We start from the raw sequence: 60,948 nt of genomic DNA on the forward strand, positions 1-60,948 counted from the left end.
TGCAGACTCCTTCGGGAATTTGAGGCTTGGAACATTTGTTTTCATAATTTGGTTCATCGGGAAAAACAACTGGAACGATAAAAATATTATTAAGAATATGTAACATATTAAGGATTGGTTATTATTTAAGGAATACTAAGGAAAGTAAAACACAGTTATGAAATCCAAGTAACATAGTTGACTGAGAAAAATCTTTGCTATCCTATAACTTGATACTCCATGCAGATAAAATAAATATTCCCAGTCAAACACGTACATACTTCAATGAATACAAAACCTGGCCTATACTCCTAAAATAAAAAAAATACAACAAATATTCACTGGTTAAATTTTTCAAATTTATGTCAGTAATAAAAAACTATTAATTTTGTTTTTTTTTGTTTTAAATTTCGCGCAAAGCTACACGAGGGGTATCTGCGTTAGGCAAACCGAATTTAGCAGTGTAAAACTACAGGGAAGGCAGCTAATCATCACCACCCACAGCCAACTCTTAAGCTACTCTTTTACCAAGAAATAATGGGATTGACAGTTACATTATAATGTCCCCACGGCTGAAAGGGCGAGCATGCTTGGTGTGACGGGAATTCGAACCCGTGACCCTTAGATGACGAGTCGAACGCCTTAACCCACCTGGCCATGCCGGGCTCAAAAGTATTAATAGGTCCTCATATCTAATTAGTTTAAATATTCATCTGATGATCATAACCATTTGATTTAATACATAACGGTCATAACAGCTGAGACTTTGTGAGTACTGCAGAATCAAGTCAAATATCAAGTCAAATGTTAAAAGAAGTCAAAAAATAGTATTTATTGCTATTTTTAATTATATATTTTTGTTTGAGATTTTATTTATTTTCCATAGCAGCCTAAACTACACACAATGTAGCACCAAGCAAGAGATAGCATTGAAACACCTCTTATTATAGTACTTAGATCTTTCACAGCAACTTATGCAATTGAAACCCATTTTATCACACAATCACAACGAATTTCGGAACAACGTCTTCAACAGTTTTAGGTGGAAATAAATCTTAACCTCCCTTTTAAAGACTAATTTCTATTAATTAAAAATGTAAGTAATTAAAACTCAATGAATTATCATAACATTAAAAGAGGAAAATACTTGTGTATCACAAAATAGGTAAAACAATACAAACAATGTGTGTCTAATATGTTTAGTTTATTATTTAAAAAACCCTTTGTTAAGTGAAATAATCTAAAAAATCGACAACTTTCTAATGATATGTAAATCAACAAAATTTGTGTCTTTCTGAATTAAGACTAACGCAGGGCTGTGAAGACACTAATGAGATAACTAATAATTTATTCCTCTTTGATTGACGATAATATTTGAAAATGTATCGATCGAAAACACGCAACAAATATAAGTTCCATACCAAAGCTATACTTCTTACATTAGACAATATACAGATTGTCCAAAATGTCTGGAACCATTTTCTTAATTTTACATTCGTTCCTGATTATGGCGCTTTTAAAGTATGAGATGGTTGACTTAATCCTGCTGGTCCTAGAGGATGGTTGCTACTGACCTTAACGCACTCCATCTAGAGAGGAGAAACGTCACTCACAGAGATGTTTGGTGGTTGCTAACTACATTTAAAGCGGTGAGAATAACAAAGGAACGCCAAAGAATACCACGTATATGTGAGCGTTGCTGTTTTGGTCAAGATGCATGCCAGTCTTTGGAAACCTTTCTATAGGATATCAATGGAACTTGGCGTTGCAAATTCGACGATCCACGACAACTTGGTTAATGCGAAATGGCAAGTATATAAAATGCACCTCTTGCAAAAATCAGTGAGGATGACCCAGATCACTGAGTGCAGATGTATGAATGGTTCTTTATGAGATGAAAAAGAACTCTCCAAAGCTGCTCTTTCCAGTGAAAAGGTAAGTTTTTATAGGAATGAGAAATCAACGAGCAGAACATGCGCTAGTAGTAGGTCATCAGACAGTACCCACTGGTTTACTAAAGAGAAAATAACGAGATGTATCCAAAGTTTTGGTTTAATGTGGATTATGGAATTGTCGTATGGTTGGATCATTTTTATTTGATACATCAGTGAAGAACGCACGATACCTGTGCATGTTGTAGGAACAGATTATTCCACAGATGAAAAACTGGGGTGATGGTCTGTGTGACTGATTCTGCAACATAATTCCAAGATTGGTTGAATGACACCTTCCAAGAATACTGAATTGGCAGGCGTAGTCCCAAATAATGGACCCTAAGATCTTCAGAATTAGCTCCCATTAATTTTTTTCTCGGGAATGGTCAAGGCATATGTGTCAAAAGAGAAGATCAGGGACACCAAACATTTGAAAAACAAAAAAAATTGCGATGAGTGTCCAACTTTTAACAATGACACGATTATGCTTTAAAGATAATTAAAATACCGAGTCCAAACCTGTTTCGAATTACAAGGGCAGCGTATGGAACACATTCTGTAAAATTGATTAAAGTGCCTATGTTTCCAGACCTTCTGGACACCCTGTACTTAAACAAAAATTGTTTGCTTACATTCTCGACGCCGTCTGCTGATACTAATCGAGTTGATCGTAGAAAACAAAAGTGGTATCCACAGCGACAAGAATGTTTTTTCCCACAACATGGTGATGATGTATATCTGAAAATAGCTAATTAAAACATTCTATAGACAACTGACATAAAAAATGATGAATGTAGTGCTTAAGCTTATTTTCATATTCCTAAACTCGAATCCTAAACATGCGTGAAGGGTTAAAATACTTCTAAAATAACTTGCAAAACATATGATGTATGTAGTGCTTAAGCCTATTTGTGGTTATGAGGCAAAGTCAATATTAATAGCAGTTGTAAGTATTAAACAATTTTTGTGATGTGTATGGAAAACAGTACTCAATTTAAATATATGTACATATATATATATATATCCGAGAATCGATAGACTCAACACTGAAGAATTTTGTAACAAGGGATCAGTGGATCTAATGCCATAGAATTCACTGGCCGAAAGCCAAAATTTCTACCCGATCTAAAATGGAAATTCCAACATCATTAAACGTCCAATGGGTTTTATGAGACTGTATTCCAACTGTTGTTGCTACAAGTTTTATAAATGAATGCTACTAGAGTAACTGGCTTACCTTTCGCTCTACTCCGTTCGAAGCCGAGATGTTACTTAGAATGAATGAAAACGTATATAGTGAACAAAATAAGTGAATACAAAAGATAGTGCGAAACTGTCCCTGTGTAATAACTATATTCTAGAATAGTGTACGCTTCTTTCCCCTCGAACCAATTAGTTTGAACGCGAAGTCATAGTCTCGTACACACGAAGCATACCTAAAGAAACACCTAATACAATTTCACCCAAACCGGTTCAACCGGTATATCTTCTTGATTGCGCCCGAAGGGAAACCCCAAACGAATCACCTACCTTGTTTCGTTTCCTTTTTAATTGAAGTGCTAATTATTCTTAATGTGTTTAGCATCAGAATATGTACGCAACTGAAATGTCGTTTACTAATGGAATCTTGTCATCTCCTACATTACGAATTAAACCTATTCTCAATAAGCACCAACACTTCAATACCTCATATTTCAAAATACCATGCTCACGCATTCCGTACTTTCTAACTTACCACACTTATAAATGTATTATTTAATATTACGTATGAACAAAGCAAATCCTATACAACCTTTGTTGTCAATCTATGGGACCCAACATGATTATCAGTTAACATACCCAGACAATGAATTCAAGGATTCGTGGTTTGTATTCTGTTGCCGCAAGAAGGTGCTCTGAACTTTGTGAGTGTCGCTAGATCAAAAGAATGAATTCAAGTCCTATTTTTTGATCAGGTAATAGTAGCCCTAACTAAGCTAATAGTGGGTACTAATGTATCTGCTGACATTGGGTTATAGTTAGTCAGTTGACAGTGAGTGCTAGTTGGTACGCTGACAGTGGGTACTGATTTAATCAGTTGAAAGTGAGTGCTAATTTCTCATATGAGAGTGGGTGCTAGTTAATCAGCTGACTGTGAGTACGAGTTTGTATGTTGATAAGGGGTGCTAGTTGGGCAGCTTAAAATTAGGGCTGGCTATCTATACGCAGATAACCTATGTGAAGGTTTGCGCAAAAATTCTAAATCAACTAACAATTCCAACCACCCTCACACCCACACCTCTAAACCTTGAGGATATTCGAAACCAGCATATTTTTCGTCGCGGATTTTAAACAACTCTTTTTCATATTAGTCACACATTTATCTATTTTAGAGAAACTATCGCTTTACATTAACATTATGTTGTAGAAACCTATGGCACTGGTGATCTATCTGTGTGTACACACTAACCGTTTGTTGTAAACTGTGATCTATTTTGTTTTCCAAAGTGAGAGCAGCTACCTCTCTGGAGGCTGACAAAAGGAATCCGAAAACAAAGATGCTAAATTAATTTTAAATTTAAATAAACAATAAGCCAATAAGAATTATGTTAAATTAATTAAAAATGATACTGTATGACGAAAGATTTTTTTTTTTTTACTACGGTACTATATTTTAATCACCATGCTAAAGTTATAGGTTTGGGAGGCCTCAAACTCTTTTATTCACATTAAGGGATTTTTTTTGTTTGTCTTTTAATTTCGCGCAAAGCTACATAAGGGCTATTTGCGCTAACAGTCCCTAATTTAGCAGTGTAAGACTAGAGGGCTGCTCTTTTACCAGCGAATAGTGGGATTGACTTCACATTACAACGCCCCACGGCTGAAAGAACGAGCATGTTTAGTGTGATGGGGATTCGAACCTGCAACCCTCGGATTACGAATCGAGTGTCTTAACCACCTGGTCATGCCGGGCCCACATCAAGGGAGCCTCTGACTAAAGTGTTGGGAACGAATGCTTTACAACAGTCTGAGCACAAGCTTTGGATATATAGACTAGGAAACATTGAAGTGTAAGAGTTAGTTTAAAATAGATTAAAAATGACCAAACTAGGTAAATATACATCAAAGTATAGATTATTAAACAAATAATGACACTTCTCATACTCACAGTTTGAGACTGGTCGATAGGAAACTAATTAATTATTAAATACATTTTTAACTCTTAACGAGATTTTAGACTACATATACCAACAAAACTGTTTTCAAGAATGTTTAGATTCTACATTTGGAGCTCTATAGGGTGAAAACTGAAAATCGAGAAAAAATATTAGTTTATCAAAGATTGTTTTGTTTCAAAAAACAAACTAAAACGAAACAGACAATACAAAATTCAAATATAAAAATCATTACGTACTGAGATCTTACTGTCTGTATGGCACGTGCTTTTTGAAACTGTTCTTCTGTTTTTAATATGCGTGAGGTCATATTTAAAATCCACCATGGTTTGTGACGAAGATCATTTCCAGAAATCAACAATTATAAAAACGTCAACAATACTACGGATTTTCCCAGCCGTCGGCAACACTGATGAAACTGGAAATAGATAATAGAAAGTTTTCAAGTGTGACTTGAACTAACCCTAATCCAACCCCTATCGAGGTCTCGCAACAGTGAACAGATTGTGAAATACCGACAGTATTTTGCGTAGGTGTTACCTATTTAACTGAAACTTTAACAATTAACTCCCAGAGAAATTTGTTAACAACAAAACCATTTTGTTACAAGATGAGACTTTATAACTGTTCGAAAAGCTTCCTTTTTTTGTAGGTACTTTTTTAGGCTTTGACATGCTATAATAGTGCATATTTATAGTATATTTGTAATAAACCTCACTAATATTGGAACAAACGCCAGAAAGGTGAGACTAAATAACTTGTCACCAAATATATATCGATCTGATTTTCCAGGATTTGTGTGGTAAAATTACATCAGAGTTGATTGTTTAAATGCTATTGTCTCAATCTAAAATTACACAATAGGATATTGCTCTCCGCCACGAGAATCAAACCCTAGTCGTAATGAACAATAGAAAACCTAGAAAACAAACGTGTATGTATTCTATATATTAAAATCAACAGATATGAAGTCATTCCAGTGATTTGCATTTCACAATGAAAACGAACAACTGTTCTTATTAATATTGCTTCTTCCGAAGTTAAACTAACAACAACCGGTTTCGTGACACAAATTTCACTCTTCAGGTATATATAGAGATAAAATAAATTTGAAGGTTTTTAGAGCAAAAAGTAGAAATACGTCATTAATCTATTCAGTCAGACAAGTAGAATTTGACTGTTATTCTTACAATGCATCCACGGTCCTCAAATGAGGAATATGATTTATTTTCTTACTATAACGTCGCTGCAGTAGGGACAATTATCCAACACAATTTTATTAGCTAATATATCATTAACTTAAAAATAACAAGTTCATAACAAGCATGTCTTCCCTGTTTAAAAAAACCTTTGTGAAACTGTATCAAAATTTTCTATTGAAAGTTATGTAAACATGACAAAGAAGGATAAAAAACACGTTTTGTAGCTGAAATGTCTTTAATTCATTTTATTCACAACAAGGAAAAGACAAATATTGCCTTTGATATATCAGGGATATATATACCTCACCACAGCAGCCGATACGACACAAAAGTTTCACCAAGGGTTTGTTACAAAGTTGAAAGTATTGTTTGTAATTTATTATCTATGTTACTAACATTGTCTTATTTAAGTACTTCATACTTTACGGTAATATTTTTCATATTTTCAGGTTTGATAAACTAAGTGGCAGCTGACAAAACAACTAAAATAAAATGTTAAATTTGTCTACATGTTATTTTACTATAACTTTCTTGTATTACTTTGCAGTTAGTGTCTTCGATAAAATAAATGAAGACAGCATGTACTACTTAATATTGAATCGTTAATTTTTAGTAAAAATACTTTATCAAAAATTCTGTTTTTTCTGTGTCAAAGACTTACAATGTTTAATAAATGTCGTGAAGATACATAAATCGTATCGTATCGGATGAGGTATCAATACAGTCGTATCATGACTTCACGATACGGTATTCTTATCGTATCGCTGTATCGCCAAGGCTTTAAACGATACTCCAGCAATATCCGATACTTGTAACCTTTCTGGATAAAGAAACTAAAATATTTCGGACACATTCTAAGTGTGTGCACGGTCTGTGATGTTGAAATCTTGTTTTGGAAATGAAGCTGGTTTAAACAAATGAATATTTTTCTCAGATGATGGTTTTATTAGTAGGTGTTTATAAAAATATGAGACGCTGTTTGAAACAAATTCACAATAGGATTTTTTTAAATATGTAAAATACGGTAACATATATATATATATATATTACACGTACGACAGTTTTCTGTTAATTAACAGTTATTTACTGAGTTTAGTACGTTATGGAGACGATCATTAATAAGTTTCTCCTTCTCTTGCTATACTTTCTTCAATCGACAGACCAATGTCTGGCTTTCGTTTAAAGGTACTCCTGAATTATCCTTGGGTTCTTCCTAGTTCCTCAATTATCCTTTTTACCTGTCGGTTTTTCCTGGTTCCTGAATTATACTTCTTATCCTTTGATTCTTCCTAATTATACATCTTATCTTTGGTTCTTCTTAATTCCTGAATTATCCGTCTCATCATTGGGTTCTTCCTTGTTCCAGAATTGTTCTTCCTAACATTGGCTTCTTTCTAATTCCTGAATTATACATCTTATCCTTTGGTTCTTCTTAATTCCTGAATTATCCGTCTTATCATTGGGTTCTTCCTTGTTCCAGAATTGTTCTTCCTAACATTGGCTTCTTTCTAATTCCTGAATTATACATCTTATCCTTTGGTTCTTCTTAATTCCTGAATTATCCGTCTTATCATTGGGTTCTTCCTTGTTCCAGAATTGTTCTTCCTAACATTGGCTTCTTTCTAATTCCTGAATTATACATCTTATCCTTTGGTTCTTCTTAATTCCTGAATTATCCGTCTTATCATTGGGTTCTTCCTTGTTCCAGAATTGTTCTTCCTAACATTGGCTTCTTTCTAATTCCTGAATTATACATCTTATCCTTTGGTTCTTCTTAATTCCTGAATTATACTTCTTATCCTTTGGTTCTTCATAATTCCTGATTTGACCGTCTTATTATTGGGTTCTTTCTAGTTCCAAAATTATCCTTCTTAGCATTGGCTTCGTCCTAGTTCTTTAAATATTATTAAGTTTTTTCTAGTTTAACAACAATTTCCTAATAACGTGTTGAGTTTACACATGAAAATAACAGATAATAGCGGAAAATATAAAGTCTTCTATAATTCATAACGCAATTTTTAAGTCTGAATAATATTTTCCTGGTTGCATATTCGTAATTCTTGTGTTGAAAAGAAATTCTCAGAATAAAAAGCGAAGGTCATAAAAATAAAAAAACATAAAAGGTTTTCTAAAAAAAAGGCCAAGAGGTTAACAAACCGCAGTCTCTAATGCGAAGATTCATTTTTTAACCACACGAGATATTAGTTACCAACACGGACTAATCTATTAAAAACAAGGAAATTACCAACCTGGGGAAACATAAGTGGTCCTCTGTGGCTGATATTTTAACTTTGATTTTTTTGTATTCATATAGAAACTTAACAAAAACGAAAACTTCCCCCTTATCTGCTCAAAATGTATCAGAAATTCCAACAAAACTATTCAATGATTGTCCGCTTCTACTGCCGATAATTTTAATCTGATGGATTAAGAGGAAAGCAACTAGTTATCGGTTCCCATCACCAACTCGTGTACCACTGAAAATGAATAGCAGAATTTGATAGTTACTCTCATAACACACATAAAACCACGAAATATAAAGCGCAATTTTGTAACAAAGAAACGCACATCATGGACATTCACACGTTCGACATACTAACCACTAGGTCACCCTCACCGCTATCTGCTTAGATAATGTTATCTAAAAGTAATGGTTATTTAGGAAGAAATTTATGTTTCAAGATACGGTGCTTTTCAGTGGCAACGCTATAAAGTAGCATTTACCCTCGTTAAAACCGTTTACTGTGCCGTTTAAAACCAACTGAACTCACACGAATCAATACCGGAAACATCTTTACCGTCACAAAAAAGAATAAAACCAAGAATAAAACGACCTTAGAACTCCATACTAGTGATCTCATTATGTATTTCTGATACAAAGAAAGGCCAAAACAGTATCTGTACCTGTTTTGGACGCTGTAGTAATCACAATGTTATGACTGAGATAAAACAACGCCCCCCACCACCCAACTTACGTTAATAGTAGAGTCTAAAAATTGTTTGTAAACAGCTTCTACCCAGTTCACATAGGGGGATAACGACTCTGTTTTGAGGAAATGTATGTTAACATTACAGATTAATTTAGAAACCTCTTATAAAGAATTTTTACTGAAAACGAAAATACAGATAAAATGTGTTTTTTCGTGTGTGTGTGTGTGTGCATATATATATATATACCTGCTTTGGTGTAAATTCCTAAATGTTCTTAGTTATATATTCACGTGTTTTTATCTGTATGGTGAACTTTTGAGATGCTTTATATTTCCCATGTTTGAAGATTGTTTTTCGAATAATTTATTGCTAATATCAAACGTCTAATCGCTGTAATAAAACGACCTCTTTGTGAAATCTAAGTTACTTACTGTTATATAGAACACGCGATTAAATCAGTGAAACTACTGGGGACATATTCTTTGTATTGAATATTTGAAGTTAACAGGTGATATACCAAAACAACATTAAAAAACCTCTCATTAACTCGAGTATCTTACCGTTTTTTGGTTTAACTTTTAGCACGTTACACTGTATTCAGTTAATCCTTATTCATGCGTGTTCGAGCGCATGTGTTCAGAGGAGTTTTGGTTTATTTTTAACAGGATACAGACCACATAATAGGGTCGATGTTGTTAGTATTTCTACTTAGCCATCCTTTCCTGCGTCAGGTAATGCCGGTGTTGTCTGTTCGACGGAAGTGGAAAAAATCTGTACCAGAAAGTAATTAAACCATTAATGTGATTAAAAAAAAAACAGGTAAACATGTAGGTATTAGAGCTGTACTTTCCCTCATCCCCATGAAGTTTTGAGCTATCGTTAACGGTAATGTTTGTCTGTAGCATCTCATAAGGTTTTATGTAAGTAATAGTAAACTATCATACATGTACATATGGTTGACACGTAAACTGTTATTAGGTTCTTTCTGCTTGTGTCTTGAGCATGTCCGATACACACTTGTAAAGACGATAAAATAAAACTTCTTGGGTAATTCATGCATAAGATAACCATCTTCGGAGTTCGTCTCTTGTAGTGCTGTTTCGATCAGTCTTGGTCTCTGAATAAACCTGCAGCTTTGTTGATTGATTGTGTGTTTATCTAGAGGTCAATATTGTCACGATATCCTAAACGTCGAGTCTTGTCTTAGACTGCAGTCGGTAGGGTCGTGTTTTACTGAATTATCATCCATGTCGATACGTTTATTTTTCCAAATTTAGTTTTATTTTGCAAATTTATTTCTAGCATTTCACTTCAGTTCTCAGTCTTTTCAGTTAATTATTCATTATAATGTGTTTTAATTATTTTTACGTGTGGACAATCTTCTTATGATTTCTGTTAGAAATCTGAAAACCTGTCTTCAAGCCCCCTGTCGTAGCGTAGCAGTAAGTCTGCGGAGTTTCAACGCTAGAACTCGAGTTTTGATACCCGTGGTGGGCAGAGCATAGATAGCCCACTGTGTAGCTTTGTGATTAACTTTAAGCAATCAAAGCCCTTAAAGAAAGTTGTTATCCCCACAGTGGGAGAACGGAAAATTTTACGACACGAGGACAAGACGGAAAAATACTGTTGTAATTTCACTGATCTAAATAAGTGTACTTGTATGTCATAAAAGTGATAACAACTTACATCTATATAGATCAGCTACTTTTGTGCAAATGATAACAACTTACATCTGAAAACCTATATAGCTCTATATAGAACCTATATACATCTGATCTATATAGATCAGCTACTTCTTGTGCAAATGATAACAACTTATATCTATATAGATCAGCTACTTCTTGTGCAAAACGGTTCTTATATCATAGGTTAGAAAGCAAAAATATTATTCACAAAAACACACACACACACACCTATTCTTTCTACCATCATAAAAAACGATCCATGATGGCTACGCTCGCTGTGTTTCAAACACAGCTACTCAGTTAATAAAGGTAAATATGCCTGTTTGTCTTCCTATTTTCATCCTTTTCGTCTCCTCTCTTTCATTCATACACAAACTTGATCGCATGCGCCATGTGACATAATTCCTGGTTCGTGTTCTGTGTTTTAAATTGGTTATTTTTGTCGTTTTCTTTTTTACACTTCAGTGAAAGAATTTCATGAATTTCTTTTTAAAAGGTGGTTTGATTGTCTGTTTTTAGCGTCTTATCTCATAAGACGTACCGACGAGCCACTCAAAGGTGTGTTAATTGTCCTTTATAATACACTGACGCTAATTTACACAAACAGTTAATGACGTATTCTACAATAAATATTTTATTGGATATACAACTGGAGACTACAAACTGGTTGCAAGTGTATTTTCAATATTTTTGAAAAATATTACAATACTTTTTTAAGTTTTGGTGAATTATCTTTTTAGTCCCCACTCCGTTATATCATCGGTAATTATGTGGGTTTTCATCGTTAAAACCCAGGGTTCAATGGACAGAATACAGAGAAGCCATTGTATAGCTCTGAAATAAAAGATAGTAAATGTTAAACCGTTAATTTTTTATTTTTGTGTATGTAAATGTTTTATTCACGACAGGTTTAATAGAATATCACAAAGTTCTACATCTACCAGTATAAAACACTCGCACTCCCCAGCTACATTCAAGTCCCTTCCACTCCTGACTCCTCTGCAAGTATTCTCTCCATTATCCTTATATCATTAATTACTTCTATAATTTGGTGTAGGGGTGTATGACTTTTTAAATAAAAATGGCGACTTCTGGATTATTCCAATGGGAGAACAGAAACGAAATCCAATACATGATTTGAGGTTATTTAACATTTATAAACTTACTGTTATGCAGTATTTTTCTTTTTTTTTGCAAAGAATCGGTACCATTTTTTTTTCTCTCTTTAGATTATCACTGTTATCAGGTTTAGCACCTGAAGCCTGGGAAGCCTTAAGCAACCATTCAGTGTACTAACTCTGCATCTCATTTGATATTGAAACTAAGCAAAACAGGATAGAGAAGTACACTACGGAGTGAAACAAATGGCAGAATTTATGCTTAAACTAAACATAAACATACAAGCTTATAGGCACTCTTTAATGGGGCGTCCATATTGTTGTGGAGATTGATAGTTAAATAGTTTGTTAATTTCGTTTCCAATATTAACAACGCAAATAACTTGTTATAAAAGAAAAACAAAAAACTTCGATCTAAAGGGTGTGTGCCTTAGGTTATGAGTGTTTTGTACGTTTTAAGGCGCATAATATGTCTGATCATTAAAGTAAACTGAACGCTACAAAATAGGTAGGAAAACTAATGTCATTGTCATATTAGCCTTCAACTTCAAACGACTTAGTGTTGGCTGTACTAACTGACAACATTTTGACACGTAAAGATGAGGTTTGCTATTGAAACTACAAGTTAGAAAACTGATCAAGCAAAAATAATCATCTTTTGAAAAACTAGACGTTTGTAAACTGATTCACCAACCGGTGAAAACAGACACCAAACACTCAAAACAGGTTTGGTTATTTGTTTGTTGAATTGTGTGCGAAATTATCAGCGGATTGGACTATCTGTGCTAATCGTCCCTAATTTTGAATTGATAAACTAGAGGTAAGGAGACTGGTCAATTCAGCGAAGTGTTAATTTTGTACTAAATGTCAGTGTTGCACTATACATATTTATGGTCCGATGAGGGGGCCAGAACATGTGTCAAACGAAGACAATTCCTGGCTTTTACGTACCTACACAACTAACATTTTACAGTGCCGAATAGAATAGTGTGAATTAAAAAAAAAAAACCTTGTCGAGAAAGGGGAAGATATCATTACTGTATCTGACCACCACTTACCAGGTCACCAATCCGAACACCTATAATGATCTTTGGCCTGACTGATAAATAGTCAACGTCATTCTCTGCTAATTAATGGACTTTGGGCGTCACTCTTATAACACACCAACCCCTCGATTCTTAGCCTTCACTGGCTTGCTACTAAGGATCGAGAATTTTAGAATAAGTTTGGAGTTTTTTTCAGCGTTCCGACTTGATGTCTTAAGGCTCATACTGCCATGTCTTTATACTAATCACTAGTGAAAGAACCCAGTTTTGCTCGGGTTATTAGGTTGATTTATTCTAGATGTCTATGTCCGTATGTGTATATTCTAAACTCATTTTAACATAAAAGTATAATTTAAATGCTTTTCTTGCTCTTTTACGGGATGTAACCGTTTATAAGGGTAACCTTTCCTCAGGCTTGTTCTCCAATTTTATATTTAAATAATAAAAACAAATAACAAGAGAAAACCTTTTCCATCAACGGAGCTCCTAAATTAGAATACATCTTTTTATTTTAATTTTGTAATTTATACAACTCATTTATACTTTTAGTACATAGCCTTTCCACAACAAACTAGGTTATATTTTAATTGCTAAGCAACAATATTTAAAAGCCATTGTTGGAATGGATTGTACCAAAACACACTGGCATTTCTATATATTAGAAAGTGTTATAGAAAGAAACAATTCTTTTCTATGTATTTTTTTTCTGGCTTACTTCATTAAAAACCTGTGTTTGCGCACATGGATAAGATAAGTAATAATACCCACGTGCACACCCTCCGGGTTTACCTAGTAATGATGCAAAACTTCTGGTTTCTAGTTTTTTTGCTCTTGGAGCTATGACAGTTATATATTTTTCCTTTTTTTTTTTGTCGCTAGTGAACAGAACACAACACTCAAGTACACAACCTCCAAAACTTTACCTTTGAAATTTTAACAATTCTTTAAGAAAACGTTGATAGTTTATTGTTTATGATGAACATGACAGATTTAGATTTTTCGCAGATTATTTGATACGCAAGGTTTATTTGCACGTAGCAGTTTCTAATTAGGAAAAGATAATACTAAAAGGAAGACAAGTAATCAAGATCATCAATCGCTAACTCTTGGGCTGCTGGTGTCGTGATTCAACAGTGGGATTTGACTGGCACTCTTATAGCTCATCCACGGTTCCAAAATATGTAATATGTTCTGATATCAACGAGCAGCAAGCAATGAATACTCTTATTCACTGTCTGAGCGTGATAACCACTTAGCTACACCTTGCCTAACTTTCTAGAATTTAAAGGTGATGACGTAGCTCAAATAGTAAGCTTATAAATAAAAAGCTTAATGTGACACTTCTCTTGATAAATTTGAAAAATGCGCATCAAATCACACAAAAGGAGATGAACTGATTAATTGGTTTCTGTTTTTGTTTTGCAATTCCGTGTTTCACGGTGAATGTTAGACCAAGCATCCAAAATCATACTATAATGGAACTCCTGCTTATATGATACTGGAAAACTTTTAATTGAACGATGTGAAATCCTCAACTTCGGGAGATTTGTATCCTGTGTGTGTATAAATTTTCGAAAGGGGTCACGATTTTCCCGTTTTGCCTCCGTTTTCCGTCACAGAGAACTTTATTTTTCTCCATTTTCAGGATGTAGATATGACGTCCTAAATTGTCACACGAGAATCTAATGCAATGACGCCACGGATAATCAGCTAGTGACATTAACATCTGAATGACAAACAGACAAAATAGAAAGAGCATACCCTCGCACCTTATTGGCTCGTCTCTAATTTCATCCGGTCCGGCATAGCCAGGTGATTAAGGCGCTCGACTTGCAATTTGAGGGGAGCTAGTTTGAATCCCAAATCCGCTCATAATGCTCGCCCTTTCAGCCGTGGAGGTGTTATAATATGGCAATCAATCCCACTACTCGTTGATAAAAGGGTAACCCAAAAGTTGACAGTGGGTGTTAATGACTAACTGCTTTTCCTTTAGTCTTATGCTGCTAAATTAGGGGCGGCTAGCGCAGATAACCCTCATGTAGCTTTGCGATAAATTTAAAAAACAAACAAACAAATAAAATAAATTCATCTAATTGTTTCTTGTTTCTCTTTGTGCGCACAAGTATTGTGTTGGTAATATTTGTTCTGATTAAGGAGTCAGCTTACAGGATCTTATACGAGTATAAAAGTGTTAATAGTTTTCAAATGGGACTCAAAACTCAAGTGACAAAGTTTTGCAACTAGTACATTGAGCTTTATTTCCCTTTCATTTTATTATGCTAATTAGGCTGTAATGTATGTCAAACTTGTTTTTAATGCAAGTTAGCTATTGGATCCTCAACTAAAACTCAGCATGTGGTTTATACAATGTTCAAAGATGCTTAATACCCAAAACTGATTTTTTTCTCAATCCTGAGAATTGCAAAGAACTACAAAAACATACACGTGATTTCACATATTGCTTGCTGCGAATTGTTAGAACAGAAGAAAAACATTTGAGCTTTAAAATAAATAGGACACAAAGATTTGTAGAACTTTCTCGTGAAAAACATAAAAATGAATTAATAATTGTAGTACGCTGTTAATTGTCAATTTGTTTTTTTAATTTCGCGCAAAGCTACACTAGGGATATTTGCGCTGGTGGTTCCTAATTTAGCAGTGTAAGACTAGAGAAAAGGCAGGTGGTCATCACCACCCACCGCTAACTCTTGAGCTACTCATTTTTACCAACGAATAGTGGATTGACCGTCACATTGTAATACCCCCATGGCTGAAGGGGCTGAAATTAGTAACACCAGAAGATAAAAGGTGTCAAACGGGGCTGTGAGAAGTGTACTGGACTGGCGAGTACAGGGTGTGCCACCCTGCAAGTTAAACTAAAACAAATTTACAATATACAAAAGAAAGTTGTAGTTAAAATGAAAAAGTAAACACAAAACAATCTCAATTATACTAAAACCTTTGTCTTAAAAAAATTATGTTGCAGAAAACGTCCACGAAATCTGTTAAACAAAGGATAACCTGGCTTCTAATACAAAACACAATAATACGTTAATCCAAATTTGTACAGAAAACGCTACTCTGTACATGACCTTTTCCGCCTCTTGCTCGAGTACTGGACCAATCCTGGGCCATTTTCCGAATCGTCAACAGAAATATGTTCTTGTTAAATACAAAGTTGCACAATAAACTGTCTGTGCTCTACCTACTGCAGGTGTTTAAACTCGATTTTTAAGTATAAGTATATAAAATTACATTTGAGCCACTGGGAGATTGACAGAAAAGGCAGCTCCCCATTTCAAGACGTTGTGGCTTATTTGTGTTTTACAAAAAAACATCGATTAACTGCCAATTAGCGAAAGAGGTCGCCAACATAACTAGAAAGAGGCAGAATTAAGAAGTATTTACATGAAAGTCTTCCTGTGTTAAAACTGAACTAAAAAAAATGTAGAAGTTCCGAAAATTTTAAGTATTAGCTGAGGGAGTACAAAACACATGATACCATCACGCTACAAGATTTTTAAAATACAGATTCACCTGGGGAAATAAATAGGTAAAACCGGATAAACGAAAGTGATGCGAACTGTTAAACATTTATTTCAGAATTTCACACAAAGCTACACAAATGTTATCCGCTCATACTAGTTTCTAATTATAATCTGATATACTAGAAGGAAAGCAGGAAGACAACAACTCTTACAGTCGTAATTTTAGACTGCTGCTGTTTTATCAAACAACAGAATTTGACTGTTACTCTTATACCGAAGTTGTAGCGCACTTAAGGCTCACTTGAAGTGTAGAGTGCATTTTTGCACCAGTTGATCCGAGCCATGAATCTTTGAATTCAGTCTTGACACCAGAATGCCATAAAGTTAAGTTAAGCCTTATAATCCCAGCTCGACTTTCCATCTCTAAAATCCAAAGAATATTTGCAGTTAAGTTTTAGCTAAACAAAGTCATTGTTACGGTGATTTGGGTCAACATTTTAATAGCACTCATATTTTTACCTAAACACCTACCGTTACTTCAACTTAAAATACAAATGTAAGCCTTATCTCTATAACTACACCAGCTTGAGTAAACATATTTTCTAAGAACCAATGCAAAGAAAAGAAACATGACAAACAGTTTCTACTAGGAGTAACGCTATGTCCAATAATGACGTACCCGCTATTTGCAATTGTTTTCTAATTATTTTCGGGTTCTGCCTCTATAATTATTTCCAACTGTTGAAACCACTGAAATCACGATTACTAAATCATCTGTTTCGAATCTGACTTAGTCAATAACTGATTATTTAATTGCAGAAAACTAATTTATTGTGTCTAAATTCTTTTACCCAGGAGCCATCTGCTAGTGGCACTTAAGCTGTAATTTCTCTTAGAAAGAACGCTCAATTAAACAACTACACACACGTACTGACTGGCACTGTTTTACAAACGTAGGCATTTAGGTACTCCTCTAAACTCGTTTGACTTCTACCATGAAAATAAAAATGTAAATATGGAACGTACTCAAGCGCTCTTTTTTATGTGTTACACTTCTAATCTGTTTGGATTTCGAGTGCTTAAATTTAAATTTATTCAATACAAATGTTGAGATTCGAAACACACTGCAAGTTGATAATGTATATTGCCTTTTTTTATTCAAATGTTCAGAATATGACGTCATCAAAAATAGCCTGCTTTTAAGATAGTTATGGGTTTTTCTCGTGGGAACATGTAGGAACCATGGAAAGGAATGACGACAAGTGTTTACAAGTATAAAACGGTTATTCACAAAGAATTATATTTTATCATATAATCATCAAGCCTTCTTTGAGCTTGTAGTACTCACACAGTGACTGAATAACTGAAGATATGACAGCGTTCTCTTTCCCACTTAAAATTACTAGTCGAAGCCTAACTGTCCTTAATTTAGCATTGTAACACTTGAGGAAGGCAGCTATACATCGCCACACATCGCCAGTTATATTTACCAACGAATAGTAAGGCTACACTTGAACAGTGAGGTTGACTGTCAGTTTATAACACCTCCATGGCTGCTGGTATTTGAACCTCAGATTGCCACTCGAACTCCTTAAACACCAGGCCAAGCTAAGCCTAAGAAATCATACAAAAAGTGGGAAGTGATTGTAGGGCAAATTGCAAGAGAGTTTTCATTAGTTTCCACGTATCAGCTTATTGTAAATTACTCTAAGTTTTTTTTTTTAATTGTCTAACATCATTAAAATCATTTTCGATGCAAGTTGTCCCTGTGCTGCATAAAATGATCCGTACTGTGAAGTTAGTACGTACAATTCAAACTAGGTTTGTGGATTAGCTATTTCTTACTTTTTCTTTACGTGAAGTCGAAGTCTTGCGGGCTGTGTCGAATATTTCATAATTGTATATACTATAAACACTTTTATAAAAACATCTCGAAAGAATGGTGATTCAAATGTAATTATTAGGACTTATAAGTAGAAAAAATTGATTCTGATACTCGCGGTTGGCAAAGCATTTTTGTAACTTTGGGTTTAACAACAATGAAACAAATCTATATTTCCTCCTTCCTGTGAGATCCTGCTATTGTAACACTTGCATTACTCATTCGAAATATCTTACTAACTTATTTATTTTATTTTTACAGGTAAACGTTTTGTCATTCTAAAGACAAGAATCGAAGTTTGGTAACCACGGATCTCGAAAACCGATTTTTAGCGTCGTAAATTTAGGCCTTACCGCTAAGAGCACTTTGTGCTTTTCTTGCAAGTTTGCCATTCTTGTTTATTACAAAACTAAGTGTAAAAAACACGTGTTCATTACTTAAATATCACATAGTTTCAGTTTTGCTGTCAAGACATAGAAACTCTAACAACGTTTCATAGATGGAACTACTTTACACTATCAACAGTTTTCAAAATTCTATTTTTCGTAGTTTTCCTTTAAAAAATATTTTTTAATCAGAATTTCTTGACATACAATTAATAAAACCATTGGTAAATATTCTCCTTATAATGGTAATGTGAGGACGAACGTTTCGATATGTTTTTGATATATATCGATGGTAAAGTGTAAAATTTGAACTTTAACGCCTTAATGCTCCACCATTAGTCGCGGTTAGTGATTCTGTTTTTATTCTGCTCGTTATTGTTAATAATAGTTACATGTTTGTAGAGGAGCGCTCCTCTACGTAAAATATTTTCTCAACCCAAACGAGCCGTTTTTACATATATATTTCTCTACAAGTGGGTTTTCTGGACATCACTGAGTTTCATGTTTGGTTTATTGCCACTCCGTTCAGTGTCACTCTACCCTACAAATCATTTATCTCGTTCTGATAATACGTTTATAAAAACCGACATTTACACTCCATACATAAATAAAACACTTTTTGTTCATTTTAACCAACGTTTCGGCTTTGCGGCTTCCTCAGAGTTAAAACCCGCAACTGTTTAATCGGACAACAAAAGGTCATTTATCTGTATATCCATGGCAATAAATACAACTAGTAATTTTGTAACTAGAAATGGAAAGAGACTATGATATCTAAAATGATCGGATTATTTACACAGACTGCAACGAACTGACTGTCACAGGGTATTACATTACTGGTTTTGTTTCATTAACTTAATTTGATCTAAAACAATTCTATTAGTTAAAGTAAATTTTCAAATTTCGTCATGACCGATCGAAAAGGACACTACATTATCGCTTAGCAAGAATACTGGTGAAGGCACAGTAGTTTAGCGAAGTAAAAATCTGTTTATATTATAGAAAAACTGTCTACAACACTCATACGATGATGCCTCGTAAAAGAAAAATCCAGGAAAAGACTTTTAGAACAGTTCAGGAAAATTACTAAGACGATGAAATCTTCAGAGGATCAAGAAACACGTTTGAGAGTCACTGCCGTAGGCTGTTTATGTTATACTCAACTAATACAGAGAAGCGAAGAGAAAGAACTACGTGACGCTGAAGTAAACCCATCCAGTCAGCAGTGGAAGTTTAAAAAAAAACTTTAGTAAGTACAGACAGCATAGACTGTCGAAACTTTAGTCCTGCATGCTGCTATAGGAACAATAGATACAAATATATTTAAATTAGCGATCTGAAAAGTTACAAAGAATAGTATTAGCTGAGAAATTAAGCAGTACGTGGTTAAAATGTTCTTTTATCTCCGAAGCATCCATAGGTACAAATATCTTTACTTTCTTCTAAGTAGCTGGAAAAACATTCTCTCAACAAACTAATAATATCTTAGTTTTACGTCAGTAAAAAGAGCCCAGCAATACAAAGCATAGATATACTCATAAAACATGACATAAACATCCGCAATTAAAAATCTATGACAAATGACAGTAAAACAGATAGTTTGTCTGTCAGGAGAGTCTGAGAAGCTGTTGGATAGAGTAATAAAACTAGCACTGAGTCTAAGAACACCACGTGACATTTGTTTCATGATGTACCTAGGATCTACTTATCAACTTCTTACGACCCTGGAAAGGCTCAGAACACATTAAGTACGCATAAAAACACGATTATTTTAACTGTTTTGTTTTCATTTAAAATACTCTCACTTGATGATTACTTTAACTTTGTCGTTAGAAAATATGTAACAGCATGAAATAAAAAAAAAACATTTTTCTTAAATGTGATTTTATTTACAATGGTTTTACATTTTGAGTGCTGGCTTTGGTTTCTTAATAAATCTAATGAAGAACAAAGGTAATATAATTTTAAAAAAATGATTAAGAGAATGTGTGTATTTTCTTTTAACAGAACCACATTAGAGTATCTGCTGCGTCCATCGAAGAGAAACGAACCGCTGATTTTAGCGTTATAAATTCGTAGACTTATCGCTGTGCAACAGGGGTACATATTAACTGAAAGATACATTTTAATAAATTAAGTAATAATAAGAAATAATCATTAATAAACCATGAAAAGGTGATAGTAATGTTATTTATAATGGAATCCTCCGTTGGAACTAGAATAAGTTGTCGGACTTCCAATAATAAAATCCATATAACCCAGCATAACATTGCTCTAAACCGAACAAGCAATATTTTTAACGGAAAAGACCGTTGAACCACTGACAGACGATCTTTGAATAGATGTTCTGACGCTTTTAAAGTTTGGTTTGGTAAGGTTTAAATTTTGCGCAAAGCTACTCGAAGGCTATCTGCGCTAGCCGTCCCGAAATTTGCAGTGTAACGCTAGAGGGAAAGCAGCTAGTCATCACCACCCACCGCCAACTCTTGGACTACTCTTTTACCAGCGAACAGTGAAATTAACCGTAACATGATAACGTCCCCACTGCTAAAAGAGCGAGCATGTTTGATGTGACGGGGATTCGGACCCGCTTTTAAAGTATGTTAATGACGCTTCTTTCATTTTCTAAGTTCTGCTTCCTTTTATCAGACGTGTTTGAGCAGTTTGTTTGTTTGGAGTTTAAGCCTAAAGTTACTCATTGGACTATCTGTACTCTACCCACCTGTGGTATGGATTGGTTTGCTTTGAATTTCGCGCAAAGCTACACGAGAGCTATCTGCGCTAGCCGTCCCTAATTTAGCAGCGTAAGACTAGAAGAAAGGCAGCTAGTCATCACCACCATCGCCAACTCTTGGGCTACTCTTTTACCAACGAAAAGTAAGATTGACCATAACATTATAACGCTACCACTGCCTTTCGAAAGGGCAAGCATGTTTGGTGTGTCGGGGATTTGAACACGTGGCCTTCGTATTACAAGTCGAGTGCCCTAACCACCTGGCCATGCCGGGCCTCAGGGGTATGAAAACCCGGTTTCCAGTGATGTAAGCAATATTTGAAATGGGATGACAGGAAGTTGTGGTCTGTTGGCTAGGATGTTCGATCCACACTTGCTGATATTGAGCTCGAATCATGTCACTAGATATGGTCATCCTTTCATGGGGGTTATATTGTGATGATCAATCCCACTTTCCGCAGACATACCGCTGAGACTCTGGGGTGTCATGTGTATTTTTAAAGTACATCTAGTTGAGCCTATCGGTTAACGAGTAACTTTGTTTTAAGACATTCATTTACTTTCACATTGTTATGTTAGACCAAAAATAACAACCAAGCAAAAAATGATCTCATTTTAAACGAAATACAGCCAGGTATTCTTATATTATTAACATTTTACTTATGTTTAGAATATTCGTACAAAACTAAACGAGGGCTTACGGCCATCTTAATTTTAAGCTGGTAGACTAGATGCAGGTAGTAAGTTTAGTTTCATCGCACAGCTAGACCAGAGATCACCTGCTCTGTAATCTCTAAGAAGAATTCAGTTTTCGTATCTCTAAATAAACGGGTATTTTGGGCAAAGATACGTAACTCGAGGTTTACTGTTATAAGCATTATGAGGCCAGATTCTCCACAGCAGATGTCTATAATTTGTTGGCGATAAATTCAAACCACAAACGGACAGCACGTAATCCATTTGTTTTCTAATACTATATTTAAAATAAGTATTATTTAAAAATCTAAACAATTTTCGTTTATTGGGAGAAGTCCATCCAGGCTAGTTCAGTTTCTTTATAACCTAATTCACAACACGAATTATTTTTCCCTACCCTATTTCTTACTGTATACCTGCGATAAGTTTACTTGCATTACCGCAATTGTATCCAGAATTTAAAATAATTGTCTCCTTTACGTCAAAATCCACACAAGAAGACTCAGTTACTTCAGAAAACCCTTTGACAAGACAAATTATTATCCTTTATCTTCTTGTCAAACTCACCTTAGATTTTGCCCGTTACAGCTAAACTAATAATTACGAAGCCTAACTTCACTTTTTCTGGCTCTTCTCGTAATTATTTATAACACGCGACAGAAAATTTTAGAAAAATTTAATTAGCCTTCAAGTAGCAACAATATTCAATATAACGAGAAAAGCTTAGAAGCTTGACGACAGATGGCAATAAAAGCACTACGAAAGCCTAAACAATTAAACTAAGTAAACAACGCACAACTCGTGTCGAGATATTTACTGAAAATTGTTGCAAACGTCGCTTTTAAAATAATCAACTTTTAACACCCGTATTACAAAACTAAACAATTATTAAATACTAGATTATTGAATAAAATAAATAATAACTATTACATTAAACAGTCAGGTATATCCAACAGTTGTTACCACAAAAATCCACTAACACAAATAAAAACTTGTGTTTGTGTTTTCTTAGAGCACAACCACGTCGGGCTATCTGCCGAGCCCAACGAGGGTAATCGAACCGCTGATTTTAGCGTTGTAAATCCGGAGACATACCGCTGTACTAACGGGTGGCCCGCAACTAATAGCAGAATCAGCAATTATCAAACATTCGTGTTTATCGTTACTTATACCTTTGACTCTTTAAAAGTAACTATGTAAATACAACAACCAATCTTCCCCACGTGCATGACTAAAACAATATAATTCGAAACAATATAACTACAATAAAGGTTGTAATTCGACGAAAGTAACGAAATACGTAAATAGTGGGGGTCTTACACTAATGGTTCGACATCAGTCCACGAAACATTTCAAAACCAATGTAAGGAATGAGTAACTTCTAATAGAAAGATCGGCGACTGATGTAATTTAGGGACGGTCCATCGAGAACAGATTGTTATTTTATTTTTAACACTAGGTAAAATAGTTTTTACCGGGTCCAATTTCATGCTATCAACATGCAGTGGTAAACTGGTAATGAAATTATTCCGAAAAAGATGTGCGAATAAGATTCATTTCCTGTAATTTTTGTGACCATATACATCTATATATTACTAACACACGTAAAATATAGTAAACATTTGAAAAACATAATATGTTAATAAGCTTCAGTTTATATGTTTTTGTGACCGTATCGATTTATAGATTACTAACACATACACTGATGGCCAAAATCTTAAGGCCAAGGAACATAAAGAAAAAATATGCATTTTGCGTTGTTAGACTCAACCACTTATTTGAGTAGAGCTTCGAAAGATGAAAATAAGAAAAAAGAAAGTAAAAATAAAAAACTTTTAGCATTTAATAGGGAAAATGTGAATATTATGAAATTAGTCTAAATACTAGCTGGTCAAAAGTTTAAGATCATACCAAAAACAAGTCTTTAACAGGGTAGGAAATGCTCAACAAGAGGTCTCAGTTGTGAGTTGCACGGCCGTCATTGCGAATAACTTCAAACATTCGCTTTGGCATGGTCGATATAAGTGTCTGCAGAAGGCTGGCTGGAATGTTACTCCAAGTGGTGAGATGGCTTCAAGAATATTATGCACTATTTGGAATTGACGTCCATTTCTATAGACTTCCCTTGTCATCCACCCCAAACATTTTCAGTGAGGTTCTGTTTGGGCGAACACGCTAGATGATCGAAAAAACTCACGTTATTCGCCATGAAAAAGTCCATTGTCCTGCAGGCATTGTAGATTGCAGCGCTGTCCCGCTGAAAGATCCAGTTATTTCCACACAAGCGAGGGCCTTCAGTCAATAAGGATGCTCTCTCCAACATGCCAATGTAGCCAGCCGCTGTTTGACGCCCCTGTATAACCTGAAATTCTATTGTTCCATGGAAGGAGAAAGCACCCCAGATCATGATGGAACCTTGGGCCGACCACTTGAAATTATCCCTCAGGTTCTTTTAAGAAATTTGCAACAGCAGTTTTACTACGTCCAATCTCACCAGCGATGAAACGTTGAGAGAGACCTTGCTTTTGCATCTCGACAATTCTGCCATGTTCAAATTCTGTCAACTTTTTAGCCTTTAACATGTTTTTACCCAACGTAGCACAGGATATGTTAATGGGAGATGTCGACAACGCTAATGAGAAGCACACATATGACTAAATTTCGTTACGTGTTTACCGATAAACGCTTCGTTTCAGTATGGTCTTAAACTTTTGACCAGCTAGTATTTAGGCTAAATTCATAGCGTTCACATTTTCCCTATTAAATGCTAACATTTTTTTTTATTTTCCCTTTTCTTATTGTCATCTTTCGAAGCTCTACTCAAATAAATAGTTGACTCTAACAACTCAAAATGCATATTTTTTCTTTATGTTAATTGGCCTTAAGATTTTGGCCAGCTGTGTATAAAATAGAGTAAATATTAGATAGTAAATGAAGTATTTTATTTAATTTGTGAACTGTGTGAACAGTATTATTATATGTTATATAATATTAAACACATTAAACACAGCATCCAACTCAGTGTTTACAAGAATTCGTTTCCCCTCCCTTCCCCGGCACGGCCAGGTGGTTAAGGCGCTCGACTCATAGTCTGAGGATCGCGGGTTCGAATCCCCGTCGCACCAAACATACTCGCCCTTTCAGGCATGGAAGCATTATAATATTACGGTCAATCCCACTATTCGTTGGTAAAAGAGTGGCCCAAGAATTATCGGAGGTTGGTGATGACTAGTTCCTTCCCTCTCGTCTTACACTGCTAAATTAGGGACATATAACACAGATAGATCTCGTGTAGCTTTGCGCGAAATTAAAAAAAACAAACAAACTCTCCCTTCCATTTTCATTGAAGGGTCAGTATGAAAACAATTTTTCCAGACCTTTCTTAATCACCAGTCTGGTGTCGTTAGATTAAACTCTCTAATAGTTCAACAAAACCTTTATTAAGTCGATTAACAAAATGAGCTTTTGAAAATTAAAAGTATTTATTTGTACCTAATATATGTTTTGAACAATGAACATCATATTTATAACCCGAATTAATAAAAAACATTTTATTTTTATTAAAAATAATCTATTTGACATTTTTGGCTTTGTGATAGATTAAAGAAGATATACATTATAATGTCAGGTTAGTTTTTAATTCAAAGTAAAATTATATATGTACATAATCATGCTTTACGACTGTTCCTAGAATGAAGATATTTATGTTCTACGTAGAATTGTATAGTACACACATATGTATACATATTTATAAACTTCAAGAAAAACGCTTGTCACTCTATTCAAAGTTTTATGTTGTTTGTTTCTTTATTAATTTCACGCAAAGCTACACGAGGGCTATCTGCGCTAGCCGTTTCTAATTTAGCAGTGTAAGACTAGAGGGAAGGCAGCTAGTCATCACCATCCATCGCCAACTCTTGGGCTACTCTTTTGCCAACGAAGAGTGGGATTGACCGTGCTATTATAACGCCCCCACGTCTGAAAGGGCAAGCATGTTTCGTGTAACGGGGATCCGAGCCCGCGACCCTCAAATTACGAGTCGAACGTCTTAACCCATCCGGCTATGCCGGGCCTGTTTCATGTTGTTGTCGTCCTTTAGTGATACAGTGGTACGTCTGCAGACTGACACTGTTAGAAACAGGATTTAGATACCTGTGTTGGGCAGAGCACTGATAGTCCATTATATAACTCTGGACTTGATTCCAAATAATCAATCATGTTGTTGTAACCTATGTTTTTATTGTTAATTTTTATTGTTATTTAGCTAATGGGAAATTTTAAATAACTTAATTGATGTGGCCTTTTTTACAAAGTTTAAAGACTTTGAGACATAAGCTAAAAATTGCGAATTATAGTAGATTGTATTAGCGAGTCTGTTAGATTTATCTGGTTTGTCGTTTAACGACCGATCAGTGTATGTTTGATTAATCAATTTGTCTACTGCTGCCAGGCATTTGTTAAATTGTTCGTTCAGGACTGTGAATATTAACTTTGTGTTTTGAAAGACAAATTAATAATTATGGAAATGGAATTTCTGTTGAGCATTTTGTTCGTAAAGTTAGACCTATCGGTGAACTTGAAGTTGAAGAAATAAAAAACACAAGTTGTTGTCATGAAGTAGACTTCTTGTTTTTATCATTTTTTACTGAATAATACAAATCACGTTTACTTTTAACTACAGAGCTGCCCCCCAGTGGCACCGCTAGAAACCAGGTTTCGATACCTTTGGTGGGCAGAGTTCAGATAGCCCATTGTGTCTTTGTGCTTATTCTCTAAACAAAACAACAATCTATAAAGTTACACAGTTGGTTATCAGTGAGTGATTTCTTTGCGTTATAAGGTCTCAGAATTGACGTTGTACCACCAGGGGGCAATCCAAAATAATCCGCCAGAAAATAAAAACTATTACAGCTACATGTAATGTCGGTCTTGTAAATGTTAGAAATAGCAAAATTCGATCGTTTTGATTTATCAGGGAAAAAAATATTTTTGTCTTTATTTTCTTTATCACTTTCCTATGCTATTCTCGGAAAAACCTTCAATTTTTCAAGGAAATTTCTACCTTACTTCGGTTAACACGAAATGCGTTTTAGATTCGATTCAGTTTTGTAGTTTTTTTTTTTGACAATTCAACGTTTCTGTGGCAACAATATAGGAGCAGTTTCAAAGGAAATTATTAAACCTAGGTTTCTTTAAACAGAAAATAAAACGATATTTTATATTGTGGATACTATCGTTTCACATTCTGTGGGAAAACAACACAATTTATTCAACAGTTTTAACATAGTTCCGTGAATTAAACACACAGTATTTCTGGGTATGATATGGATTACCAAAATAAATATGTTTTTGTATCTAAACAACTTCTTTTAGGAACTAGATTCAATTGTGGATTTTTTTATTTAAATTATTTTGTGTTGTTATCAACTTTATTACATGTTTGTCTTTCACTAAAAATCTAAATTACTTTAGTTTTGTTTGTAGTTATGCTCTAAGCTACACTATGAGCTATCTGTGCTCTTCTTACCATAGGTATCGAAACTCAGTTTCTTGCGTTTAAGTCTACCGACATACAATATGCTAGTAGGAGGACTGGGAGATATTTCTTTCAGTATTTAATAGTATTTTATTTTCCGGTAGCAAGTAACATATTCTCAGTTGTTCAACGGACTAATTAGTAAATTAACTGCAAAGTTTTCTTTTCTACACTAAAATTTGTGACGTAGATGCCTAATATAATATTTGATTGGCTACTCTTTTTGCTGTATACTAGCTTCATCGAATTTACGACTTACCAGTATTGTTTGCAGTTCTATATGAATAAGTTTGTTTTATCATAAACCTCTTTATTAATTCATTACAAGTTACGGATTTACAGTAAGTTGGATTTGTTTTTAGAAGAGGTATAGTGTACCGGTCAGTGGTGCGATCATTGTCAAGTACATAAATTTACTAAAAAAGAAACTTACTGTGTAATGCTTCTTGCCTATAATGTCTCCTCATTGTAGTTTAGAACCAGTCACGTCAAACTATTTTAATGCTAGTAATCAATGTTTTGTTTCTATCATTTATTTTAAACATTAATTTACAACACTTGTAACACGGGTTCGTGTTCGAAACTTTTGAATCGACTGACTTTTTGCAATGCTTGTTTTACTGGGAGAGTGGGTTCCTGAATTTTTCCCAAATCTGCTCAAGCGTTATCTGTTAAAGATGTTCTTAATTTTGAATAAATAAAGTATGGGGAGGCCAACTAGTCAACAACACCTACCGCAAACTATTGGATTACTCTTGTCGAAAAGTGAGATTTTACCATTATTCTTATAACGCACTAGTGGCCCCGAAAAGTGGAAACACAGACTGGCACATTAACCAGTAGGTCACACTCGGCCCGCATTGCTTGTTACTCGTACAGCGAAGTTATAAAAAGTAGCTTTCTTCCATAGTTATTCACACATACTTAATTGTATTGTAAATAATAGAAAATTAAATTAGTATTGAAACAACGTTAATGTATTTAAACACAAATCAGTACCTATATCTTAACCGTTACTTGGAGCAAAAAGAAAAATCAGTTGGTTTCGATTACTGTAATTATTGTTAAACGTACATCTAATGCATTCTTTTATGGCCGATATTAATATCTGTTATTTTCAAAATACCTTGAGTTATTCTAATAACTTACGCCTTTTTGCTTTTACGTCTTTAAACTTTCTTTATGGTCAATGGAAAGGTTAGTTAGATTCGAAACATCTTGGGGTATTTTAATAACATGATTTCTAACCTTAAGTAGAAATTTTATTTAAGGTCAATAGAAAGGTCAGTTAGTTTCGAATTACATTCAATTCCTTAAATATTATATTGTTGTTACACTGATGTCTAACTCATGTTTTACGAATAATGTAAAGTTTTTACGTATGTGCCAGTTACAAAACAGCAAAAAGAGCGAGAATCCAGAAAACAGGACAACTACAACAGAACAACTTGTTATTAGTTAGAACGACAGATGGCGTTATAATGTTACGATCAGTGTCACTATTCGTTAATGAAAGGGTAGCACAGGAATTGGTTGGCAATGGGTGGTGATGTCTAGCTGCCTTTCCTCTTGTATTTCACTGCTAAACTTATAGGACGTAAAGGCAATAATGGATTGTGATTATAGGCGTGGTTCTAAAAAAATGGAAGTTCTGCGTATTTTATACAGTCAAATATAGAATCGTATACAACCCCAAGATCTACGAAACAACCTTCATTATATGTAAGCATAGGTTGAAAGAAAACCGCCTAGAACATGACCTTGACAATAGGTAGATAGTGTTAGCAACACAACTGACGTACAGTAGCATATGGTTGTAGTTTCACAGTAGTTTTTTACAGGTTAATAGTGTTACTAACACCGTTGACGTGCAGTAACATATGGATGTAGTTTTCACATCTAAACATAATTTGCATCTAATGTTATTTTATACGTAAAACACTTCTTTATAGTTCAGTAGCGTTCATTTCTACGGTTAATGTGCTCGAACGTTGTACAATATAACTTTCACTCCTATCAGTTGTAGTTTCCAACTGTTCTAAGATTCTAAGAAACACGTACTCTCAGCTGATTTCTAATGCTCGTAGCGACATCCTGTGAGAATGTCTAAAACATCTTATTTTACTGGATATTTTCGGGATAACAATATAAATATTTGATTTCTGCATATTATTCAATTTAGTTTATCGATTTGATTTATGGTGCAAAATTTCAGTTTCTAGACTCAATAAACTAGTTTATCGACTGTTTTTATGCGTTTCAAAGCAGTTATTTTTGAAATAACGCAAACTAGAATACGACTGACCGACACAGTACTCAACTGCTAAGATTAAATTGGTTTCACACATATCTACTAGATATCAGTTAGTGTCTGATTCTTGAATACTTTCCTAGTCAGACCCGCAAACAGAAATATCATACAATAATGAATACCTTGCTTATATGTACAATAGTGGAAAAACTTTTATTACACGATACGTAATCCTTTCATGAAATTTTATCTTGTGTGCATGTGGATTTGCAATAGGAGTAACGATTTTCCCGTTTCGCCTCCGTTTCCCATCATGGCGAATTTTCTTTTTCTCCGTTCAAATGTACAGAAAATATTAGGCAGCTGAATATGTTGGGCGAAGTGGAGCAAAACGAAGGTAAAAAGGTCACATCAGAGTGCGGATACGACGTAATTAACATGTCACACGCGGGTCTAATGCACTGGCACCATTGGTAATCGGCTAGTGTTTCTTATTCCTGTTAACAAAACTTCAGTATTAGATCCAAGGTAACAATGTTAGATTTTGGTTTTACGTCTGTAGCTGAACAGTTATAATAAACTTCCAAGATGACAAAAAGTAAGGTCTGCGTGCACAGTCTAGATGGGTTTTTATCATTTAAATCTGTAGTGAAGGGTTGGGAAAGAAATATTTGTAAAGAAATGTTATCAATTTTATTGTTACTTATTCTAAAGTTCCCATAATTCAAGAAAAACTTGTATGTTTGTGTTTAGCATAACATTATGATAAATTTATTTTTGTTTGTTTTTGCGTTTCTGAAATTATTCATGGGATAAAAATGTATTCTAAAGACGACTGGTATTGGTATTAAAATCTTTAATTAATATAAAGTACAGAACAATGTTTCAACCTTCTTAGGTCATCTTCCAGCCGTCTTTAGAATATATTCGTCCTTTCAGTGGTGGGTGCGTTATAAGGTGGTGGTCAGCTGTCTTTCATTGCTATACTAGGAACAGTTAGCGCGAAATTCACATCAAACCAAACTTAGTTCATAGCAGTTAGTTCACACCCTTAAACACACACCAGGTTAAGCTTTATTCTGCATTTTGTTTTGGGTGACATATGCTAAACCATGATTGGTGTATATTAGTGAAACCACAACATTAATTACAAACACACACAGCTATAAATGACCAGATTAGATTTAAAGGTCATCAATCAAAACAACAGGCTCGAAACTAAGTACTATCACAAACCAACATAATATGTTTGTTTGCTTTGGAATTTCGCACAAAGCTACTCGAGGGCTATCTATGCTAGCCGTCCCTAATTTAGCAGTGTAAGACTAGAGGGAATACAGCAAGTCATCACCACCCACCGCCAACTCTTGGGCTACTCTTTTACCAACGAATAGTGGGATTGACCGTCACATTATAACGCCCTCACGGCTGGGAGGGAGAGCATGTTTGGCGCGTCGGGGATGAGAACCCGCGACCCTCAGATTACGAGTCGCACGCCTTAACATGCTTGGCCATGCCATGCCTTGGAAAGAGAACAGTCGTCTAGACCGTAAATTGGATTTTTGGAAAACGTTTTTTTTCTTGTGGGAGCTGATAGTCATTTGGTTTCTAATTTGAAGTCTGAACTCAAACCATGAGCTAAAGAACGGATGTCATTTTGCAGACAACAGTCATTATGTGACTTGATCAGCATATCAAGGTAATATATATATCAGAACCATTTGTACAGGTCAATGTTCGATGGCATATACATAGCCTTCCTTTATTGGCCAAATATTTGTTTGGTTTTTAGTACTGAAAGTTTGCACTTGCGAAAGGAAAAAAAAAGCAGTTAGCCTTCCAACGACAGTGACATTTGTCATCAAAGGCTTACTGGAATGTATATTAGAACTACTTAGATACATTTGTAGCTAGCTTGTTTCTCTGGTCCAATATCTTCTCTTTCATATCTGAATGCATATTAAGACTACTTCGATGCATTTTTAGCTAGCTAGTTTACCAGGCCTAATATCCTCAGTTTGAGTGTACACTAAAAACTACTTAAATACATTTCTAACTAGCTATTTTACGAGGTCTGTATTGCAGTTTTTATATAATTACATTTAAGTGTACATTACAACTTGTTAAATATATATTTGTAGCTGTCCCATTTATTTGCCCTAATATCTACTCTTTAATGCACGAGATCACACTTAAATAAATTACTTTTATAATTTATGATATAGTTGTTTAGTATCAGTTGGTTTATGTACCTTAAATCTAGTGTAAACAAATGAATATTAGAAATAACGTACTTGTACTCAGAGACCCTAACTTGGAAATGTTTAAGTACTATAACAAATAAATGTGGAGTTAGTGTTTTATTATCCTCACTTGGAAACATGTATTAACACTGATATATGTGTACTCAGAGGTTTACTATTATTACTTGTAAACGTATATGCGTATGAACATTAATATATCTGTACCCAGAGGTTTATTTTCCTCCCTTAGAAACATGTATATTAATTCTAATATGCCTCCGGTAAAGCGTTTCTTATTATTCCTTAAAAAAACGTTTGTTAACACTCTGTAGTTAGAAAAAATATAATACATCTTTTGCCAGAAGTTTATTGTGGTTTGTTTACTGTGTAAAGACACATGTGATAAAACTGATCATTTACTCATGTGCTTCATCTCATAAAGTTTAGTGGCTTCACTTGATATCACGAGCAGTTGAATTAAATGTAAGAGTTATAATTAATGCTCTGTCATTAAATTACGCCTAGTTAGTGACACTATCAGTTTATAAAGGTGTAAAGCCAGAAACAAGACTGAGCATGTTACCTAACTTACGACGACAAATTTCCAAATAAAACACTGATTTATCCGGTTAGGGCATTTTCCAGCGTGTAAATTTTTCTTGTTTTTTTAGATACATTTTTAATTTAAATTAAATCACTAAGGAAATCGAATAAGTAAACTAGGATATTTAGCATGAAATAATGTATTCTGTATCATATTTCTGTTGGGTTTTTTAAACGCAATTACAAATCTATGTATATGTAATATTTTCAAAGAATCGATTTTTCCCTCAATGTCGAGAGTGTTATTATGTCTCTTATACAAAATGTGGTGCAGCTCTTAATGTTTCACAGATTTACAAAAAAACTGTTCTCGATATTTGTCACAGTCTAATATTTGACAGAAAAAAACATTGTTGCAATAAAGTCGCATTTGCTAAGGCCATTTCAAGAAAACACGTCGACTTTCTGTCTCACCTTTTAGCAAGCGCCCTGATGTGTGATGTAATCTCTCAGTCGAAACGTTTCATCACACTGTGCAGAATCGATTTGCTCTGACAACGCTGTAGTTAAGATGGCAGTGGATTTTACAGCAACCTACAAAATTTTGGTTCTTGGGGACAGTAACGTAGGGAAAACGTGCATTGTTCATCGCTTTTGTGACGAGAAATTCTACGACACCTACATTTCAACAATAGGTATGTAAAGTTACCAGAGTGTCTTCATTTGTTTTTAGTTATTTTAAACGCAAAAGTTATTGTCCAATCATTTCAAGTGTTCGTATATGTCTGGTTAACACAGTTTACACGAGAAGTGTGTGTGTGTGTGTTTTCTTATAGCAAAGCCACATCAGGCTATCTGCTAAGTCCTTTGAGGAGAATCGAACCCCTGATTTTAGCATTGTAAATCTATAGACTTGCCGCTGTACCAGGAGGGGACTTATGAGAAACAGTGCGTTCAGTCTTAAAGCAAACACGTATAATTTAAATCTTCCAACTGGTACTCTAATATCCGATTAATGTTGACATACAAACCACTGTTCATATGAGAAACAGCGGGTTCATTTTGAAAACAAACACGTATACTTTTAATTGTAAATGTAAATCGATATTCTAAAAACAAAGGTTATGAACAAGATTACTGAGTGAATGTTAGTAATTTCATTGTGGATTTTACATTTATTTTGTATAGAGATAATGTTTTGATGAAATTATCTTATCCTTACTGAGAATTACTGGTTACGTTAGGCTTAACAGCAACAAAAAATCAACAGTGTGATAATAAAATCATGTAGTGGTTTACAAGTGATGACAGACTTTTCTCGGGCAATTTTTAGATCGATGGAATGACGTGTTCAAATTTAATATGTTTCAGACATCTTCCTCAATAATGTGTATAATATTTAGGTTGTGTTTTAACTCGCCCAGTGAACCTATATTTTTACAGGTTTCCAATAATATATAACACTAATGCAACTAATTTAATTTTATTAATCTGGAACATTCAGCAGACAGAACACGTAATGTATCTCCCTTCATGAAAACTGAGAAGAACATGAAACCTTCATTAACATTTTAATCATTATTCCACATTCAGTCGGATCAGTTTCTCTCCTCGTCGGTAAATCAAAAAAAAATCGAAAAAAAAAGTGAATATCTTATAGTGCCGGTGAGTGCCGCAGCGGTAAATTTACGGAGCTACAACGTTTAAATCTGGGATTCGATTTACGGTGTACACAGCGTATGCATGGTCCAATGTGTTTTTGCTCTAAAAGAAACAAAATCATTTATAATCATCACTGATAAAGGGTGAAATTCTCTGAAATCGGTTTATCTTAGAGACAAATAGTAAATCGAATGAAATACTGGGCTTTATGTTATTATCATGTTAAACTTTACAGTTTTTTTATAACGAGAGAGAAGTATTAAAATTTCTAAATCATGTTATGTGAAAAAAGAAAGAAATTTTAGACAGAAGCCGACACTTCGCTTTTTGAAATGTTCTCTTCCTAATCGTAAATGAGTATTTGAGCACTTTTCAGGTTTTGTCTTTATAAAATATCCCCCCCCCCCAATATTTCTGCAGACATACAACGGCACCCGTGGTGGGCAGAAGAAGCACAGATAGCCCATTGTGTAGCTTTATGTTTAACTTCAAACAAACACAATATTAGGTTTTCAATTTATACTGCCATAAAAATCAGATATACTTTATAATTATTTACCAAAGGTTCAATATTATAGACTTGATGCCTACATGTATCTATCTTTCTCACTGTGATGTCCTTTAGGATTAAATTATTTAGTTTTCACCTTTCTTTAAATAATTAATTTCTTTTTATATGGGGAAGCTTCAGTGTGAAATTGGTTAACAGAATATTTTTTTTCTTTTTGTTGCCATATCTGTGTTCAGAGATGTTTCCACAGTGAAACAGGCTGAAATAATTTCATAAAAACAGAACTTATCTTAAACAACGGATGTTCTCGTTACTAAGTGCTTCTTTACCTTTCGTGTGTTTACTGTTTATATAATTTTATATGGAGAATTTTGAATAACATGCGCTATTATTACTAAATGTTCCTATTTTCTCAACCCAAACGAGCCGTTTTTGCATATAAATGTTCCTTTGTTCTTTACCATGTTTTATTGTTTATATAGAGAGTTTTGAACAACAGGCACAATTATTACTAAATGTTCCTTTGTTCTTTACCATGTTTTACTGTTTATATAGTTTTATATAGAGAGTTTTGAACAACAGGCACAATTATTACTTAATGTTCCTTTGTTCTTTACCATGTTTTACTGTTTATATAGTTTTATATAGAGAGTTTTGAACAACAGGCACAATTATTACTTAATGTTCCTTTGTTCTTTACCATGTTTTACTGTTTATATAGTTTTATGGATACAAATTACTTTAAAACGTAAAACTAGCATTTTATCTGCTACCTGTGTCTTTACTTTTCTCCGTCCTTTAGTGTTATTAGTTGTTTTTTAGACAGCGCTTACACTAAACCTTATAAAACGAACAAAAGCATCTTCGCTATTAGCTGTTTCTTCACCATGTTCTACGGCCCGGCATGGCCAAGCGTTTTAAGGCGTGCGACTCGTAATCTGAGGGTCGCGGGTTCGCATCCCCGTTGCGCCAAACATGCTCGCCCTTTCAGCCGTGGGGGCGTTATAATGTGACGGTCAATTCCACTATTCGTTGGTAAAAGAGTAGCCCAAGAGTTGGCGGTGGGTGGTGATGACTAGCTGCCTTCCCTCTAGTCTTACACTGCTAATAAATTAGGGACGGCTAGCGCAGATATCCCTCGAGTAGCTTTGCGCGAAATTCAAAAACAAACAAACAAACAACAACACCAGTGTTGAAAACGAATTTCTGCTTTTACGGGACTTAATCCAGGGTACGATCATCTGATTGGTTAAAGATTTATATTCTTGAAAGCGCAAATACTGAGAATGTTTTTCACAAGAATGCTTTGTAAACAATTTTTCCAGCACGAACTAGACTGTCCGTTTTAGATGGTGACTTGAAATAATACAGTTCCACAAATTTTGTCGAATTTTGACATGATATACAAACAAAATAACAAAATTCGGGAAAAAAAGAATGTCTGTCTGTCCGATCAATGCAAGTGAATATAGAAAATAAGATTTGTGTATATTGTAAAGCAAAACCACATTGGGCTGTGTAATATTCCTGGCACGGAGAATCGAACCCTAGATTTTAGGGTTATAAATCCGTAGACTTACGACAACCCCACCTGGGGACGAAGAAAAAGAAACAAAAAAACGCAGAAAACAATTATGTGCTTAATTGTAAGGCGTATTAATAACGACTCACACGGATCCGAGTCTGTATGTGCTTTTAAAATTTAACAAAATCTTTTTCCAGTGCAAAACTGTTACATCATAATTTTCAACGTGTCATCAAAAGCCAATTTTGAAAGTGTTGTTTGCGTAATTTTGTGCTAATAGAAAAGTCACATTTTTATATTTAAAAAAAATGCACACTCATTAAACATGTTTGAACACGTTTCATTTTTTTGAGTTTCGAATAGGGTTGCTACGTAATTTTCTAAAGCATTCGTTTATCAGTTCAGTGCTTTGTTGAGTTCTAAAATTATTGTTAACGCGTGCATGTTGGTTTCAAAGTAATTTCTGTTTACAGACCTGCTAGCAGAACGTGTCAAAGTTTGACAAAGTATTCAACCACCCGATGTTGATATTGGGAGTACACTAACCACTCTCTTGAAGTTTCATTACACCTCCCTGTTTCTACACTTAGTAACAGCAGAACGATTTTATATCACTTATTATTCAATTTAAAGAGACTGAATTAGCCATCCATACTCTTGCAACAGATGCTTTCTTGGCCCTTTGTATATTCTTAACTGTCTATAGAGTTTTACAAATAAAGCTTACTTTAAAACCAACAAAATATAACCTTTATTACTATTTCCTATCACTGTACCACATTTAATACTTTATATTGAAGTATAAATAAGAATAGTAGGTTTAAATGCCTAGTTATATTAGTTCATAGAATTATCTGCACGTAGCGACCTTTTGATAAAATAAACTTGTAAATAGCAGTTTGGGAACATGCAGAATTTTGTGTATGATTAATCGAATTTGATTTACGCCTTACTTTTAAGCCGATAGATACTCAAGAAATATTTCTAATGTAGAAGAATAGCTATATATATATATATATATAGATAGATAGATTATATAGTCCTTTGTACCTTAACATAAATGGTTTCTAGAAATATTTTTATAAACTTTACCAGAACAAATAGAATTAAAAACTAAGTATATTTCAATAATTTTTCACTGCATGTGTAGATTTAGAAAAAAAATCATCTTAAAATTCAGATATTAAGGGCCCAATTTAACCTTACTTATCCTTTTCAAAATTTCCAAATCAGACTGTTAAACTACTTTTCTTAGTTTCAAACGTCATATCAGTTATTAATATTATTATTATTTTGATTGACCTCAAGTGTAATTCTAAAAATAATGATTAAAGTAATTACTCTGCATTAATTAATGTCATTAGAATTAATGTAATTAATTAGAATTAATTAATTCTGCAGTCAGGTAGCGTAGCTAAGAATAAGAAAATGCTTTGCCATGTCATCTCTAACACATCATATTTTTACATTAACACGTAATGTATACCTCCGCGATACAAATTTGTTCTCAGTCCCACAAGGCTATGTAAGCCGAAAAAAATATAATTAGCCAAACATTTTCGCACTGATTCTCTCATAACGTAACGGAACTAAATCCGGAGTTAAAATGTGTTTCATTATGAATTATGTACTCGTTGGAAAGTCAGCATAAGTATTCATCCCAAAATACAACGAAATATAAAATAATTGTCATTTATTTTCATGAAAAAGAGAAGGAAAACAAAATAACAAAAAAGTAAAAAAGAAAACAGCCTGAAAAAGGTGAAGTTTTTCAGAAAATGTAACTGAAATTGAAACTTTTTAACGATCATAAAATTTCGAGTTTTTATTCCTAAAAAATAAATAAAGAGTTGGGTGTTTTTCTTATAGCAAAGCCACAAAGGGCTATCTGCTCAGCCAACCGAGGGGAATCGAACCCCTGATTTTAGCGTTGTAAATGCGGAGACATACCGCTGTACTAGCGGGGGGCAATAAATAAAGACGAAAAATACTTTTAGCATTTTAGTACTAAATGTCCTATTTCAGTGTTCAAATTCGTAGTTAACGTTCTACAAAAATTGGCAATATATCAGGAAATTTTGGTACCCAGTGATACACCTTACGTTTTAAAATGCATACCTGATATATAAAATACTGGACAGTGTACGTAGTATTATTTATCTATTTATTTTATGTTTGTAATCCATTGATATCAAGGCTGTAAAGATTTCTAGAAGGCCTAAGTGATAGACGTATAAATAGCTGAGACGAGACGAGCTGAAACAAGAGGGAGTTAAAAGTAAAGTCAAGGAAAAGAGAAGGTCGGTGATAGAAAAGTTAAAATACACAAAATTAACGATCGTAAGAGTGAAAGACTTAACGGTTAGTATGTTAAAGTGAAATTAAAAGGTTAAAAGAGATAAGGAGAATAATTTATCTTGTCAAATGGTGTTCAAAATTCATTTAACCCGCCTGTGTGGAGTTTGCTAAAAAGTAAACTATTGTTGAAAATACAAGGAACAACTGCAATAACTCTCGCGACAGCGTAAATAAATTAGATGCAGATACTATTGCGATAACAAATAGTGAAATAATTTGGTTGTTAATTGAATTCTAAAACAATTAAGCTAGCTTAAGTATAATATTATGAAGAAGGAGAGAACTATATATATATATATATATTTTTAGCATACGATTATGATCTTCCCAGTGTAAATAATTTTATGCACACGTTTAACTTGTTTCAAATATAAGTATTATTTTAAAAAAGAAATGGAGTGCGTGCTGTTCGTTAATTGTCAAATTTATCACCAACAAATCATGAACATTTACTGTAAAAGAATATTTAGCCCAATACACCCATTGGTTATTTACTATTACTAATAAAAATGTAAGTTTCTGAAAGTTTGTAAGATTAATGACTGGTGTATTACGTCGCATTTCTTTGTGATCCATTAACATAAGAGAAAATTGCGATAAAAGCTTTCTTTAAAACCAGTTTTAAAATTTCGCGGATGTTGTGTTGGTTTGGTCTATAAAATAGGTCTTACTGTAACATAAAATACACTTTAACTATATTTACTACATGAAAGATACTCACAAACAAAGTGTATAACAAAAATAGAATAAAAATGAAAATCAAAAAAACCTTAACAGCTCCAGATTGGTTGTAATTCCAAGACAATTTAGTTCAATGTTGAAACTTTCTGAGACAAGCATTGCTCTTCTTGTAAATTGTTCGAAGTACTAGCCAGATATCACGATCATTAAGAATATTTAAATAACTGGACTGTATATATAGTTACATGTATGTGCAAAAGCTCAGCATTATTAACACATCAAATATAAGTAGTTTGAGTTGTTGGTTCGAATAAATTAAATTCTACTTCGATAAGGTAAACGCATTAATCTAATAAGAAGGAATATTGGGCAGACAGATATTTGAAACTGAGTGTAACAGTTAAAATTCCGAGATTCAGCAGATTTGTAGCAAAACTGTTTTTCTCGCGAAGCACTTCACTACAGCCAGTGCTTGATATATCCTATACCAGTTATTACGTTTCACATCGTTCTAATTTCAAGACAGGCGTTTATATCCATGAAAATACCGTGTAATGCTAACGATATTCATGCAAAAAGATAGATTTAAGTAGAACATCCATAATTTAGTTGCTACTTCTCGGTATTTTCACGGAATGCGAACCTCATCACGTTTTCTTTTTATTGTTGTTGTTTTCAGAATTTTTGGGTTAAACTACTCAAACAGTTACCTGCATATATCCATCCTTCGTCATTAACTGCCAAACTAGATGGAAGACAACCGTTTATCGGTATCCATCGCTACTCTTGAGTTACTATAATTGAATGGAGGGATTTGATAGTCACTCTCATAACGCATTCATGGCCTAAAATGCGAAGCATGATTTTATTTTGTAGTTACAAAACGTGAACCACACATTCGCGGATTAACTTCAGAAATGCTAACCCTTAGGCCATATTCGCCCTTATGAATACATAATAAAATGTCAAATTTGTTGTATAATACAAACAAATCGACAGGAAAGTTTTTAAATAAATGTACTCTAACGTTTCAAATATATAATGACAAAGCGTGGTTCATCTCATTAACAGATAATTTTGTAAACTTTACAAACATTATACCAAACAGTTTTAATCTAGGCTAAACAACTTTCTCGGTTAACTGGCCATTTATGTATTAAGTAACAGCTTTGTTGAAAACATTTTCTGTTTCTGTTGGTTTTTAGTTTGTTGATTTTCATGTGAAATGTTTAAGTATCAAAATCAGTAGTATTTGTACAAAATATTTATGTTTGCAGGAATCGACTTCAAACAAAAAATTATTAACTTAGATGGTATGCCAGTAAAGCTTCAGATTTGGTAAGTATTTCTAGTAACCTTTGTCTACCATTTCTCTTCACTGTGAAAGTTTTCTATGCTTTATAAGTAATTTCTATTTTATACAATGTACACAGTTTGTAACTTCTGTAGGTCAACTAACAAAAAGGGGATTTCGAAGGTTTAAAGTAAATATTATAAGAAAACATTGAAACACTACTAACGCCATGCCTTCAGGAAAGACGAATGAAAATTGAGTATAAAATGAGTAAGATAATATATGTACTCTAGTAGGACAGGTATCTGCGGAGGTAGGACTGAAATAATGGTGGGGATTCACCATTCATGAAGCTTGAACTTTACTCATAAGCTTTATATTAAAAATGAAACTAGAACTTAAAGATAAAGAGCAAATATGAATCATTGCATCAAATCCATAATGTTGCGCATATAGAACTATTCGCCGTTCCTGACCATTTCTAAAAAAAAGATTTGTATAGAACTTTATCTGCTTTTTAATTCAGCTTGAGATTCTTGATAACGCCAGTGATATGCTTTGGAAAGTTTTTAAGTTAAATATTAAGCTTTCTATCTAAAGAATAATTAAACTTAATTCAACTGTAGTTAAGGCAACTTGTCAAATATTATACATTGGCATCAGTAGGCGGAACACAAAACTACTTACTCGATACTATCACCTGGATTTGATAGTCACTCTCATAACGCATCCATGGCCTAAAAATGTGAAGCATGATTTTATTTTGCAGCAACGAAACGTGAACCATACATCCCCGGATTAACTTCAGAAATACTAACCCCTTAGACTATGTTTCCCCTTATGAACACATAATAAAATATTAAATTTGTAAATAGGACACATAAATATTTAACAATACTTACACCAGACTATCATTAGTAAGCAGGACATAGCAATGCTTAACAATACTCACTCCAGACCATCACCCATAATCAAAACACAACAATAGTCAACAATATTTACTCCAGACCATCATCGGTAAGCAGGACACAACATCATAAAATGTGTCAACATTGTGCTAACGCTATTGAACATACCGAACGTTTTTAAGTTATTAAGATGATAACAGACAAACCCAACATTCTCTCCAATAGTCGATTAAATTGAACAACTTTTCTATCATATGTTAATACCATTTCATAATATTTCATCAGCAAACTCATAGCTTACACTAACAAAAGCTTTTCATGAGTATTATTTGTAGTGTTTTCATAAGCACCGTTTGAAGTGGGTTTTTTTTTCATGATTACCGTTTTTTAGTTAATTCACAATAATGATATTTTAGGGCAATTTTTGGTCAAATAATTCGCTTTGGTGGCTGAGAAGAATGTTTGGTAGAATGTTTCACAAAGTGTTATATTTTGTTTGTTCTTACATTTCATTTCACAAAAATCAGATTTCCAGCAAAGCGACATCAGAACAATGTCTTATCTCAACTACTCCTTCACAAACTGTATTAACTACAAAATAAAAATTGTAAAGGTAGCCAATAAATGTGAAATCGAATCTTTTGTCTTTACAAGAGCTTTGCTTCCTTTTACATGAAATAATTATGCAATAAGTTAAAAGATCCCTGTTCATTATTTCCTAGGTGCGCTACATGATTTCACGTTTTTTCATTTTTTGTTTTAGGGACACTGCTGGACAAGAAAGATTCAGAACTCTGACAACGGCTTATTACAGAGGAGCAATGGTAGGTCGCTGTGGTACTTTTGGCTTCGATCGTAGATTATTTGAGTATTTGGCACATTGGTAGGTCACTGACGTATTTTTGACATTTATAGGTCACGTGGGTATTTATTACAATGGTAGGTTACTAGAGTATTTATGAGTGATGGGTCAATAGCGTATTTGTCACAATGATAAGTCACATGGGTATTTATTACAATGGTAGGTCACACGGGTATTTATTACAATGGTAGATCACTCGTGTATTTGACACATTTGTAAGCCACTGGTATATTTCGTACAATAGTACTCACTATTGTATTCACCATGTTGGTAGGTTACTAAAGAATTGATTACATTAATAAGTCGTCATCATAGACGTTTCTAATTACTTTCTTCTTAGTAATGCAAGATGCTCTCTTCTTTCTGAATAACTGACATTCTGGCGGTTACAATTAACTTATTTATCATACCAACGGTTACTGTCGTGAGAATGATCAAGGGTAGGAATGAACATATTATTGAATCCTCTGTTGTTGTACCGTATATCAATGATATATCAAATTTAGTTCACAAAATTGTCCAATATTAATAATCCAATATTTTAAAATTCATTTCTGTCCATTTTATTTCTTTATGTAAAAAGTATGGTACTATTTTTGTTTTGTTTAAAAACGTGTAGTATATACTTGATATTTATAGTTGAGTAAAATTAACGACCTAAAGTAGATAAACTCAATAAAATACTCCTTTCATAGAATTCTTTTAAGCGCAAATTGATAATTAAAGCTGCGAAGGTATTCCAAATGCATGTCTGTTCAGATACTTAACCAATGGTGGACAGTGATATATTCTACTGATATCACCACAAGAGGTCACTAAAGTAGACTTTACACGTGGTTCGTTAAACCGAGGAAAGATGGATGGCTCTTGATAACATGAATCATTATACCAACATTTATTGTCCTAATTTCCAGGCTATGCCAACCCAAAGTGTTAATAAAATTCGAATAACGTTTTTTCGTAACTTCTTGTGGATCTCACATGGCATATACATATGTAAAGATCACAAAAAAAGTCATTCACTTTCACATATGTCGCGTATGTATCCCTAATACTGTGTTTATTCAGTGTACATCTAGAACATCGTGTATACATTTTAATAGACCTTGTATATTGTAATCCTCCGGTGTAACAATAGGTGTATAGTAATGTAAATAGAAATATTTTTAAGTTCATCTGTTTGTTTTCTTTTAAGTAATACAAAAGAGTTGGTAATGCACAAGTGTTTCAGTTAAGTATTTATTATGTTAGCTCTTTCAACAAGTTATTACGTGTCCTCAACAATCATAGTAATATCACACCGTTTACATTTGTTAAATAATTTGCCCAGATATTTGTTGGTAATAAAATTAATGCTTAATAAAGTTTTGAACATATATTATTACTTCAAAGAATATATATTTTCAACATATGAAAATATACAGTCTCTACTTAGCTAATTGAAATAGGGTTGTAAAGTAATATATATATAATTGTTATTTCGTTTCACTGTTATGAATTTTTATAGGTCATAAGCCTTTCCCATATTCCGATGTGAATTTCTACCACATTTTATATTAATTTTTTATGCTTTCTTTTCAAACCATCAAACAACTGACTTTTGGTTAGAATTAATAATGGCAACACGTGTGAACCTTGTTGCTTTTTTTGTTTGTTCATTTCAGGGCATCATACTAATGTATGACGTCACAAACATGGATTCCTTCAATCATCTGTCTTATTGGTTCCGTAATGTTGAAGAGGTATGTCTTAATTTTCTTATTCTCGTTACCAGGCGTTTTCAGTTTATTTTTTTCAATTCCGTAATTAATAAGTCTAGACAGAAAATGTATGGGGGTTCAGAGTTAAAGATATCACACTGCATTTTGCTTGTAACACGAATAAAATAGCCTTTCCTGAGATAACAGTGATAATTTGCTTAGGTCTAGAAATCTTAGAATAAAGCATTAAAACTCTTGGAATTATTACAACAATAAATTGACTTTACAATACATACCTAGAACTGTATAATCTCCGTACTGGATATAATATCAGTAGTTTGTTTTATATATCAATAGAGTACTGGAATTATTACAACAATGAACCGACTTTACAATACATACCTAGAACTGTATAATCTCCGTACTGGATATTATATCAGTAGTTTGTTTTATATATCAATAACTTATTTTAATGCGAATTTGAATTACTTGGATAATTTTAAGACTTTCTTTTGTTTCACCTAGAATGCCTCACCAGATGTCGCAAAAGTTTTAGTTGGAAATAAGTGTGATGCCTCACATCTTCGTCAGATTGAAAAGGAGAGAGGAGAAAAAGCACGTATATTATATATTTTTGTTACTTGATCCAGTTCTAACTTGTATACGTCATTCTTATCTATTTTTGTTACTTAATCCAGTTCTATTTTGTATAAGTCATTCTCATCTATTTTTGTTACTTGATCCAGTTCTAGCTTGTATACGTCATTCGTATCTATTTTTGTTACTTGATCCAGTTCTAGCTTGTATACGTCATTCGTATCTATTTTTGTTACTTGATCCAGTTCTAACTTGTATACGTCATTCTTATCTATTTTTGTTACTTGATCCAGTTCTATCTTGTATAAGTCATTCTTATCTATTTTTGTTACTTAATCCACTTCTATCTTGTATAAGTCATTCTTATCTATTTTTGTTACTTGATCCAGTTCTAGCTTGTATACGTCATTCTTATCTATTTTTGTTACTTGATCCAGTTCTAGCTTGTATACGTCATTCTTATCTATTTTTGTTACTTGATCCAGTTCTAGCTTGTATACGTCATTCTTATCTATTTTTGTTACTTGATCCAGTTCTAACTTGTATACGTCATTCTTATCTATTTTTAATATGTTTTACGCATTCCCATAGTGAATTAATCTTTATATACGCTCACATGTTTTGTTTTTCCGATAACACATCTGGTCTTATAATTTCTATTACTATAAAAACAAACAAACCTACTAAATCAAAGATTCTTTGAATGATCTTCATGTACTACTAATAACCACTACCAAGTACGTATGTTGTAAGGATTCCATATCCATTTATTGGAAATAAATTATCATTAATTATTTATGACATGCATTCCTTCTTGATGGTTCGACGGTAAGCCCGAGCTTATAACGCTAAAATTTCGGGTTCAATCTCATCAGTAGGCACAAAGAAATAACTGTTGGATAACGTATTTTAAAACATTAATGAAGCTGTTCCATCGAAAACATAAATTATTTAGGCTTAGAATTACATTGTAAATCAAATTATTGTTTTACAAGCAAAAATACCCGTCTTCAATGGTGAGAAAAGTTTAAAATAATCTATCAGTTTAAACTTTTTCAAGGACTTTAGAAATGTTAATTATGTTGTACTCTTGGTTTCACTGTTAGTCACTTTCACTCCCCACCGTGAAAACTAATTGTTGAGTGCTTCAGTTCATATTAACAGCTGTTCAACAATAATTTACAATAAATATCCATTTTAATTCTTTATATTACATCATATTTGATATGTAAATAATAGTGTGATTAATTACCAACAGTTTAGCCTGGAATATTCTGCTTACAAAATCACATTTGGCATCAACGTTATTTATGTCTGTTCAGTCGTCATTTCAAAAGTGAATGTTGAGCTTTGTCTGCGTGCACAGCTTTTCAAACGGGAGACAAACGAACACCACTGTTCACAATATATACAAGATTTAAGATATAAATTATAAACAATTATTCAGTATTAGTGTTATTTCCGCATTAAGTTACCTTACTAAGTTCTGAATTACAAAATTACTAAAGCGCAGATCAGACAGTTTTAACTATCACCTTTCGTAGTGGCTTAGCAGTAAGTCTTCAGGTTCAAAATCGAGTTTTGATACTCGCGGTGGGCAGATCGCAGATAGTCCGCATTCTGTTTAACAACAACCAAACCAAAACAAACTTAACTATACCTTACTGATGTTTTCTCGTTTGGCTCATAATTTCAGAAGATTATTTCTTGAACAAACTAATAATATCAGAGATGTAAGCAGTTATATACTAATAAGTTGAAAGTTAATAAAAGTGAAAACATGTGTGTGTATATATATATATATATATATGTATAATGGGTCCCACTACCCTAGGTGCGCAACTGATGGAGACTGTTAAAACAACGGCTGTAGCAGTTAACTAAACAATACCTACATACCTATGATTTTTGTTTACGTTTTGAGTATTTTTGTCCTATCAAATGTTTACACAAAGCTTTGTTAAGACCATCTACGCCTAATCGTCCTAAGTTTGAACTGACAGACAAGACAGCTAATCAACATTGTTCACTACCAAATCTTATGCTCTGATCGAATACTGGGATTTTATATAGCTCTTAAGTGGGTTCTAAAGTGCGGAGTGTGTTTTGTGGCAACGGCCCGTTGACCATGGATTCTCGTGCTCACAGTCTAGGCTCGTTAACCAATGTTCCACGCCTTGCCATTTAAGCAGTTACAAAACCCAAATCACGTGCCCAAAACAATATTTAACCGTATGTAAATCTTACAGTAGATCAGTAACGTGTCCATTGAAGGTTCTACAGCTAACATCACCTATAAAACCTTATTAGATTTATAAATTAATTTTTGTTTATTACGTTACAGATAGCGGACAGCTTCACCATTCCGTTTTTCGAGTGCAGTTGTAAGCATAACATTAATATACAGGAGACTTTCTTAGCGTTAGCAAGACTAGTTCGACAAGAAAGGGAACGAAGGGTAAGATATTCAAATGTTCATCTTAAATTAGTGATCCTGTCATAAAGAGACATGAGCAGATATTATAACGACCATTTATTAATCACGCGAAGAACCTTTAGAGGCTGCCTTTTCGTTGAAACACGAAAATTTTAAGTTTTTTTTTTGTTATTCTTTGTAAACTGTTCTGTTAACATTTAACTATTACGTTGATGTCAGTCTATCAGAGGCCGTGCTCTAACAACAAACTTTGTTCTCTTCTTATGGGCCTAGCATGGCCAGGTGGTTAACACACTCGACTCGTAATCCGAGTGTCGTGGTGTCTTTCTAATGTAACGGTCAATCCCACTATTCGTTGGCAAAAGAGTAGCCTAAGAGTTGGCGGTGGGTGGTGATGACTAGCTGCTTTCCCTCTAATCTTATACTGCAAAATTAGGGATGGCTAGCGCAGATGGCCCTTGTGTAGCTTTGCGCGAAATTCAAAACAAACCAAACCAATCTCCTCTTATGACTCGTCTAATTGTCAAGTTCGTGACTTATGTGTTAGTACATCAGTAATCTCAATCCAATAGCGTTACATTAAACCAGGAAAAATTAATACGATAAGTCATATACTAATGAATCTGGAAAACCGAAATTTGCGCATCATCATAAATAAACAAAATTATTGGGAATGAACCAAATTGACCAAGAAAATAACTTTGTTTTCTTCTTACCCTTACAGATATTTTTAGTTAACTCTTAACGATAGAAAATTATGATATAATTTGCTGACAAGAACAACTGAGAAATTAATAACATTTAAATGCCAAAATTAAACATGTGTTTAACAGATGGCGCCTTAGTAATAGCTTATTCTTGAACTCACAGGTTTATCTATTGATGTGGCTTTGCTTCCTTTCCTTCTCTTTTATCCTGAAGTTTAATGATAGTAAATTTAATTAAGATTGAAATAATTATACTAATAAATAATTGGTGTTAAATATATATAAATAATAACAACGTTCGATTAATTTTTACTGTAATTCTAATTTTAAATAAATGATATAATATCGCAATTATTACAACTGCTGCAGTTACTCTAGTTCGCAACACAATCATTTTTGCTAAAACTGAGAATATAAACAGCGTCTTACATTACAGTGTGTGTAATCTATCAGTTGGTTTGTTTAGAATTTTGCGTAAAGGCAGATGAGGGCTATCTGCCCTAGCCGTCCCTAATTTTGCAGTGTAAGACTAGACGGAAGGCAGTTAGTCATCACCACCCACCGCCAACTCTTGGGCTATTCTTTTACAAAAGAAAAGTAGGATTGGCCGTTACATTACAACGCCCCAAGGTTGAAAGGGCGAGCATGTTTGGATGCGATGAGGATTTGAGTCGAGTGTTTTAACCGCTTGGCCTTGCCGGAGCCTAAATCGTCAGTAACTCTCACTTAGTCTAAAGCAAAAGTACATTAAAAAATAAAATAATGGATTATTTATTGTGTCCTAGGTGGCCTGATAGCCCCTGATGTTGATTAAAAATCTCTTAGATAGTGGATATAGGAATTGTAGTGTGATTTATATATTTTTCTTTGCTTTATCCAATAAGTTCTTAAAATGCGATCTGTGGAAATTTCCATTGTTGGTAATGGAGTATGTACTGCTATTTACTGATGTGTTATTTAAATAATAATATTCAAAATGTAAATGTCAAACTTACAGAAATAAGTTAACCAGTGTAGATTAGAAACAACTAGTCCTAAAGTTTACTACTCGATGTAAGATTCAATTCTGTGCACGATTTTTTAAAAATTAAAATGTTTTTAAACGTTTTTAACAAACAAGTAATATTAATTTCGAAAAACTTATATACCTTGTTATAACGCTCTTCCATTTAAATTGTTTATGTTTTACAATTTTATATTTAATTGTTAAAGGAACACTACCTAATCTGTCTATATTTAATTGTTAAAGGGACACTAACTAATCTGTCTATATTTAATTGTTAAAGGGACACTAACTAATCTGTCTGTATTTAATTGTTAAAGGAACACTATCTAATCTGTCTATACTTAATTGTTAAAGGGACACTAACTAATCTGTCTATATTTAATTGTTAAAGGAACACTAACTAATCTGTCTATATTTAATTGTTAAAGGGACACTAACTAATCTGTCTGTATTTAATTGTTAAAGGGACACTAACTAATCTGTCTGTATTTAATTGTTAAAGGAACACTATCTAATCTGTCTATATTTAATTGTTAAAGGGACACTATCTAATCTGTCTATATTTAATTGTTAAAGGAACACTAACTAATCTGTCTATATTTAATTGTTGAAGGGACACAAACTAATCTTTATTAAAGTCATAAGTGAAAGATTTTTTAGTTTCTTGTTTCAACAATATGGTTAGATAAAGCTTCCATTTTCTTGATAATAGTACTAAATGTTGAGGTCTGAACCATAATTACACTCTTCTGATGACTGTAACATGTAAAAACGTCGTTTTGACAAAGAATTAGGGTTTTTGCTTAAAACGAATGGTGTGATAACAATTTAATGTTATATCTAATTTCTATAAAAAATACTGTGTGTAATAGCTATATGATACAATATTCAGTTTATATGTATATTATGTTTGATAACAAATTAATATTATTTCTACTTTCTATACGTACCTGTATACGTGTTGTTTGTGATAACAATATAATGTATTTATAATACCTGTAGGTTATTTCTTTATTAATTATATTATGCAAGAGATGTGTAAAACGAGGCCAGTACAGGTGACTCGCCTTTTTTTTCAGTTAAATAATTAGATAGTAAGAAGAAAGACAGATGGATGAATGTTGCATAATTATTAATATTATTGTGTTTTTCTTTTTACTGTCTTACTCCACCCCTAGGCCAGTAAGTTTGATGAAATAGAAAGGCAGCAGTGGGAGAAAGGTCACGTAACTGAAGCTGAGCAAATAACGACAGGAAATTATCGCTGTACTTGTTGAAAAGTAGTATGTTCTAAGTATTAGCAGATGCACGTGGTATCCTGTGAAAATGTTGCTATTGCGCAATGTTATGAGAGAATTTCTCTTACAGCTTCTAAGGTCATGATATAATACTTTTATTTGATAGATGCTTAAAGTGAACCAGACTTTGGAAACGCTGAGACTCTCGGTTGATGTTATCCAACAAAATATTTATTGGCTAAAAACTTCGATATGTCATGTGTTTTATTTTCATGTTTGTTTACTGTGACCGTAGAAATTATTACTTTATTCTATTCTTTTTATAACATTAATAATGTTTGTTTCACAGCCACCGTACATATTGTGTTGCTTTACTTTTTATAACATTAACCATGCTCCATTTTTTTCATTCGTGTCATTGGTTGGCAAATTACTATTTATATAAAAATATATAAATCAAAATAACAAGTATAGTTTATAATAGAAATTAACCCTAAAGTGTTTGATATTTTGAATGAAGGACAAAAAAGTTTATTGGATTTAAAAGACAACGGAAAAAACGGTAAATGGAAGTTTCTGTTTTTTTTTAAAACACTCAGCTCTGTATTTCTTTCTCTGAATACTCAAAATCTTTTTTTAGGAAATACTCAAATCTGTGTTTCTTTTTTAAGGAAATACTCAAAGCTATATTTCTTTTATTAGGAAGTATTCAAATATGTATTTCTTTGTTTAGGAAATACTCAAATATGTATTTCTTTATTTAGAAAATATCCAAAATACGTATTTCTTTGTTTAGAAAATATTCAAATATGTATTTCTTTTTTTTAAGAAATACTCAATTTTTTTAGGAAATACTCAGCTCTTGTTTCTTTGTTTAGGAAATACTTAAATCTGTATTTCTTTTTCATATGAAATTCTAGTTAAATCTATTTTAAGACCAAGGTTGAACATAAAAATCATAAAAAATCAATATTACATAAGAAAAAGAAATCCTAAGTATGATTAAATAACTAAAACGAATTATTTAGCTAAATTACACGTTCTTTATAACTTCGTAACAAAACTACGAATCAAATGTAATATTGTTAGGTTAATTAGTTTGGTAAATTATAAAGATTTTTGTTAAATCAAGTATTTGAGTTTAAAGGTTTCAATTTTTCTCATAATCTGTTTGCAATGGTCTCTTAAAATATTACAACATAAAGTTTTCAACCGTTTGACACTCATTCTATAGTGACACTAATACAAAACTAAACAGTTGATGTTTCTACGATTCGTTAAAATATGTTAAAAGTTTTATGAATCTAGAAAATTAATTAATATGATTTACCTATTTCGTTGACGTATTAATACTGAAGGAATACCTAGCTTTTTTTTTTTGCATGTGTTTTCGCGAGGTAACTCGAGCATGTTCATTTTTTCTCGTTAAAATTAACCTTCTCTAGTTCACAATAAAATACTACAGAGCAAGGACTCTTGATTACAATAAGAAAATTATCTTTATATTTAACCTATCAATAAGTCGTACATTTTATTCAAGCACCCTTATTCAGTCCATTTATTATTTAAAATCATAATAATAATAATAAACTTTCGAAATGCATCACTGTGTTTTCACAAGAAGTCTGTATGTGTTTGTACACTTAGAACTTAATAACTTGAGTTAGGCGTAAATCTAAGTACAGTAAATAAATGTTATGTCCATAGGTTCTGTGAGGAACACCAATACCTTTTGTTACCCACAAGTAAACTAAAGAAGACGATTGTCTGGTGAAAACGGTTATAAGAAGGACAATGAATATTACTGTTGTTATAGACGATTTTATTAGAACTTAGCCGTTGATTTACTATGACCATTTAAGCTTTAATGACGTTTTACTTAACTTCTAGGAAAATGTAGATGTTATTTTTTCTAACGTATTACAATCAGTCTTCAAAAATTTGCATCTAGTATTTACATTCAGCCCAAAACGTGGTATAAGAAAGTTATTTATAAAGTGTGGAACAGAAGAAATTAACGAAATGGATTGTTGAAAAACGAATGTAAGATTCTATATGTTATTGCTTTCCTTTCTGCTAATTAATTATTTTATCAGTCCGAGAGTTAGGTGTAAATTTATTCGTGTGTCTGAGGCCTAAAGGTTTGAAGATATTTATAACTTATAATTAAATACAGACTCTAAAAAAAGTTTGTTTTTTCTTAGCTGCAGCAGCCTGGCTAATTGTGTTCTACTGTGCCAACGTATGACGCCGTCATATTTAAATTTCGGCCAAAATGTAGTTGTTGTTTAGGGTAAATATCATGTCATGAAATGAATAGAATATTGTCGTTTATACAGTACAAACCAAAATACGGCAATGACGTGTGTCAAAAATGTACTATTACAGTTTAATCCAGTGGTTCCCAACCTTTTTTATGCCCCGCACCCCTAAAAAAATTGTTATATGTTCTTGCACCTCTCACAGTAATTATTTATTTAAGAATAAAGGTGAAGGTGGTCAAAACAAATGTTATCTCGCACCCCTGGTTGGGAACCACTGATTTAATCAGATAAAACTGAACACCTAAGATACGGACTGTAACAACAATGTAAGGCCTTTCGTGATTTAAACTCAATTTATTTATTTATTTCAATTTTTTTTATAAATTTCATGTTTTTTTCGTTTCACACACTTAAGTTTAAACGTTAAGCCTACGCATCCATTCTTCTCTGCCAATACACGTGAATTATTTAGACTTAATACTTTAATACTTTTCAGGAATTTGATTTATCTTGTTAATTGTATGACAGACTTACATACCAAGTACATTTTAAAATACTTTACAACTAAAGGTTGAGATCAAAGATAGTTTGAAAAATGTCGTTGAATGATATGACTTACGTTAATAAAACCTAAAAACATCTTTAAAAGTACTCTTTAGTGAGACTTGACTTATGCTAATGTAAACTAAAAATTACTTTAAAAGTACTGTCCAGAGATATTTAATTTATGTTAATGAAACCGAAAAATTACCTTAAAAGTACTGTACATGAGATTTCACTTATTTTAATGAAACCTAAAAATTACTTTAAAAGTACTGTTAAGTGATATTTAACTTATGCTAATAAACCTAAAAATTTCTTTAAAATTACTGTGCATGAGATTTGACTTATTTTAATGAAACTAAAATTAACTGTAAAAGTATTGTTCAGTGAGACTTAACTTATGCTAATAACCTAAAAATTACTTTAAAAGTACTGTTCAGTGAGACTTAACTTATGTAAATAGAACCTAAAAATTACTGGAAAAGTACTGTTTAGTGAAATTTAACTTGTGTTAATGAAACCTAAAAATAACTAAAAGTACTGCACATGAGATTTTAACTGATGTCAATGAAACCTAAAAATAACTTTAAAAGTACTGTTCAGTGATATTTGACTTATTTTATGAAACCTAAATATAACTTTAAAAGTACTGTACATGAGATTTGACTTATTTTAATGAAAGATAAAAATAATTTTAAAAGTACTGTTTAGTGAGACGTAACTTATGTTAATAAAACATATAAACTACCATATTTATTAACGTAACTTATGTTAATAAAACATATAAACTACCATATAAGTACTGTACATAAGATTTGACTAATTATTCGAAACCTAAAAATAACTAAAAGTACTGCACATGAGATTTTAACTGATGTCAATGAAACCTAAAAATAACTTTAAAAGTACTGTACATGAGATTTGACTTATTTTAATGAAAGATAAAAATAATTTTAAAAGTACTGTTTAGTGAGACGTAACTTATGTTAATAAAACATATAAACTACCATATTTATTAACGTAACTTATGTTAATAAAACATATAAACTACCATATAAGTACTGTACATAAGATTTGACTAATTTTATGAAACCTAAAAATAACTTTAAAAGTACTGTTCAGTGAGACTTAATTTGTGCGAATGTAAAGTAAAAATAACTTTAAAAGTACTGTTCTTACATTTGACTTATTGTAATGAAACCAAACTAATTGTTATAAAACGAGCCTTTATGACAATTACAAAATTTATTGTTACATAAACAGCATTTTATCTGTTTTTTTCTCAAAATTCGGAATAATGAAAAATTCATTCAAAAAACTGATGGTTCATTTCAGCTACTCAAAAAGTCGCAAAGTTCTGTATAAATGACAACTCTATATAAAAGTAAAAGAAAATGTTGTTTTAAACAAGCATATATCTCACCTTTTGTGAAGAAATGAAAACTACAGCCATCATATTCTGTTGTCACTCCGTTTTATATAAATGGTTTAAAATTAACGAGTATGAGTTATTGCCATTATTCATACTACTGTGGCTGTGTGTGTTTGTTTATGAATTTCGCGCAAATATACACAAGGGCTATCTGCGCTAGCCGTCGCCAATTTAGCAGCTTAAGACTAGAGAGAAGGCAACTAGTCACCACCGCCCACCGCCAACTCTTGGTCTACTCTTTTACCAACGAATAGTAGGATTGACCGTCACATGCTCCCATGGCTCAAAGAGCGTACATGTTTAGTGTGACGGGGATTTGAAACTGCGGCCTTTCGATTATGATTCGAACACCCTAACCACCTGGCAACGCCGGTCCCATTGTGGCTGTAAGAGGCTCAAATAAGTTCTATATAAATAAATTGGTTGCATCATTGGGAAGTGAGAGAAGAAATGAAATGTGTGGGTGTTTTCTTATAGCAATGCCACATCGGGCTATCTGCTGGATCCACCGTGGGAATCGGACCCCTGATTTTAGCGTTATAAATCGCTAGAATTACTGTTGTACCAGCGGGAGACAGAAATGACATGATATGTGATGACTTATTTAACAACATTTTGTCGTTATTTCGCTGAATATCAGCATGAGCGAGCAGTATTTTTTTTTACGCGTAGAGACACAAAACATTAGTTCAATAAAACCGTAAATGCACTAGTATGTTTTTAAAACAGTACAATACTAACATTGTTCATCATAATGGTAATGGCTCTCACTGTAGTTTAATTGCATAATTAATGTCACGTTATATGCAAAACGTCTGAGAAACTTACGACGGGGGAAGGTCTTATGCTTATCATTATCTGAAAAGAAAACTGGTCAGGCTTTTGAAAATAATAAATCATTTTCGTGATGACGAGAAACCCAATTGAAGTAAAAATGTATTATCAAGATGACTGGTATGGGTATTAGCACTTTAATTAAAATAAAGTACAGAACGACGTTTCGACCTTCCTAGATCATCTTTTATTACCCATATCAGCCGTCTTGAGAATACAATAAATTATTTTGTTTTCAAATCCTCACATGTTTTTTATGGTGAGAAAAACGTCTTCAAGCTTAGGTCTTGATCCAGGTGTATGAAAAGTTCGAATAAACATCTTGGACATGAGAAGAGAGTAGTATTGCGTGAAAAGAACTAAATGATTACAGATATTAAGTAAAAACCGAAGTAATCCAACGTCTCGCCCCTTGCAGCCGTGGGGGGTATCATAATGTGAGGGTCAATCCTATTATTAGTTGATAAAAAGAGTAGTCCAAAAGTTTGGTAGTGGGTAGTGCTTTTCGCTACTAAATTAGGTGCGGCTAGCTGAGACAGCACTCGAGTAGATTCGCGAGAATTTCAAAACAAATTAAACTAAGTTGATGACGTAAAGGATTGAAAATAAACTTGAATTCTTTGAGTATTAACATATAGGTTTTGATGCTCAGGAGAAAAATACAACGTTTATAAGTAGTATATATATATATATCAAGTGATTGTGAGGAAAAATGGATATTTTTTACCATTTAATAGCTTTAAAATTAAGGTGGTTTGGCGGTTCGTATCGAACACTGTCCAAGTGTTTGAATATGTACATATACACGTGTTTGATTTAATAGAGTGAAAGGGTGTGTAAAAATGGTCACGTGGTATTTTTTTCTAAATTAATGTAATTGTTCTTCCATTTATGAATCAAGTTTGGTTAAATGTCAATATTCCATTGTTCATTCCTTTGAAAATATACACAACTATGAGCTTCGACACCTTTGTGTGTGTGTGTTTATTTGCTCGTGACTGGAGGAAGAGCATAACCCTCGGATAGCCCGTCAGCTCTCTGAATTGGAATGAAATGTCACATTACAAAAAATTCATTTGAAACTTCATTTGGTGATTTTAATATAATGTTATAGATGACGGTTTAACAATATTTTCTAAAGTTTCAACAGTATGAGCTTGTTTTATGTTCACGATTGTACGACTTACTCAGTAGTTAGTGGATGTATGGTGTTTTTTGTTTTTCTACTCGCTCTACTGAACCTATTTTCATATAGGATTTAAAGATTATGTAATCTATTCTTAGTTATTCGCAGATCAGCCGTTCAGTACCTTAGGGGTGATATCTATTTTTTTAACAAAGTGAAACTAAAGTAATATAACTATATAAATTAACAAAATATTATTTTCAAATAACACACTGCAGATTAAAATTAAGTTTAAAAATTGTAAATTACATATCTAAGCTTAAAAATGCGACGTTCTGTAATATCCAATGTTATTAATTGCTTGGCTCGGCATGGCCAGGCGGATAAGGTACTCGCCTCGTAATGTGAGAGTCGCGGGTTCGAATCACCGTCACACCAAATATGCTCGCCCTTTCAGTCGTGGGGGCATTATAATGTGCCATCAATCCCACTATTCGTTGGTAAAAAAAAGTAGCCCAAGAGTTGGCGGTGGGTGGTGATGACTAGCCGCCTTCCCCCTTGTCTTACACTGCTAAACCGGGGACGGCTAACGTGTAGCTTTGCGCGAAAAAACAAATTAACTGCTTTTTACAGGCGCTTAGTGAAATAGTTTAGAAATAAAACGAATTTTACGATAACTATTCTTTATTGCTCAAACCATTATTAATGCCACGTGTTCCAGCCTTAGCTTTGATAGAAAGGCCATTCACTTTCTTGTGGCTCCTTTCACATTTAAATTTATATTGTCATTCATTTACACTCTAGATTAAGACAGGTAACACGCTTTTAATAATGTTCAAAAACAAGTAATTACGTTCTATTATAATATTTAACTCTTCAATTAGTAGTTTTTTGGTATTTAATGTTTAGTAAGATTTATTAATACCCTTCTTCTTTAAAACATTCTTAATTATTGTGTTGACCTTTAAACATCCTATACATGTTTATGCAGTTGTTTAATGGAAAGAGACTTCAATTGTATCATTAACTATACGTGTCGATCTCTTGGGCTTGTTTTTTACAGTTAGATAGGTTTGTTGTTTTACGTCTATTATTACTGGTATAATGAATGTCTCGACAGTAAGTACTCTATGTATATAATTATGAGAGAATGTTTGGAAACGTTCTTCGACTTATGTATCATAAAATTTTGTTTTAATAATTATTTTTGTTATCTATATGTGCCAGGATTTGCTCTTTTAAATTCATCTAATCATTTAATAAAATGTATCTCAAAAAGCTATTTATTAAGCCTAATTTTCAAATATTGCTATTATAAATTAATATAATCATACAACTTGCTCTTCTTTCACCTATGTGTTCCAACGAGTTATATTTTTTTACGATATATCTACAGGATGGCCCGTAAGTCCCTACCCATCCATATATCTTATTTATCCAGTGTATCTGTGTGCTGTCCCTCATTCTCGCTGCATAATATTATGCGACGCCATGTTCTGTGAGACATTTTCCTCAACATAGTAGGGATTATTGTTCCAAATGCCGCGATAAAAGAAACAAATTTATAATACATGCGTAATTGAATATAACATAATAACATACAGATGGGTAGGGACTTACGGGCCACCCTGTATTTTTTAAGCCTAGTCACTATATATTGCTGCCCTTAAGAGTTTAAACATATCTTTCCTTTCATCTTTTAATTACAAACACTTACCTGTTAAGTGTAGTGTTTATATATTGATACTGAAAACGAGACCGACTTTCCAAATGACTTTTCTTCCACCTTTGTGTCACAAAGAATTGTGTTTCGCGCAATATATTTATTTGTTAAGCCTAGTTGTCAGATATTGCTAGTGCAAATAGCCTTATCATACAATTGGCTTTGATAGTCTCAAGGAAGAAAATATCTTGTTCAGTTTATAAACATTTATGTAAATATAGTGTACTTATTTCACATTAGAAGCTATGTTGTAAAGAACTACTGAAAAAATTACATTTTAATACTTACGAAAAGAAATAGATACCATGGTCTAATTATTTTAATTGTATTTAATAATAATAACTTCCGAAAATAATAAACTATTTACTTAGGACGAGACAAAATATCAACCTGGTTATCATTAAAATTAATTAAATGTATATTATTTTACGTGTTTTCTTATAATAATTATAATGCTTTGTTATATCAGTCGGTACTCTTGTTGTTCACGACATTTTGGACCGTAATCCCAATAATAAATCTGGTTAGTTTTCGAGACTTTGATTAGGCCTAAATATAAAGTTAACAAAGTAAAACAATCTGTTTAATAAATGTACAATACTAAACAATAAATAGAAATAAAAATATTGATAGTTAACACGCAAACTAATATAACCAATATTTTTAATGAAATCAACTATACAATATACTTTATTTAGAGTTCACTCAAACAATAGTTATTGTCTTGTACTATCGTCGTAGAAGTATATTTCTTTGGAAATTGTTTTTCTAGCAGTGAACGTTAAATTTATATACAAACACACATATATGTAGAATAAAATGTTCTTTTTTATAGATTTAGTAAAGAGTAAGTTTGATAGCAAGACTCGTGGTAATAGCTAACTCTCTCAGACAAGGCTTAACGATTACTTTAATAAATATCTATGTGTACAATAAACAGGTGAACTGTAAAATTATGGATCTTGCTCTAAATAAAAGATATTTAACTGAAATTCACGAACTGCTTTGTAGTCCACCATTAAAATTATATCCCAGTTTATAATACTGTTAAAACTGTCTCCAAACATACACGAACTTCGTGAATATTTTCAAAACAATTATAGATAAGTTTTGTAACGCAACTATAATTCTTACAGCTTTGACCCTCTTTTATAGCATAGCATTATGAATATGTTGTGCGAAGAATGTTTGCTATGATTTTCTCATTTAAATATGGTTATATTATATGGGAAAATAAGTTTGTGAAATATATTTGGGTGAGATATAAATCGGTGCTTACTAGAAGTAACATTATTCAGCGGAGGAACCAACAAAAATCTTTCCGTGGTTTATTTACATTATTACGTGATAGTAAGAGCAACCAATCACACAACTGAAACATTTGTATACAGATATACATGTTATGTATACGTGATAATATACATAAATGGGTTAAGGTCAATAACACACAATTGAAGATTGAAATACAAAGTTGTGATTTTAAAAAATATTTTAATAGATAATAAATAAATTACTAAATATTCAACACAGTTTTTAAGACGGTCGTATTTGCGGTAACTTATAGACACGTATTCCCACTGCCTTTGGAAGATAAAACATAGCTATTGTGAACCAGCGGTCAAACGTTTGAACATTCTGTGACAGATCAAATTATCGAACGTAACAATATACTTTATTGTAACATTTTTACCCCAAGGAAATAATTAGTTATGAGTCACGTTAAACAAATTATCGAAACAAAAAAAAAAGACGAAGAAGAAAACATTATATGGTGTATAATGAATCATGCTAGGCTAATTGTTTTAGAGAAACCCGGATGTTATATTAACATCGATAAGCTGAAATATAAAAAGATGTGTACAAAAACGTGACATGTTCTCACATTATTTAGGAATTTTTTAAGAGTTTGTTTTGGAACTAAAGTTATAAACTTTACATTTTCAATTAAAATAATTTAAAATACATTTTGTTTACTTGTTGTTAAACGCAAAGCTACACAATGAATTATCTACACTGTATTCACTACGGGTATTGAACCCCGATTGTTGACATGGTATGCCTTCAGAGATCCATTAGGAGGAAGACTTTTCAAGTGACTTATATTAGTACTTACTACTTACAGTACATTAGCTAGCTCTACCATAGAATTCGTTGATTACAATATTACATGACAGAGATCATAAAACTACTTTCACAGGCGAGATTTCTCCACTTAGAACACCAAATTTATTCTGCTTTGCGCGAAATTCAGTTTTCTTTATACCTATTGTGTAAAAAGAATCTCCTAAAATCATGACCCTCTATGACAGTGGTTCCCAAACTGTGCGCCGCAGGATATTTCAAGTTTTCAAGGGAAACACAGCAATGGCATCTGTCGGGCACCACGCGAACTACTAGCTCGAGGTTGTTCACAGTTTAACATTAGATCGCGCTAAATTCCTTTCGATGATGTTCTCGAATGTTTGAGATATATTTTTGTTAATTTGTACTTTCGGCTACGTAAATATCTTCTCAAACTTTCTCATTTCTTAGATTTTGTATATAAATACCTGTCAACTCTCCGGGTCTGTCAGGAATAGAAATAATTAAAGGGTGTTGTGATCAAGTGTTTGCGAGGTCTAGCAAAGTTCAATAAATTATTTTGTTGATTTTTAGTCCTTGTGCATAAAAATGAAAAGATGTTTGAACATTAATAAGAAGTGTGTGAGTAAAGAAAATGAAGGCGAACCAC

General features: G+C 33.1%; 2 protein-coding genes across 6 annotated transcripts in view; one reads left to right on the forward strand and one right to left on the reverse strand.

The window, feature by feature from the left end:
• LOC143255000 (proclotting enzyme-like) overlaps positions 1–5,452 on the reverse strand; it is an 11,575-nt gene extending 6,123 nt beyond the window's left edge. The window contains exons 1-3 of one of the 5 annotated variants that reach the window (XM_076509966.1): positions 5,308–5,452; positions 2,546–2,661; positions 1–69 (exon numbers count right to left, since the gene is read on the reverse strand). The exon at positions 1–69 is cut by the window's left edge and continues 198 nt beyond it. In XM_076509966.1, coding sequence (XP_076366081.1) covers positions 1–69; positions 2,546–2,661; positions 5,308–5,378 — 256 coding nt within the window. In that variant the 5' untranslated portion in view covers positions 5,379–5,452. Of the gene's footprint in view, positions 70–2,545; positions 2,662–3,150; positions 3,345–5,307 lie in introns of those variants that run through there. The other 4 variants (XM_076509967.1, XM_076509965.1, XM_076509969.1 and 1 more) reach the window with 4 other exon arrangements.
• A 27,878-nt stretch (positions 5,453–33,330) lies between these two features.
• Positions 33,331–56,333, forward strand: LOC143255001 (ras-related protein Rab-8A-like). The gene is made up of 7 exons (XM_076509970.1): positions 33,331–33,504; positions 40,824–40,884; positions 42,512–42,572; positions 44,275–44,352; positions 44,836–44,925; positions 47,252–47,365; positions 50,236–56,333. Exons 1-7 carry the CDS (start codon positions 33,381–33,383, stop codon positions 50,332–50,334), a joined length of 627 nt encoding a protein of 208 aa, XP_076366085.1. The 5' UTR covers positions 33,331–33,380; the 3' UTR covers positions 50,335–56,333.
• The last annotated feature ends 4,615 nt before the right edge of the window (positions 56,334–60,948 follow it).

Source organism: Tachypleus tridentatus, chromosome 7 (genome assembly GCF_004210375.1).
Source record: "Tachypleus tridentatus isolate NWPU-2018 chromosome 7, ASM421037v1, whole genome shotgun sequence".
Taxonomy (NCBI): Eukaryota; Metazoa; Arthropoda; class Merostomata; order Xiphosura; family Limulidae; genus Tachypleus; species Tachypleus tridentatus.

What these genes read in the sequence shown, in the direction of transcription:
- LOC143255001 (XM_076509970.1), top strand. Translation starts at nt 33,381, where the DNA reads ATGGCAGTGGATTTTACAGCAACCTACAAAATTTTGGTTCTTGGGGAC. An exon ending in CTTATTACAGAGGAGCAATG is followed by an intron (nt 42,573 to 44,274) that starts GTAGGTCGCTGT and finishes TGTTCATTTCAG; the next exon opens with GGCATCATACTAATGTATGA. An exon ending in AAAAGGAGAGAGGAGAAAAA is followed by an intron (nt 44,926 to 47,251) that starts GCACGTATATTA and finishes ATTACGTTACAG; the next exon opens with ATAGCGGACAGCTTCACCAT.